Raw genomic sequence first — 65,575 nt, forward strand, 5'->3', positions numbered from 1 at the left:
CCCGGGGACGTGTCCCCGGAGCCCCCTGTGAGCGCAGCGCCCCCGAGTCCTGCTGCGGGGGTTTATCCCGCTTAATTTGATTCGGTTTGGGGGGCCTTTACAGATGACAGAAACTGTAATAGATGCAGAGTAAAAGATGAGGTAGGATTCGAGGAAGTCCAAAAACGTAATTGTGTTTTTCTCCTGAATACAGCTGCCCAGGTGTAGCTACACCCAGTGATGTCTGCAGGGACACCCAGGACAGCTCCGCCCCGCAGCACAGCTCTCGGCACGGACACGCGTCCACATTTCCACCGTGCCAAGCTCTTGGGAAACGTGCTACACGGAATATGCTGCATGTGGATAAAAGAACCCTGAACTGTGGTATCACAGATCTGACATAGCTCTAATGCCTCAACAAACATGTATGGCCAAACCTCACAACACCGTCCTGAGACAATCTCGTCACCGTTGAACAGGGAGGGAGGAGCGAGTTCCACGTGCCTGGACGCTGTGTCAGGGACAGCAGCTCTCACAAACTCACAATGAGACCCTAAAACTGAAGATGGAAAACATGCATTTCATCATTCAGTTCATGCTCTCTTTAGTACAGTCCCTAATTTTTTTGTCTAATACAATTTTGAAATTCTGAAGAATGACCAACTGCATAAGAAATATATACTCCTTTCATGGAATACAAAGAGGAGTGTTTCGTGTTCTGATGGAATATTGACAATGACATTCTGCCATTCATCTAACACTGAAAAAACAGATCAGCAGACTGCTGGAGGGAGGTGATTAATTTTGAGAAAGGCATTAAAAGTGCTAAATGCTGGTACCTTAGTTTCCAGAGAACTAAGGGGGAACTATGCCCCATGCTGTAAACATCTAAGAAGGGGGATAAATTCTTAATGATGATAGAAGGAAGAAATTCTGGAAATAGGGAGGATCCAATTGAATATAGAGAAGCTAAATATAAACACCAGCAAATAACTGTGAGTTACAGCTAACAGTAGGATACCAACCCCGGGATCTGCACCCTTATTTGCTTGCTCTCTCTAAGTGCAAAAGACAATCCTCAAGACACCATATAAAGTTGAAAAGAACAATATGCGCAGGCAGTTCAGGAAGCAACATAAGAGAAAACAACCCACCCACAATGCATGGTTTCCTGTAATATGGATGAAATACGTAGGAGGTATTCTTCCAGCCACTCTAAATGCATCAAATGTTGACAGCTAAGAATTTCTCCTTAGAAGATAATTATTTTCATGATCAGTAAAAGTTCATGGGCATTTTTTAAGTACAGAGATATTACCAGAGAATAGCAGCTGTATTTGGAGCTGGAAAGATTAACCAAGAGCCCAACTTAACTCAAGCAGAATTTATCCCTCTGTGACACCTCTAATGTCAGTGGTGTGAGCCCTGATAAACCCTAATGTGTATTGAAAAAGCACCAGAACTCTTTCACAAACAACAAGCCTGGACTATCTTTCTATGAAATGTGCCTTCTTTTGAACATTGTTCAAGTTTTACAAACTAGGAAACTTGCAGTAATTTTCCAAACATTCCAAGAGACACACATGCAAACATAAGAACAGGAAAAGGATATCACTTCTCTGCCAGAAGCTAATCTAAAGTTTGGAATTCCTGAAAATGTCAGGATGTTACATATCAATATCAATTCCAAACCTTCTGAGAGACACATATGCAAAACAAAAAGGAAAAAGGTATAACCTCTTTCCCAGAAGCTAGTCTACAGTTTGGAATTCCTGAGTCTATTTGCTTCTTGCTTTTGTGCATTTTGGACGTATAATGGGAGTTTTGGACTCAAAAAGGGCCCAGGAAAGCACCTCACAGGAAAAATGCAGCCCCTCCACTTGACTGAGAGCAAAACAGCAACAAGAGTGACTAAACCCCACGAGACTCACAGGAGATGAAAAAGGAACCAGATTTCACAACTTACTGTCCAATACTTAATGAAATACTTGAAGACTGTTGCAGCAATATACAAGCAATACAACAAAGAATAGGCTAAGAACAGTAGAAAGAATTTGTAGTTAGAAAATCCAATGCAGTTATTCACCCTAGAGGACAAAAGCAAAGTTGAAATCAGGATTTGTGCAGCACATGGTTGTCACACAAAGAGCACGACCAGTTTGGGGGCTTATTAAACCTCTGGCTCACACAACAGAATTTGGCAAGAAGCAGCTCCCCTTAGTGGCCAAAATGGAACAGAACTCAAGTCTCTGCTTTTCACTCCAAGGCTTCTGGCTGGGCCAAGGACAAGCACAGCTCATGGTTTGGGGTTGGTCCTGCGGGCAAATGTGCCCCAGAGGCAGCAGCTAATTCCTCCTGGCTGGCTCTTGTCTGCAAAGGCAACGGGCTCTGGGAGTTCTGGGCTCCTTTATCCAAGGGCAAACCTCAGCAGCCACAAACCTCACCAGCTGCTGCTGGTGACATCCAACCCAGCTAAGCCCAAATTTGGTTCTAATTCTCCATGCACAGGACAACTCTACAAAGGAACCAGAGGATGCAGGAAAACATAGTGGGGGTTTGTCTCAGAGCTCAGGTTTGGAAAATCCTCTACAATTTTGATTACCAGGGAGGTTCAGGCGGGGAAATGTTTGTGTTCTTTCTGATTTCTGAAATCTTTAATAAATTGAGTGTCAGCAATTCTCCAAAAGGGTAAAGCTCAATTAATCCATGCAGCTTTCTGCATTGATGGTCTCTGAACAGGCACAAGTAGCAATACCATGTCAAAACCAATCCTCCTGTAAATACTATTACTGAAAGCACCCCCAAGTGCAGCTGAAATGATGATAGACCCCAAAATAAAATTTGTCCCTTTCAAATTAGAGTAAGTCAAAGAGTAAATTAGCAGTTGGGTTTTAAATGATATCAATATCACAGCTTTTTCACGTACAGTTTATGGAACAAGCACGAATAATCTGTCTTTCAAAATATCAAACATTTCAGGCAATCTCAAAGTATAATTATCTTATAAATTTCCCAACATAAAGAGATTAAAGGTCTAAAATGAGAGAGCCATAAAAATGTGGCAGAAATGTATATAAACAACCTTTCTTCTCAGAAAGCTGATTTAAAAAAAAAAAAAGAAATGGAAGGAGAAAAGAAAGATGGGGACTCACCCTCTCACCTCCCCCTTCCTTCCCAGGTCCTGATGTGCAATTCAGAACCAACCCTGTGCTGTGGGCAATAACGCTGAGCCTGCAAAACAGGGAGTCCTTCTGACTGAGGCTGAAGCAATTCCTCAAGAAGAAATAAAGCTGGAACCATGAACTGTCATAGGGTGAATTTCTCCTTTCCTCTCTAGCACACCTGGCAAGGCCTAGAGCTCTGTCAAAAAACCATCCCGACCCCCCCAAAGCAGCTGCTCAGCGTGAACCCCCCTGGCTGCAGACACACTCCCCCAGCACTCCTGGCTGTTTGCAGCCCCTTCTCGGAGCACTGTCCCAGAGGAGCTGCAGGAACAGTGCTGCTGCTTAGTCCACACCTTCTCTTGGCCCTGATGTTCCACACACACTCAGGACAAGCTCAAGGCTGTCGCTGACCTTGCTGGACAAGACAAATTTCCAGCGGGCCTGACAGAGGTCTGGAGGGACAGAAGGTGAGGAAGGTCCCTGAGTAGTCTCCAGGCCTCTCCATTCCTTGACAGGCTCTTGGCCCCACCAAACACCCACAAAACACCCAACCCTGCCTTGCAACTCCTTCACAACGTTGAAAACCCCACTGTTCAAGTCAGACAGTTCCAGCAGGTTCACAGCCCCCGAGGCTCCCCTGGCCCCACACAACATTCAACTGCTGCTGGCGGGCTCTGATCCCCCCACCCTGGTCCCCCCATCTCCCTCCCAACATTTCAACTTCAAATTGCAAATCTCTCTCTACACTGTGCATTTCTCTTACCACATTTCCATGGCCAAACCCCTCACTACTGGTGGCTTCTGAGCAGCAGGAACCAAAGTTAAGAAAAGCTCCCACTTGTGCCTGGGCCAGGGTGAGTGCTCTGCAGACAGAAGGCTCTGTGTGCTCTCACTCCCTTGGCAGGAATAACAACCTCGGCCACTTCAGGGGAGGTGACTGGATTAGCAGGGGAGAAAGGAGAAAAAAAAACAGAAAGGGAAAAAGAAAAGCAACCAGGAACAACCAAAGAGGCTCGAGCGTGGCCTGGTGTATTTGCAGTGAGCCAGAGCACAGGTTAGAACAAAACCTGGAGAAGGTAAAGGGATCAGGACATGACAAATCTAAAGCTGCTGTGGATTCACTGTAGGTTTGATCTACTGTGCTGGTTTAAAAGTTAACCAGCAGGGGGAATGAACCCAACTCAAAGGAGAGATTATAAGTCAGAATAACAATTTATTAAAATAATACAGTAAGTACAATAATACAAACAAACAATTGGTCTCAACCCACAAAAACCCAAATGTGTAACCCAGTACCCTGGGGCCTGAACAAAGTGGTGTTCCTTGGGCCCTGTTTGAGTCCAAAGTAAAGGGAGAGGGGAAGAACCTGCTGGTGGGAGAGCTGCTGCAGTCTGGCCAGAACTGGTGATCGCAGTCCAGTGGTGGTCTGAGTCTGGTTGAGAGCGATGAGATGCAGCCGTCCTCTGGATCCCACGAGTGGGTTGAAAAATGTTCCAAAACTCCAAGATTATATATCCTCCAGTTCAGGCAGAAATGCTTGGTACTCTCCTCAGGGCGGGGAGTTTCACAAAGGGTGTGAGGACAGAAACATCCTCCTATCTCACAGGCCTCTTAACACCTAGTTTATAGCCTGGGGAGTCAGGCTCTATGGGCAGAGGGTGCAAATGGTCTATTGACAGCAATAGTCTAGTTTCTGGGAAATGACATGGAAGGCTATAGAATACAGTTTTGGGTTACACCCACCATGCTCTATGGGCAGAGGGTGCGAATAGTCTATTGACAACAATAGTCTAGTTTCTGGGAAATGACATGGAAGGCTATAGAATACAGTTTTGGGTTACACCCACCATGATGAACTGATCTCAGCTGTCCTAACTAGGACATCTACTCACAGGCAGTACATCCATGGCCCAGGCGAGGCCTCTGCTGTGCAATGGGCTGATGTGCCACATCCAGTTGTTTCTTGAACATCTCCAGGGATGGTGACTCCACCACCTCTCTGAGCAGCCCCTTCGAGTGCCTATAACGTAATCAAACATCTTTAAATACAGCTCATTTATGCTAGTTCTTGATTTGACTATGAAATACAATTCACATTGCACTTCCAGTGTGTGTGTAGATGCTCTGTTCTTAAATGCAAGGTCTGAAGATTAATAGTTCATATATTTCTAGAAATAAGTGTAACAGTCACTATCTCCAGATCAGCACTGTGCCTTTCAGCACATATTCTACTTGCCAAAATTAATTTGTACCTCTAAGCAATGGGTTCTATCCTCCCCCAACATTGTCCTGTTTGCCTATTTTTATTCTCATTGTTTTCTTCTCATTAATTTTCCCTCTTGCTTTGGTAAAGCATTGGCCTTCTTGTGTTCATACCATTCCAATGCCATTGGTCCAGAATTATCATTGAATATTGTCACTTTTCTTTATCCTTTACTCTGACTCCTGAATTCATTTTGATTTCCACAGCTCTGGGATTACTTCTATGAGTAATCTGTATGAAATTGTACTCTGTTTTTTCACAGCTGCAAGAAATAGATACTTGTTGCTATAAGTGAAATTCATTACAATGTTAGAATCATATTAAACACCTTTAATAAGAAAGAACTTAAAGACTTCAATACACTCTAAATAAGGTGTTATTTCACCTCCATGGGATGGGTCTTATACGTCTTTTGCTGAGCCGCTTCTGTAAACTTTTCTAACTGAAAAAATAATGTGCTATCAACCAACTGACCTTGTTCTCAAGCCCTGGTTTGTTGTCTCCACAGCTCCTAGAAAAAGGCCAGATTAAGTATCTTGTAGGATTCTATTCACAAATTTCCACTGTAGTGAGTTATTTCCATTCCCGGAGCTTCTACTTCTTCGACTGAGCTGCTTCTGTCATCTCTCCAGAGTGCCAGCTCTGGACCAGACATTGATTTCTGTCTATCTCCAAGGAGATCCTCTGCTTCCACAGCTAAATCTGCAGAGAAACAGATATTTATTTTGTGGCAAGCTACTTTAAACACTGTAAGTTTATAAAACTCCTCTGCTGGCTTTCCGTGTCTCTATCATGAGCTCTGTTCTCCTGGTTCTGTCACTCTGGGACAGGGGTTGTCATGGTTCTGCCCACAGCAGGGATATGGGCTCTTTTCTGTTCTGTGTCTCTCTCAGGGCTGGTGCAGTGCCTTGTACAACTATCAGTAATCTGGAATCACATAAACTGGAAACAAAAGGAGAAAGAGAAGACAAGAACTGGAGACAAGACTGAAAGGGTAGCAGGAGGAAATAAAATCAGTCGCGTGGGAGAGTTATTAAAGAAGGAAGAGTAGTTAAGACAAAATTTGCAGGGAAAATACTCATATCAAATATATTAAGTACCTTCTATGCTTGAAAGGTGTAGAAAAAATAAAATGGTACATATTAGCACAGAAAATGGAAATGCCAAAGCTGATTTTTTTGCTCAGACCATGATAATGGACTATGAGCATTATTAATTATAACATTTTCCATCCAATGCCACACAGCCATTGGATATTGTCTCTCACTGTTGAATGACAAGGCCATGATGATACAGCTGTCTCAGGAAGGTGTTGGGAAGTTTGACAATATATGTTTGTCAGGAGATTTGCACATCTCTGTTAGAGGCATTGGAGCTCTGTCAGATCCTGCCATACCACAGCTCAGGGTTCTGTTATCCACATGCAGGATACTCCATGTAGCTCGTGTCCAGAGAGCTTCAGATGGTGGGAATAATGCACACATAGCACAGGGCTGAACTGAGAGCCTGTGCTGCAGGTCGGATCGATCCAGAAAGCACTGTATGTGCATACAAACTCTGTGTGCATGAAGGCATAGCAATGCATGTGGAGAAATGGCAGAGACATTTGAAATCTCTCAAGAGATGCTGCCGTGCTGGCCAGGCTGTCTTTTCAGGCTGCCCCAGACAGTGCCACGATTATCCCCCTTTGCCTGGTCAAACTCCCATGTTGAGCAGAGCATGCTGAAGGAAGCAGATGTATGGCAGCCCAGAATTCCTGTTTATCGCTCTGAACGATGCCACAAGGCGGCACTGTTCAGACCCAGCTCTGCCAAATGCAATTAGGATGAAGAATTAGATTAGTGCCAGAGAAATATCGCCTCTGTCGTTTGAAGTGGATCCTGGTCAGAAGCAAAGTTGAGTATCAAAGCACAGGCTAGAGAAATCCTGCCTCATTAAAAATTGACTTTAAGCCAATTGTCCTCTTCCTTTCTGTCTGTCTGTCTGTATATCTTTCTCCCTTGCAAACGAGCTTACAACTCTCCCTCAAGGCAAGAGCATCCGTAGTCAAGCTCTGGTAGCTTTGAAGAAATCTTTATGTGATTAGAAATGCCACACAGAGTTCCAGCCTCCTCCCGGCTCTGCATGCCAGTCGGATGGGAGTATATAGGCCACCGTAAACGTATTCCATGCACAGCTCTATCTCCCTAAATCGGCGTTTAATTAGGAACCATATGCTTGCTGTGTTATTGTGGTTCTTAGCCCGGGGAAGGGTGTGGAATGCAGGATGAGGTCGGTGCAGACGGGATGCAGAGAACTGCCACCCCACGTGCCGTGTCCACCTTCCCCTCCGGCCGGTGCTCCCTCACGGCGCTGCGGGCGGGGCTCGCCTGCGCCCCGGCCCAGGAAACTGCGCGGGGGCCCAAAGTCCGCGGCCAGGGACGTGTGTGCCAGCTGGGCACCTCTCCTGTCTGCAGCCATGCCGGTGTCCAGCCGCGCGGAGGGAAGGAGCACCTGTGTGAAGTACCGGCGGAGCCAAGGACCGACATGAGCGACGCTTGCTTTGGGCTGAAGGCCCCGCGTTTCCGCAGTCCAGTTTCTCAAAGAGGGGGATTTTATTTGCGCAGTCAGAACACAAACCCTCCTGAGGGAGAGATGGCTCGGGAGGGCCTGGCTGTTCCCGGCTCGGCAGGGAGGTGTCTGTGCCCCTCAGGGTGCCATGGCAGGGCTGAGGGCAGCTCACTGCGGGGCACCACGCACGGCTGAGGGCAGCCCCTCTCTGGGCACCATGGTAGGGCTGAGGACCGCTCCCCTCAGGGCGCCGTGGCGGGGGCTCAGGGCAGCCTCAGCGCTCGCGCTCCCTCTCCACCGCTGCCCACGCGGCCAGACCAAGCGGCCCCCCCGCGGGCGGGAGCCAAGAGGCGCTGCCGCAGGACCGCGAGCGGTCCCGGCACTGCCCGGGAAGGAGCGCGATGCCCCACGACACTGCCCAGCCCCACCCGGCCCTGGCGCCCCCGCCCGCGCCTTCCCTCCACGGCGGCCGGGCCCGCCCTTCCCTGCCGCGGGTCCGCCGCCGCCCCACAATGCCCTGCGCCCCGGCCCTCGCAAGATGGCGGGTGCTGGGGGCACCGCGGGGCCTGGTGGCCGCCGCCTCCCGCAAGCGCGGCTGCTGCTCGCCCTGGCCTGCTGCGGCCGCCGCCCGCCGCCGCCGCCGCCTGCGCCGCCGGGGCGATAGCGGGGACCGGGCGGTGGGCCCGCGCCACCCCGGCGGGCGGACAGGTGCGTGGGGGCGCCGGGGAGGGCCGGGCGGGGGTGGTCACTGAAGGAAGGGTGAGGGGCGGTCCCTGAGCGGCGGTCTCTGAGGGGCCGTCACTGAGGGAGGGTCAGAGGTGGTCCTCTGAGGGGCGCGGTCATTGAGGGGAGGGTCAGAAGGTGGTCTCTGAGGGGCCGTCACTGAGGAGGGTCAGAGGTGGTCTCTGAGGGGGGTCATTGAGGGAGGGTCAGAGGTGGTCTCTGAGGGGCGGTCTTGAGGGAGGGTCAGAGGCGGTCTCTGAGGGGCCGTCACTGAGGGAGGGTCAGAGGCGGTCTCTGAGGGGCCGCCGGTCCCCGCGGCGCTGCCCCCGCGCCCTGCGAGCACGGCCCGGTCCGTCCTTGCCTGCCCGGAGCCGGCGCCCCCCGCCCGGGCGGGCCCCGGGAGGCCCTGCGGGGGCTCTTTAAGGACGAGCATTAGAAACCCCAGTGTCTGTGATCAGATGCAGGATATGTGCATAGGGAATACTTGTGCTGGCGGCTGATTTTGCCGCTCTGTAGGGAAAGGGAGTTGGAGTTGGAATGCTCTCTGTCAGCTGGGCGGGCTGTAACATGTCCCAGGGGATGAATTTTTTGTTAGTAGTAAAGAATTGAGCACATATTTCGAGCTGTGTAAGTCAGGCATTTTTCAAAGCAAATGAGGAAGTGTATCCCAAAGGTAGAGGGAATGAACTTATCCCAAAGACTTTCCATAAGATTTCAGATAGCTCTGATTTCTGTCCCATAATAACCTTTTACCTTTTGTATTCCTCACATTATCACTGTTTATGAGTAGCTTTTCTTTGTCACCTTGATTAGTTTTCCCTGACAGGCAGAATTCTGCCAGAGACTACAGTCAACTTCATGTTGTTTGGTAGATGAGATGGGCAGGGCTGAAGTGATAAATTTGAGGGGGGTTTAGTTTTGAGATCGACCAAGACAAGAAGGCGAGAGTTAATGTTGATGCATATCAAATATTTAACCCATGTATTTGCATACATTAAAATATGCCTGAACACTCAGTATTGTCCCTGTTCCTGGAAACCCATTTCAGCTGTGAGTGAACAAATAGCAGCGTTATCATGGTGATGAATAGAAGCATTAATTATATTCCTGGTTTCCTTTTGAATGTTTTTATTTTCATGTTGGGAATGCCAGTCCTTGCTGATCAGTTTTAATTGCCACATGTCACTAAATGTGGATTTGCACTACATTTTCTGATCTAGAAAACCAAGGCTATGTTTGTGGAATATATATATATGCTCATCTCTCTGGCCTTTTAGTTTCTAGGCATTTTTTTGTTAGAAAAAATGGTCAATGAATGCATTTTTTTATGGTCTGGTGATGAATTTTCACTTCTGTATCAAGCTCTATTTGACTGAAAATTACAATTTATTAAGTGCAGGAGCAAGGTCTTATATTTTGTTAAATAAAAATAGCCATGTTATGAGAAATAGGCAACACATTTTATGGAAGTTCAAGAGTATTTGACTCTTACCTAGCAGGAGGCAGAAACCTAAGCGTTCTGGATTTTTGGTTATAATGTCCTTCAAAATTTTGGGACATGATTTTTTAAACATTTAATTAAAATTGCTGTGTTGTCCTGCAATTTCAGTTTCCTCTTCTCATTTTTCAGCTAGTTCAAGAAATACTGTGCCTGCTCAAAGGGAAGTGACTCTGAGAAGTTGGCCAGGCACTTCAGCAGTTGTATTTCAGAGTGATTAGCCGTTGATTTTTATAAATTAGGTAATTCAGCAGTTAAAAAAACCTTCTGGAAGCAAGTATGTGCATCCTGGTTTAGTTTCAGTTGTTTGATTATTTTGCTATGCTCATACACTAATGGGAACTGTCAATATTTTCAATGGACTTGTTCTGAAAGCTTTTCTATATATTAAAAAAATTGAAGAAACACACCTGGGCTTGCATTTAAAGCAACTTAGTCTTGATTACAATGGTCCCAAGCTGTGTGTTTCACAGTCAGTGGGAACGAGGTGATGAAAGCAGTGTGTTAGAGCAGGTGCTGTGGTGAAAGCCTCCAGGCTCCCATGTGGAGACACATCTTAGTGTGTATATTTGAGTGTGGGGGAAAGCTCTTCCCCTCTGTTACCTTCCTGGCTGTGTTGTAGGTGTCAGATACGGGTTAGAGTTTGCACTGGTTCGTCCAGTATTTCCAGGGGCAGTAAATGTGACATAAGTGCTCCTGATCCAGCATTTTAATCTCCCATGGGATGGGACACTGGCAGGGCCCAACCACTTGTGGAATGCAGAGAGTTGGCTCTAATGGCATGTCTTCCCTGAAGTGTTCCTAAATAGGAAGGACCTTCCTGGGAGGGCACCCCTAATGTGACAGGGTTACACCAGTGCTTCTCACTGCTGGGAGTAAAATCAGCTCTGCAACCACAGCCGGGCTTTCATTGGTGTAACTGCACAAATGGCAGAGGTTTGGGACAACAGAACTGTGTCAGGAGCAGTGCATTTTACAGCTCAGACTGGTAAACAGCACAGCCATAGCTGAACTCATGAGGATTAAAGGCAGGAAGAACTCTGGTGAAATAAGACCATAAGAGCAAAGTTGCCAACCATTCTTTTTGACAAAGATAATTTTAAAGACTTGCCTGTGATCCTTTTACTCTGCTTTGCATCCATGTGGTATTTGATCCCCTGTCTCCTTGTAGCGTTTTTTAAGCTTATAATTAATTGTAAGCTTAATTGTATTTTCTATGGCACTTAGTGCCATGAGAGTCAAGTATAGCAGTTGTTTGGGTGCAGTTGCATCACAGATCCACATCTTCCCTCACACTTACGTTTTTCAGTACTTTTGATTGCAGTTTTGTAACTTTTTGTATCCTGAAGAGTAAAACAGCTAAATTTATGGAGGGCAAAGACAGGTGTCATAAATATTGTGGGCCTGTGATCCGACTTCATTTCTTTATGTTGAGATCAGTTTGTATTTCCATAGCCACAGCTCCTTTGGGTCCCCCTCCTGTGGTTGGAGTAGGCAGAGGTTCATCCTGTCAAAACTTGTATGTTGAATTTGGGGTCTGTGCTGAGTAGGGAACTGGCACCTTGGCTTGGTGAAGTATGATAAGTAACCAAACAACTGCTGGAGGTTTTTTTTCCTAGGAAGCTTGTGGGGGTTTTCTTGTTTGTTTTTTTTTTTTTGTAGAACAGTTTGCCTGTATCCAAAATAAAAGCAATGGCAGGTTCTGTTCAGTCTAAATATGGCAATTAAATGAATCTAAAAATTAGTTAAATGAATTTAAATGACCTAAATGGAAAGAAAATAGCATTTGACTGGAAAGGTCCAACACCCTTAAACTAAGGATAATTATTTTGCTAGGAATCTTTATAAGTGAAGAAATACACTGAGGAGTTTCAGGGAGAACTTTGGCACTGATAGAAAGCAGGGCTGTATAAACTATTGTAACGGTTAAAAAAAAAAAATCCTGTGACAAATTAAGTAGAAGAAACTTTTTTTTTTCTTTGCATTATCTTGCCCTTCCAGCTGCCAGTGATAAAAAGTGTGTTCTTCTGCATAACTTAATAATATCCCTTGCTCTGGAAGGGGTTCTAAGAGAAGTTTCAGGTATTTCTGTTAATTTTATTTATATTTTGCCTAGTTTTTTTATTTATTTATTTTTACCCAAAGCCTGGTCTGTTCTGTAAAATTATACTGATGTTTATTGTCCAGAGATTTCATGTGTTGGTATGTGTTGCTAAGTTCTCTTCTCTAGACTTCGAAGGTGCAGTTGAACAGCACAATGCCTGGGAACTATAAATTGTGTCTCTGGTAGTCAGCAGCCTTCACTGACAGATACCTGTATTTGAAACTCCTTGAATTTTAAAATCCCTTTATAGAGGAAGTATTGCTGCTGAGCAGATCAGCAGTCCCATATATCTGCCTGGAAAAATGGACATCTAAAATTGCTCTGAGGGAGGATGGCCCATCCCTGCAAGTGTCCAAGGCCAGGTTGGGGCTTGGAGCAGCCTGGGATAGTGGAAGATGTTCCTGCCCATGGCAGGGGATGGAATGAGATGGGCTTTAAAGGCCCTTCCAGCCACAAGTGTTCTGTGATTCTCTGAACTAGAACAGAGGGAAATACGGATCTCGATCTGGAAGTCATTTGGGGAACACGGGGGCACAGGCTGAGCTGCACTCCCTGCACTGGGGGACTGAGGTGCTCTCTGGGTTTTCTGTTCTGCCCCTGAGAAGTGTTTACCAAATGTGAGGGTATATTAGAAGGTGTTGTGGGGGAAATTCCTTAAGGTATCTTTTTGTTCATCTCCTTGTTTTCCTTTGCTCTGTGCACGTTCATCCCAGCATACAGAGCAATGGCACACTGGCCATTGTTAAATGTAGCTCCAGTTAAGTTTATACTGTTCATATTGGTGACAGTTTAGTCTAGATTTATACCAGAATATTTTCACCTTCTCTCTCATTTTCCTCCATTGTTTCCTACTCACAATTTCTTTTCTTGCCTTGCAAACTCAGCAAAATTAACTGTGGGACTTGAACACTGCACGGGTACTTGGATCCCACCTTCAGTTGTGTTTGATGTTACAGTTAGTTTAAAACAACCAGTCCCCATCAGATGAGTGCAGCATGCCTGGAACAGTACATATCATATTCCAGAGGGAACCTTTTAAGTGTGGATTTGACCTTGTGCAAATGTGTTTTATCCCTGTTGCATGTTTGCATTTGTAGTATTTAAGCTGCTACTCACAGTCATGACATTAGCAACATGACTTTTATGGGCAGTTAGTACTAGACATCTGTTTCATTCTTTAGAGTTTATAGAATCATGTCCAAAAATGCATTAAAAGGGCATAATAGTGGCAGAGTCAGGCATTCAAAAGTTAGGAAATGCCAGGATTCAAGTTTCCCGCATAATTTCAGAAATGCAGAAATAAGCAGGACTCTCTCCTGCTCCTTTAAAGAAATAACCTGCTTCTTTGATCTGTTATGATAAGATTCAAGTATGGCTTTTCTTTGTAGTCTTAAATCTCTTGGGAAAAAAACAGTGAGGAGAGTGGAGTCGTCTTCCTGCAGAATGTGTGGAGAGTGGTAGGGAAAGCTTCAGCCCCACTCCTCTGAGCAGTTTTGCTGTCAATACTCTGATGGGCAGAGGGATTATCAGTGAAGTCAGTTGTTCACCTTGTTTAATTCTTTATTTCTTCACTCAGATTTGATTTTTAGCAGGAGATGGGAGAGAATTGAAACCTCCAGTCTTCCAGGCTCAAGTTTGCAAATAAGAACAAGTTTTCCTGTGTATCTTGTGCAAATCTTTTAATTCTTTTGCTGTATTCATCTCTTAACCCAATGGCAGTTCATAGTTTCAGTCAAGGAATTGGGCTGTTTTTCTAAAGCAGGATTTGAGACCAGATCTGCTGGTGTTTCAGTACAAATTGTTTCTGTGATGTTGTTTGCCTCATACTTCAGTTGGAAGGGAACCTGGAGAACTTTGAGGTCAAAGGATATGAATTATTAGTAAAATGTTTTTATGATATCCTATGAGTAAACTCTAGAAGGACAGTAATTAGCTTCTTTCCAATAACTTTTGGAGCATTATAATTTTTCTATGATATTTTCTGTTTATGGCACTGTCACTGTTCCTGTGGAGGGTGCCTTGGTTTAGATGGAATCCTCTGAGCTGACACAAAGCTGTAAAGTTATGAGTGTATCTACAATGAAGTGCTTTAGAAATGCTGCTCCTTCATTTTACCCAGCTCTTGGGAGCATCAGGACAGTTCACCCAGCCCAGTTAACTCTGCTAAGGGCAAAACATGTAATTGGGATGTTCGCTTTTCCTCTGTATATAATGCCATATAATGGAATTGTTTGGAGCAAGCAGATCACATGTGGTGACTTATGCAGGAATGGTTTTAATTTTCTTTAAAATTGTAACTTAGGATATATGTCTTAAGATAAGAAGAAAGGAATGTTTAAGGCAAGAGATCAAATAGATGCCAGTGCTGCTGTTTGTCAAGGTTAAAAATGCTTTTTTGTGACCAAGTTCTTTTTTTCCCCTTTTTACCCTTGGTGCTTTGCTGTGGGCTCATGAGCACCATGTGTCTGTTTTACTCTGCAGTGGTGATTGTTACATAGTGGATGGTTAATATTGTAACAGAACAGTAAAAGATGTACTATTGAATGTGTCAAAGATGATGTGGCACCATCAGTGCTGACCTGAAGAGAGCTCCCTGTGTCTTGCCACCAGGGAAGCAATGCCAGTTAGTCCATCTGAGGAGAATAAATGGTCCTTTGCAACATGGATTGCTTTGCAAGGTAATGTGTAGAGCATGGCACAGTTGGTGCCAGCAGTCTCTTAAGGTTGGCAGATCTGTGAATAATGGGTATCTTGTGTCCTAATAACCTAAAACTTGGTGCCAACCCTGCTCCAGTTTCTGACAGTCCCAGTGTTTCCCAGCCCAGAGCTGTAGCTTTGATTTGCCTAGTGGAGACAAGCATGGCATGAGCTGAGCTAAGAGGAATTGGGAATGGCAGAACTCTAAGCATAAAAGTAACATTTCATGATGAAAAATGGAAGAAAAGACTGTTTGGAAGAAGTCAGAAGACGACCTGGGGGAAAATGAAAATGAGACGAAAGGGAAAACTTTGGGCTTTCATGGTACAAAAGAAAAAGAGTCTGATGGGAGTGTGGATTCAGGGAAGGGAAAGGCTCATTGTCACTGAGCATTTTAATGGGTGAATGGAGTTTGTTTTACAGATGCTCCCCACTAGTTTGCTTTTTCTGTGGTCAGTTGTTAAAAACCAAAGCCATCTGCCTTCTTTTCATGTTATGCTTGTTTACACGAACCAGATGAATATTCTCTGACTGTGAAATGCATGTTCTGCATGACTCCATTTTCACTTCTTTTTCTCCCTTTTTGTTCTGTAGATTCCACCCATTTGCAGGCAAAGATCGTGGCACGGCCTGGCAGGGGATTACTCAAGGCCATTACTGGAGCCTTCAGAGGTGGGTACAATTGGTTCTTCCTACTTGCAGGTCAGAGGAAACTTAAGCCCTTGGAGCATCTTTCAGTTTAATCTGCTAGTTTTGTGGTTTTTTTTATTAATTTCACTATTTATGGTTCTGAAGTGCAGCAGATTAAATGGCAAGTTATGTTTCTGCCCCTAAAAGTCTTTCTGAATCTTTAGAAACTAATGATATTACAGTAACTTTCAAAGAAGAGTCCCTAAAAATGCAGGTCTTGTGTGTTGATACTTAGATTCATGTTGTCAAGCATGGAAAATACCCAGGTAAGGAATACCCAGGCACAGGAGATTGTGAGTTTTCCTTGAGTGTGTAAGGCCTTATTACTTTAAAATTCTGCTTAGGTTGTAGAATATTCTCATTATTGAATATCAGGCTTTTACTCCTGGGAGGTCTACTTGCCTTAAAACTAGTGTAAACATATGGAAGGTGTAATTTTTCCTGTTCATGGTATAATTATGACACATAATGAAGCTAAGAAATTTATTTATTTTGCTTTTCTTTTTGTTTTTTAATTATAAAATAATGACCATTCACTGGTTATCACAGAACTGACTTAAGCAGCTAAAATCTTTTGAGGATCATTCGGGCTTCAAAGCATAAAATCTACTTAGATTATTTTTTATAATTTTTTTCTTTAAAATGTGAAAAGTGACATTTTGATTTTGATGTGATTGATTTGATTTTGATCAGCCAACATACATCAAAGGGGATTCCCAAGGAGCTTTTGTGTAACTTGAACCTGAAAACTGTGAACATGTAACAAATCTTTTAAACAAAATGCAGATTACTTTTTGAAAAGCTTTAACACATCCATTGTTTGTGGCAGGCACTTGGAAATTGAACTTGGAGAAATGCCTGATCTATGTGTGTGAATAAATTCAGAACTTTTCTCAGAGGAGTCTTGACCATGTGCTGAGAGAAGTGGGCATTTAACAAGCAGGTTCTTTTCCAAACTGCCCCTGTACATAGATTGCAACAGGGGCTCTGGGCTGGGGTAATTTATACCTGACTTATGGCACCAATAGGCCATTCCCATCCTGGTGGGAAAGAGAGTGTAAAGTGGATTTATCTTATTTATTTTGCCCGCAAGTAAAGTTACTCTTATGTACATGGAAAGAGTATTATTGCTGAAATGTGTTCCACTTTACATATTAATGTGCCTCAGCATGGTTATCCCCCAAAACTCCAAGGTTTTTTTCTGTGTTTTTCAGTGTGTTTTCAATTTTTAGGTGTCTTTTTAACTGAACTATTTAAGGATCTGTTCTTACCTCCTGCCTGCTTGGAACGTGCTCTTTGCTGCCAGAGTTATAGTCCCTTTCTTGTTATTGTTTTCTTGAGCAAGGCAGGGTTTTTAGAGAGAGGAAAAATCTTTGACTAAAGCAAGCTGATCCAGGTGGAGGATGGGGGAGGGAAAACAGGTCAGTAGTTGCTCTTTCTGTTGGCTTTTATGTGCCTGTTTCCTGAGGTTCTTGCAAATTGACTCTTCCTTTTCACCCAGATCCTGCCAAGGTGGCAACTGATAGAGAAGAGGATGTGTTGGCATGGCCATGCAGGTGGAGGGCTTCACACAGATCCAAAGGAAGGGGTAAAACATGGCTTCATTACTATTGCTTTTAAAATAAAAAATGTTATCAGCAACAATTTGTGCAAAACTGTTGGTAGATATGTGAGTAGTGTAGTGGAGTAGATACAGTTTAATTGTCGATGTAGACTTGCTAACTCTTAAATCACCAAATGTTTGTAATAACTGTTCAAGGGCTTCATTTGTTTTATTAAAAATACAATTTAATGTTACACACCCCTTTGAGATTGGCCTGTGTTATGTAAAATTCTTTTGATGGAAACTATGTTCCAATAATTTACTGTGGTTTGCTCACCTGGACGTTCTACTATCCTTGACATTCAGGATAGTAGAAATCAGTTTGTGGGTTTAAGTTGATGCACCACTTGGTAAAATCACACTTGCTGTAGGAGGGGAGAGAAGTAATTGAACTGTGTATATTTTTACTTGGATTTAATATTAATGCATCTGTTATATTTTGACTGTATTTCTATTCAGGAAGCACATGTTAAAGTAAGGATGGTGGTATGTAAGGAGAACTCTCTCTTATTAGCCCAAATGATTCCAGTTAGAGGCAGTTTTGGGTTAGAACAACACAGGATCAACTGCATGACTAAAATTGCCAATGCAAAGCTCTTGTGTTTACGTAGCTTTGATCTTCTCATTTCCTGGGCAAACTTATTTCTGGTGCTTTGTGTATTTGCAGAACGATTCTGTGTGACGGGTGTAACTTGTTCAAACTCGGGTGGGATCTTCCTAAAATTAGTGAGGACCACATTGATGACAAACAGTCCTCCCGTGCAGAGTCTTTCAGGGCTACTTTGCTGATGTTTAAGTGCTCTGAGGATGCCTTTCCTACAGCCTCATTTGCAGAGTAACTGAAAAGTTACACCTAAATTTTCCTCTTAAATTTTCATCTGAGAGTTGTCCCTTCATTGAATTCCAACCTGTCTGTGTTACAGGCAGAAGTTAGGAGAGGTGTATGTTTCATAGTAAGAGGGAATTCCATAACCTGAAGTGTAGCCAGCTTGTTTTGGCAAACATCTGTGATCTTTTCTGCATGAGGCACAGGGGGAAATGGAATAATTGGCCATCTCCAGTCAGTGGTACGCTGGCTCTGCATGTAACATTAACTTTAGACTCATTTTGAGACCCTACTTGCAACAGGTATAGGCTCTTTTCAGAGACTTCCTAGGAAAAACAGACTTCAAACCTAGCAGATTATCCTTCTCTCTTTGACATTTAAATTTCAGGGTTTTCTCTGCTCAGAAAGGAAATGGAAAGTTCTCTTCACCAAAACACTAGTAGCCTTAAGGAATGTTGGATGTTCCTTAACTTTAAAACTCACTAGGAATACATTATCCAGAAATTTTGATGCCAGATGATATTTTTTTAGTTTACTAGACAATGTAAATATTCCAGTGGCATTCTCCCTTCACTCATTACTTGCAGCTATTCCTGTGTAAAGCAATTCCCTGAGTTTTTTTATTCCAATAAAGCATGGTTAATACAGGACATTGCCAGTTAAGGCTGCTGTCCGACTAAACAAATATCTGTTAGGATTGTCCAGGAGAAAACAGCAGGAGTTGTAGAAGTTGTAAAATGTGTGAAGAGTGAAAAAAAAAAACAAAGTAACATTGTGTGCAGATGCCAGGAGCTTCTCAGCAAATATGAAAGGAAGGAAATATGATATTCCAAGTGCAGTTCTTATGTTTCATGTATACATGTACTTGTATTCAGTGCATAAAAATACTGACACCCAATTTACCCATTTTCCCCCTAGGATTATGCTTTTAGGAGAACTGCAGGTGATACACATGCCAGCTGTATTACAGCTTTCTCTATTCCAAACTTTTTTTGACAAACCAGCAGCCTGTTCATTTGGAATCTGACTTTGGGAGTGATATTTTTAAATTGCCCCTTTTATAGCAGCTTCAGGGGTACAGAACTGAATACTGAGGATAGACACAGAGTGAAGGGCACATTTCCTTTATCTCACGTGTAACTAGGAGAGAAGTTTACACATCTCTCTGTTTTTGCAAAACAACTTTGACTGCAGCAGTGGCTGATGTGCTGAGTACTGAAACTGAAACCAGTACTGTTCTTTACCAGCTTTGGGGTTTTTTTGTGTGTTAGTCTTTTGTACACAGAATGGAGAGGAATGAAAACTGTGCTGCTTGGCATGATGCCAAGCAGACATACATTCCTTTCTTATGGAAAGACTGGTAATGAGGATGGAGCCCTGATAACTTACCTTCCCCTACCACCATTTCACTCCCTGCTCTTTAATTTTTAGTTATCACTTGCTTTCTGTGGAGGGGAGGGATAGCACAAAGACAGAAGACTAAGTGCCTTTTCACCCAAAGTTTGGAAGAAAACTCAGGCCCTGGTTTGACATTTATTTAAGCTGATAAAGCAAGTGAAATAAGAATCCTCCCTCCCCTCGATGTGGTGCTCCGTAGGTCACGGTGTGGTCAGACAGTGACCAGCGTGAAGTGATGGAGCTGAACAATAACTGCCCAAATGCTGGGAACCAGACAACTAGTGCTGCTTCTCTCCCAGCAAGCTGCAGGCCCTGGACTGAAGCAATGCTAGTGCCTCCTGCTATAACAAAATTCTGCTCTTGGCTTGTTTTTCCTCATGGTGCTGAATTTGAAGGTTTATCTGAATCTTTACTGGGACAAAACCATGCAACAAGCACCCAAAGAGTTTTCTGCCAGGTTCATGCACTGAGTCAGTTCCTCGAGGTGTTTCATGGCTCCAGAGGTGGTGAGAAGTGGGCTGGGATGGTCCAGTGGAATGCTGGAAAGAGAGGAGAAAGCAGGGCAGGAGACATCTGTTAGTGCTTGAGAGAATAACGGGTGCAGCTCGTGCTGGGAAATACAGAGTGAGCACATGGGAGCCACAACTGGGGCTGTCCTTCATCAGCAGTGAAGCTTAAATGCAAGTCAAACTGCCATTTCCTTCCACCACACCTCTGGCACAGGCTTTATCCACACAGTGATGGGACCAGCCCAGGGAATGCTTTGCAATGCTCAGTAACCTTGGAGACTGGGAAGAGGAATTATGACCTTCTTTTTTCCCCCCCTCTTTAGGTGTTTCAAAAGGTCCAGAAACTGCATGGGATGGGTAGAGGGGACAGCAAGGTGTTCAGTGCTCTTTCTTTTGCAAATAGTTTTCAATATTTGGTAACGTTTTGAAAACATGCTGCATTCAAAGAGAGGAAAAGACTTTTCTTCTTTGCTCCCTGCTGTATTAGATTTATAATACCTTTTCTTCCACTCCTTCCATTTCTGTAGAAATAGACCTTGAAAGGAAATGTAAAACATTACTACCATTTAAAAGGAGGTAAAATAAATGCATCTCTTAACCTTCTTATATACCTCAGAGAATCAAAAAAGGGCCTGAGTCCATTGAACAGATTGCTCATTTTAATTCTTAATGTTGCCACTTGCATATTTAAACAATTTTTAACTCATGTTTCTGTACAACAGTAACATTTATTTCATGGTAAACTTTGATGTAATATGTGTGCATTTTGCATCCTTTGATATTTCTTCTTGTTCCTTTGCAAGGCCTTTGGCAAATGACTGGCTGCCTTCTGACTTTTTTCTGAACAGTTTTACTTCTGTCACCGTTTAGAGCCATGAAAAAAGAAATAGAGTCCTTGTTTGCAGCCAGTGTATTTTGTTCCTTTTAATAGCTTTTCTGTGCAAAGTCTGCCTAGCCAATAGCAACATATAATTAGAACTGCTCTGATTGCAGCAGTATCTTTTGTGTTAATGTAATATCAATTTTTTTTAACTTCCTTTTAACCTGTAAGTGGTGATGAAAGGTATTTTCCAAATGTTTGAACTGCTTTTTATGCATATCCTTGGCTCACATGGAAAGATTCGTGTGTATGCTGCAGCAGATACCTCCATCTCCTGAGTGGGTAGGACACCACAGAAACACTTTCACATCCTCTCTCCACTTGCAAATCCTCCATATATCAATTCTCTAACAGTCGTTTGCAATGTGCTTATCCTGTGGAATCCTCCAGTACATTTGCAGTTGTTGACAAAATGCCACTTTTGGTCTTTGAAGCTGTGACTAGAAACATTGAGATGAATTTCCTGGTGCTTTTTAAAAGCTTGTATTTATAGGATTGGCTTCCCTGGTTGCCTCATCAGTTTTGCCTTTTAACAGACCTCTCCTTTCTTGCTTATTCACACCTTAACAGAGTATTTCTATTCTAGTTCAGTTTATCCTCAAGAATTAAGATACATTCTAAGAGTCCCGCTTTGTAGTGACTTCCATCATGAAGAGTCATTTTTAAAAGGAGTGCACTAACTTTTTGTTTCCCATCTCTCCCCTCAACTATAAAGTATTGCCTGAAATGGAGAGATTAGCTAGCAGCCCTTGCTGCCCTCCCTTCAGTTTTAGATAACCCTTATTTCTTTTCAAGTTAACTCCAGTGCAGCCAACCCAGAAAAGCAAGTTGCTGATACTTGTGCTTTGTTGCTTCATGTTCTCTTATTCTTGATTAGGAAACGTGGTTTAGGCTTCAGAGAATTTAGCTCATGAGTTTAGTGGAATATATCTTAAGTGTCAGTGATACCGAATCCATCTGGAAAATAGCCTTTACATTTCTGTAAAAAAATACAACAACCAAACACAACAACAGCAAAAAAAAATACAACAACCAAAGCACAACTTCAACCCAAACCAAAAAAGTAATATTTTTCCAGATGACTTGTTAACTGGATTGTCATCTTTAGAGCAAAGTTTGAGGTTTGGAGGAGAACTGAAGAATTCAGTTAAAATGGATGTAATCAGTGAAGCCAACATATGGCCATGTCCATCACCTGCCTCCAGAAGGCTGATTACCCAACATCAGGGAATGTTCTCCATACTACTTAGGTTTCTTGTAGACCTTTCACACTTCCTTCTTGCCTTAGGTTTTTCTGTTGCTTCATTAATTTTTTTTCTTTTTTGCATTTCCCTCATGTTGTTTCTAAGCTATTTTAAAACATCTTTCAAAAAGAAGTACCAACAAGCCCTTGCATTTCATACAGAAATCTTGAGAAGATAAAGAAGGTGGGTTTATTTGCTCTGTGAAGTATTTCAGTGTGGTGAATTGTGGCTCTCTCTGTATTCCAGTTCCAGAACACGTGAATTAGGAACAACTCATGAGCTTTAGCAGCGTGTCATGGATATAAACATACAAACAGCTTGAACTTTTAATGGGCAGTCCTGCTCTCAAACACTGTGAAGTGTCTGTTGCCTATCAAATAAAATACAGAAGTGATCTAAATGTATAAAATTCATTCTCATTTCTGCTGCTGCTTTGCTTGCTGAGGAGTGTCTCTAATGCAGTGCCTTTGCTCTTGCCCACAGCTGAGGGAGATCGATGCCAAGAAGATCATCAGGGCGATGCTGTCGTACGTGTGGCCCCGGGACCGGCCGGACCTGCGCGCCAGGGTCGCGCTGTCGCTGGGCTTCCTGGCCAGCGCCAAGGTAGGGACACACCCGTCACTGCCAGGGTACTGCTCGGGTAGGGACACCCCTTCACTGCCAGGGTACTGCTCAGGTAAAGACACACCCCTTCACTGCCAGGGGTACTGCTCAGGTAGGGACACACCCCTTCACTGCCAGGGTACTGCTCCAAGGTAGGGACACACCCCTTCACTGCCAGGGTACTGCTCAGGTAGGGACACACCCGTCACTGCCAGGGTACTGCTTAGGCAGGGACACACCCCTTCACTGCCAGGGTACTGCTCAGGTGGGGACACACCCCGTCACTGCCAGGGTACTGCTCGGGTAGGGACACACCCCTTCACTGCCAGGGTACTGCTCGGGTAGGGACACCCCTTCACTGCCAGGGGTACTGCTCAGGTAGGGACACACCCCTTCACTGCCAGGGGTACTGCTCAGGTGGGGACACACCCCTTCACTGCCAGGGTACTGCTCAGGTGGGGACACACCCCTTCACTGCCAGGGTACTGCTCAGGTAGGGACACACCCCTTCACTGCCAGGGGTACTGCTCAGGTGGGGACACACCCCTTCACTGCCAGGGTACTGCTCAGGTAAAGACACACCCCTTCACTGCCAGGGGTACTGCTCAGGTAAAGACACACCCCTTCACTGCCAGGGTACTGCTCAGGTGGGGACACACCCCTTCACTGCCAGGGTACTGCTCAGGTGGGGACACACCCCTTCACTGCCAGGGTACTGCTCAGGTAGGGACACACCCCTTCACTGCCAGGGGTACTGCTCAGGTGGGGACACACCCCTTCACTGCCAGGGTACTGCTCAGGTGGGGACACACCCCTTCACTGCCAGGGTACTGCTCAGGTGGGGACACACCCCTTCACTGCCAGGGTACTGCTCAGGTAAAGACACACCCCTTCACTGCCAGGGGTACTGCTCAGGTAAAGACACACCCCTTCACTGCCAGGGTACTGCTCAGGTAAAGACACACCCCTTCACTGCCAGGGTACTGCTCAGGTAAAGACACACCCCTTCACTGCCAGGGGTACTGCTCAGGTGGGGACACACCCCTTCACTGCCAGGGTACTGCTCAGGTAGGGACACACCCCTTCACTGCCAGGGGTACTGCTCAGCTGGGGACACACCCCTTCACTGCCAGGGTACTGCTCAGGTGGGGACACACCCCTTCACTGCCAGGGTACTGCTCAGGCAGGGACACACCCCTTCACTGCCAGGGTACTGCTCAGGTGGGGACACACCCCTTCACTGCCAGGGTACTGCTCAGGCAGGGACACACACCTTCACTGCCAGGGGTACTTCTCAGCTGCACAAGGGATAATTGGCTTTTTTATTGTGTAAGGGATTTACACTCTTAAGATGTCCCTTTCCCGCGCAGGGTGCGTATAGTAATAAAAATAATAGCTTGGATTTTTGGACAGGGTGTGTCTGCAGGTGATGTGTGTTTAGGGAGATGATGATGATGACAGCCAGAATTTTTATTTCCATTGGTTTATTTCTGTTCCATTAGGTTAGCCCAGGGTTTTCCATTGCTGATTAAGTTAGATCTCAGGAAAAGGTTCTTCCCCCAGAGGCTGATTGGGCACTGACCAGGATCCCCAGGGCAGTGGGCACAGCCCCAAGGCTCCAGGAGGGTTTGGATGATCCTCTGAGGCACTCTTGGGGATGGGCCTGTGCAGGACCAGGAGTTGGACTGGATGATCCTTGTGGGTCCCTTCCAGCTGAGCACATTCTGTGATTCTGTGAATCATTTACCTCAGAGATTATGGGAAATTGAGTTAAAGGTTGCCTACAGACCTTCTTGTGTGATGCTGGATGTGTCAAACAGGATTTCTTCAAGGCTCTGCATCCATTCTCAACCCTGAACTTGAAAAATGTGGTGGTACCTACTCACAGCTCTTGCTTTTCCTATGGAAAGGAGATTTGAGCTCCAGTCCTTTGATATTTCTCTATGAGATGACAGTGCAATTTTATTGTTTTTAATAAGAAAGAAACTGTGTAACTAATTTTGTGTATTTAAGAACCATGCTTTCATTCAAGTGATTTTTCATGTAGCCTTGATTACGAAATGGAGGGTTGCTCTTACCTGTACTTCATTGTGTGAAAGGATCTCCTATACTCTTGCCTGCAACAAAATTAGTGTTCATTTGTTCTTATAAAGAATTTGGCATGTAAAAGCTTTCTGCACATTAATGGAGGATATATTTCAAGTTTTGTGCAAACCCTTTAAAATAGTTCAGAAGTGCAGATGTTAACTTCGTGCAAAAAAAAATTCTTGCGGTAAAAAAAAAAAATAAATATTTGATTGTAAAATACTGGGAGAAAATTGTGTGAATTCCATTGAGACATACAGGCTCAAATGGTTGCTTCTAAGTATGGCAGTTTTTACTAAACATAGAGCTAATGGTAGTGGCTTGCTGAGCCAAAGTAAGTCAGCTTGGCAAGGAGGTGTAGCACTTAGCTCGTGGCACTGGCAACTTCTGAGCACTCAGCACCATTGCCATGTTATGAAAAGAGAGAAGAAACAAATTTCAGCTATTGTGAGTGTTAAAAGAGGAGTGCTTGGGAGAGAAATGTGCTCCTTTTTTTGAGCTGGAGAGGAAGGTCCAGTCTTGTGGTCTGCAGCTCTTTCTCAAGAGCTGTTTATCTCTCAGGTACTCGTGGGTACTGTCCACAGGAGATATTTTGGGTTGTGCTGCTGTTCAGGACGTTGCTGATACTGCAGGTGATGACATGCAGAATATGGCAGGTCTGTGCAAGTAAACTTCCCCCCTTTTTGTGTCCTGTGCAAAATACACAGCAGTGCTTTTCCTTAAAGAGTTAAAAACTCTTGGGGAAACTGCTCAAAATGCAGATGCCTTGAGGTTTTGTAATGTAGATTTACCAGGTGGATATGAAAATTCTTCTAGCTCCTTTTAAAGCCTCTTATTAGTAATGTTAATAATAATAAACTGAAGGCAATTTCTAAACGTTTGAAGTACTTTTTTCTTCTTCCCCCTTCCCTAATTTATAGTGTTATATGAATATGATGGAGACCATGAATCCAGCATCTAATCCTGCATGTGGCAGCAGTGTACCTTGCCTTTAAGAAGTCTATTAATGTTTCAAGAAGCTTTCTGGGGTGTTATGAAAACAAAATCGATGACCAGAATGCCTGTAAAGAACTCTGTATTTGGTGTAAAACAGAGTTATTGTATTTCTACTGGGAGATAGAGGTGTTTCCCCCACCAAAAAATCAGGCACTTAATTACCCTTTGGGGAAGTAACTGAATGTTTGGATCTCTTAAGTATTCTCTTAAGTTTCCCACTTCAGGTTTGTACAAGGCAGCCTGGAAGCTCTGATGTCCAGAGCAGATTCCCAGAAGCCAAGCAGAAAACCTGTTGAGCTTTGCCCAGGTTTTAGGAGATGCTTGTTAAAGCCAAAGTGTTTTCTGAGAATGTTTGTTTTGGCAAACAAGGATCTCATTGGGAAAACATATAGCAAGCTCTCTGTGGAAAATACAGATTATAACTGGCTGGAGTAAAAAATTTCATGGATGTCTTCCATCTGCCCTTTGCTCCTGATCTTTGTTTTGTTCTGTCATTGCAAAGCTGTGGTTGAATATCTGCAATTTGAGAAGTTACCCTTCATCTCCTGAGCTGTACTCTTACTTTGTGGAAAGAACTTCTCTTAAATTGCTTCAGACTTTACATGTGCTAAGTGTGCGTGTAGTTATTGTGACATAACTAATGTGCAGTAGTTTGTTACAGAGCTGAGGTAAGTCTGGCATGTCTTTGAGCCCTGAACATCTGCTGCTCTTCCAGAGCAAACAAAAGGTCACTTTGTCCTAGGGAAAACGAAGTACAAAGTAGTTTACCTGTCGCTTTCCTGGCCCGTGTGTAATTCTGTGAAGTTTACTCCTTGTGCCGTTTGGGAGCCCTTTGTTCTGGCTGCTTGTGAGGTTAATTACGATGTACTGCATAGACCACACAAGCAGTTTGTTAAAGTTTCTCTGCAATTTAATTGTGTCAACACAAGAACACCAGCATGTTTTTCTCCTCACTGCGTTTCTTTGTTCACTGTGGAACAAAGTGAATCCTTTATCTGAAGAATTTGTTCTAAAGGCTGGTGCTCCTGAGGGGGCATCATAGCGAACTGGGTGATCATGATGGCTCTACCAGTCACCTCCCCGAGGAAGAAATGCTTCTGTAAGCCTTTTAGTTTGGCAGAAGACTTTGGTGAGGGTTTACACCTCTGTATTGATAAAGTTAGGTTTCCAGTTAAAAGACAGAAGCTGTAGGGTGGCCTCAATTTTATTCTAAGAAAACTCCAGAGGAATAAAAGAGGACAGGTAGGTTATAAAATTCTCAGCCACAGGAAAAATACTGGGAGTTCACACCCAGTTTGATTTGGTTACTTACCCACAAAACAGCTGGAGATCATTCCTCCTTTTCCTGCTGCTGGAGAAATAATTTGTCTCTTTAAATCTTCCAGTTCAGTAAAATTCACTTTCCAAACAAAAGCTAGTTTGTGTGCAGGTACTACTGCAGAGCCTGCAGTTACAATCTGTCTTGACTCCCTTTGTGTGGCCCAGTTGCCTGTCATTGAGCAAATGCTTGTGATTTTTGGTTCCTTTTTGTCTCCACGTAACCGCTGGTGGGATTGTGAGCCTTCAAAGCCAGCTGTTAGTCTGGCTTTTTATGACAGGATGGAGTCTGCTCTGGGGCTAGTGAGGTCTTTTTTTCCTTGGAAGATTTGTTGTATTATTATGACACGCTTTAAATTTTTACCTTAAATATTTATGGCCTCTGTAGACGTGTGTGTGATCTGAAAGATGCCGGAGGAAGGCAGGTGAGATGAGTACACAAGGCAGTGTCTGTGTTGTCAGACACCAGAATTAGCCTGCTCACGTTCAGTAGATCTCATTTGTCTTTTTCCACCTTCTCTCTCCCATGTTTTGTCTTCTCTACTGAGGTATGCATAGCAAATGCTTCCTTACTTTTCTGTTTCATCCCTTATTCTTCTGTGCCACAAGGAGAAGTGGCACAAGCTGTGGCTGCTGAGGAGCTGGATTAAACACATGAGTATGACAAAATCACTTGTCACCCCTGTCAGCCTGGAGTGGTTTTTGGCCTCGTGGTCACAGACCAGGCTTGTGTTATTCATGAGCCAGAGAAGTCTTTCAGACTATCTGCATTTCTCCTGACTGCTAATTCAGGAGCAGGAATGGCTTGGCTGAGGAGGCAGGACACAAGGGTTGAATTGCAAATTTAGACTGTGTGCGAAGATAACAAAATCTGTCTGATCAGTGAAGCTTGTACTGGGATCTGGGTGTTTGAGCCCTTTCTGGGAACTCAGGTGGAGTTAGATAATTGAAATTAACCTTTAGCTTTTCGAGATGTTTCAGGTGACAAGTATTTAAAATTGGAGGTTTTTCTTACTGGAAAAAATATAGTTCAGGTCATTTAAATTTGAAGAAGCCCTGAAGCCAGGTGCTTCTTCCCTCATCTGGACCACATTTTGCAGCTGCTTTAGCAGCCTCTGCTCCACAAGGAGTGGGGAGGTTTCTGTTTGTACTTTCCCAAATGGAGTAGCTGGATGTGTACCTTTATATTGGTCCAGAGATAAATTCAGTCATCTTCATGTCAACGTTTCTCATTGAATTATTGGCAGAAGAAGAGTTCACTGTGTACCAGTTTTATCTTGTTGGGGCTCAGCCTGTCACTAATTCATCATCTTTATTAAACAAGAAACACTGGGAAGAGCAAAATGAAAGATAAGGCTGTTTGCCTTAAAAGTAGTGTAGTCCCATGGGGGAGTAGAGATGATATTGCATTGTCAACTTAAAACAGTGCAGTCATTAAGGAAAATGTTTGAACTCATTTAAGCATGATTCATTACAGTGCAACGTGCTGTTAAATGTGGGCAGTTGAGTTGGGATGACTTCATGGGTGCTGTATTTGCTTTCCAATAAATTCAGGCAAGGATTAGCTATTAATTCAAACCCAGGAATAGAAAATGTACAAATTCATATTAAAAGAGTCTCTTTAATGGGAATTGTTATCAAGCTTTCAGGCATTAGGCAGAGGAGGGATGCCTGTATAGATACATTGTGTAAGACAATTGTTTTTCATGGTAGATTTTCATAGTCTACCAAGGTGTGCTTAAAGCTTTTTGTTCTGTGCCAGCAAATCTAAAGAGAGAAATGTGAATTTATGCAGAAGGATGAAATTTTGTTTCCATTACTGTGAACGTGATTTCATTGACTTAACAAATTGAGTAGGAAAGGCCTGTTTCTAATAATGGCCTCTCATCTCTTGCTATAAACTTTGTAAGATTAACTTTTTTCTTTTTTAAATTACTGGAAAGCAGACTGTCTTGATTGCTAATGAAATGCAATACCATGCTGCCTTGTTCTTATTCAAGCTTTACCCTCCAGGAGTCAGAACAACTATAACCTGAGACCAGGCTTTAAATTTCATTTAAAACTCTACTGGGAAGAATTATATTCATGTAAAAGAAGACGTTTCTGCAAAATTGTAGGCTGTTACTGGTTAAATTAATTGTGAGTGGAGAACAGCAGTTTAAAGAGTACATCTCTTCTCTTTAAATGGACTTTAAAATATATCTGTAGTTCTATTTCAAAACTACCTGTAGTGTAGTCTAGTGAAGAATAAAATCCCTGCAGAGAGATTTGTGAGAATCAGCAGCAAATCAAGACAGTCTGCATTACAATATTCTTATTTTCTCCTGAGAAGTCTCTCCCAGGAAAACCTGTACTTTGTCATGTTGGTTGTCACTGAAACACACATGGTAGTAGATTCATCTTTATTAAGAACAAAATGCCACCCCAAAATGGAGTTCTGTAACTCTGAAGTGGGGTTTTTGTTTATACTGGGGAAGGGAGGGGGCATTTGAGACTTCCACAATTCCAGTCTATTAAAAGTGGAGCTGTTCTGAAGGACTCTCAGGCTGCCCTGGGTACATTTCAGAAGGATGTGTTTGAGGTGGGACCTGATCTTTCAGCTGTTTCTCTTTTCAGTCACAAACTATCCAGCAATAACCTCACCTACATGCCCTCAGATCTCATCTGTCTCCTCTCAGGAGTAGTCTAGATTATGCTGTATTGAGAATTTGGAGGTGGTTTTTTTACTGTATTTCATAGGAGAGCCACAAGGGAAAAGGAGAAAATGGATTCCTTTCTCATTTGCATTTAAATCTTTTGCCTGAAACACTGTCTAAAAAAAATTAACAGTACAGATTCCAAAAATTAACTTTTTTTTTCTTTCATCCTATAGTTTATAAAAATATTGTCAAAACTCCAGTTACTCCCCATGGTGAAGTTCTGTCTTCTACTATTTGCCATAATTTGTAATACTGGGAATATTGGATACTGGATACTAGCACTCTTGTCTCTCAAAACCTAGTTTTATCGAGGTAATGTGCAGGTTTTTTCCTGGGCTTTCAGCTCTGACAGATGTCCCTAAATACAGTTGAGATCTAAGTGGATATCCAAAACATTTGGTGGAGAGAGCAGAAATATCTGTCTCAATCTGCTTTGTGTTTTTGTTTCTTCTCATGTAAAACAATTTATCATCTACCCAGAATTTTTTCCAAATACTGAAAAAAATCCCCCAGCTTTAAAAATGTTAACTTACTGTAAAGTGTTTAAACATCTGACATGATGGTAAAATTGTAGGTCATAACAGACTTGTTCAACTGCTAAAAAACTTGTGTCCATATTTTCAAATCTTGACAGTTAGAAGCAGTTGGAATTAAGGAATTCTAATTAATTCTATGAAGTTTGTCAGCAAATTATCTTATTGGTATGAATTAGTGATGTAACAATGGAACATATACAAGACTTGAGAATTTTGTTTTCTATAAGGTTTTCAATATCTTCTTGTGCTACATCATGCAAATAAAAAAATCCTAAAGTTGGCATGTTCACATATCCAGCTGTTTGGGGTTTTACAAGCAGGGGGGACCCTTGTTAGAGGAGATGTATTTGGGGTTTGCTGCTCCTCCAGAGATGTGCAGTGACAAGCTGTGGATGTGACTTTGGGATTTTGTTTGAAAGCTCCTATTTTTAAAGCAATTTGGGGTTTCTTGTAGACTGTACAGAAAGTCTTTTGTGCTGCTGTGCCAAACCCCAGGCTTGATGCAGATAATGTTTATAGTGATGTTGCAAATGGAAAGCATTATTTAATTCTAAGGTGGTATTAACAGTCAGGGAAACAAAGGATGGCTCAGCTTATTTTCTTTGACTTCACTGGAGCTCTGGTTTAACACACCTTGATGACCCCGTGGTAGCAATGTGTGGGTGAGTGGTTTTCTTTGTAACAGGAGTTGTTCATACTGAATATTGTCAGCACCACAAAGAGCAAACAGCCTTTAATGACGACATAATTTAGTAGCACTGTGAGTGTGTGTCATGCAGTGTCTGCTGCTTGATTCATCTCCTGGGCCTGCCCTGCTGTCCTGAGAGCTCAGCCCCAGTTCAGGGCCTTTGCAGTGTACAGTTTGTTTAGGGTAGAAATCGATACTTAAAAGGAGACAGTGAGAGACACAAACTAACCCTGCAGTCCCAGCAGTAAAGGTTTAACAGTGTGGAGAATACTGTGCTTGAAGTAAAGAGCCATTTACCTGCGGTAAGTGTTTAAGGACTGAATATAACAATATAGCAATTTCACAAACAATGGTCATGGACATAGAGGTGTTTTAATGCATATGGACTAATTGGTGTTCTCATGCTTTCAGGCCATGAATATATTGGTTCCCTTCATGTTTAAATATGCAGTGGACAACCTGAACCAGGTATCTGGGGACGTGCTGAACCTCGGCGATGCACCGAGCACTGTGGCAACCCTGGCAACTGCTGTTCTCGTGGGCTGTGAGTGGCATTCCCAAAGCTGGGAATGTGTTAATATCCTTCAGGAAGGGAGGGAACAGCAGAGCTTCTGCCCCTTGCACTGCTGAGCACAGTGGGTGGTTATTTCATGGCATCACAGAACAGTTTGGTTGGAAGGGACCTTAAAACTCATCTCGTTCCACCCCCTGCCATGGGCAGGGACACCTCCCACTAGCCCAGGTTGCTCCAAGCCCCTCCACCCTGACTTTGAACACTCCCAAGGATAGGGCAGTCACAGCTTCTCTGGGCAACCTGTGCCAGGGCCTCCCCACCCTCACAGCCAAGAATTCCTTCCCAATATCCCATCTATCCCTGCCCTCTGGCAGTGGAAACCCATTGCCCCTTGTCCTGTCCCTCCATCCCTTGTCCCAGATGCCTCTCCAGCTCTCCTGGAACCCCTTTAGGCCCTGGAAGGGGCTCTCAGGTCTCCCTGGAGCCTTCTCTTCTCCAGGTGACCCCCCCAGCTCTCCCAGCCTGGCTCCAGAGCAGAGGGGCTCCAGCCCTCACAGCATCATAACTATTTCATAGTTACTTTCTTGATGTCTCTTCCCAATATTCTCTGACCTTGCTTCTGGTATTCCAATTAAAAAATGAAATAATGCTTACAGAAATTATTCTTGATTAAAAATCCTACCCTTTCTCATAACCAGCTGCAAAAGAAACTGATTTAAATGTGCACACAATGGTTTGTAAATGAAAAATTGCATAAAGCTTGGACCAATTAAGTATAAATTACCTTTGAACTAGGAATGTTGAAAATATATAAAGAATGAGTCTAGTGTAATTTCATGCATGAAGGGAAGTTGAAAATATAATTATTTTCATTTTGTAAAGTTTTTCATCCTTTTTTAGATGGTATCTCAAGAGCGGGGGCAGCATTGTTTAATGAAGCAAGAAATGCAGTATTTGGGAAAGTAGCTCAAAATTCCATCCGGAGGATCGCCAAGAATGTTTTCCTGCACCTTCACAACCTGGACTTGGCCTTCCATCTGAGCAGGCAAACAGGAGCTCTGTCAAAAACCATCGACAGAGGCACGAGGGGCATCAGTTTTGTCCTCAGTGCTTTAGTGTTTAATCTGGGACCTACAATGTTTGAAGTGGCTCTGGTCAGTGGAATTCTGGTGAGTGTTGCCTGTTCACTGCTGGAATTGTCTCATTTAAGATTAATACATTGATTTGCTCTTACCAAAGTCTACTGAGTATTTATAATAATAGAATTTCAAAGGTGGTTGTGAAAGCAACTCCTGTAAAGGAGAGCAATCCATAATTTGCAAATATTAGTTACTTTGAATCAACTTATTTGAAATTATTTTCATGTCTTCAGCCAGTGGTATTTATGTGGATAGTTTTCCATGTTTTTCTTCAGAATTCAAGGGTTGGACTTGACAATCTCAGAGGTCTTTTCCAACTCGATTGATTCTATGATTCTATGAATTGTTGGAAAAATGAAATCAGAAAAGTAAACTATGCACACAAGTGTCAAATATATCCAGGTAAATGGGGAAGAAGCAGAATATAAATGTCCAGGAATGTTGTGGGTTAGTGTGTTGATGACAGAGGAGGGAGTGATTGTTGGTTCTTTTTTTTTATCCAGAACTTCAAAGTGAAAATTAGCTTTTGGAAAATTGGCTTCTCCTTCTTGCTTAATAAGCTCAATTTTAATCTTTTCTTTTATAAATCACATTTCCTGTGTTTGAAATCAGGATCTTTGGGTGTTTCTGTGCTAAAATCTAAATCTTGCTTACATAACTTACATTAAATTAAGACCAAGAATCTTGTTTTGTTTATCTCCCTTTTTAGAAGGACTTACTCAAGTTTGAATGTAACAACATCAGTTAAAATGCCTGTTGATGCTGGGTTACATTTTATAACCCCTGGAAGTTGCAGCTCCAGCTGGTTCTCAGCCAACTACCACCATGCTTTAATTTCTCAGGGCTTTTCTCTCCTGATGTGCTCTGAAGCAGAGAAGGCACTTCATAAGTTGTCTTACAAGGCCACTTATTTTTTTCTTCCACAGTCTTCAGCTTTCTTTCAAAATCCACCCAAAAAGCATAGAAGGAAATACTTAATTGTGATAACAGCACAAACATCAGCAGCATTTATGTTTTATAATGACAGAAATAACTTTGCAGTATTATTTACACCAGGTCCCATCTTTTTATCTAAATCCTTCTTGCTGCTTTCCTTTTGAGTTTATGCCTTTGTTTAGCCTCAAGCTGTTCAGAGCAGGGACTGTGTTGGGAGGGACCATCAGAGCCCTTGTCTCAAAATTAGAATGGCTTAGCTGGAGACAACAGTGAAGTTTTGAAAATGATTACGACTTTTTCCTTTTTATTTTGTTTGGAATATTCCAGTATTACAAATGCGGCGCCGAGTTTGCTTTAGTCACCCTGGGGACTCTGGGAGCCTACGCAGCATTCACCATCGGGATCACCCAGTGGAGGTAAGGCAGGCCCTGCCCTCCCCCCAGGGCACTGAGGCTGAGCTCCCTGAGCTCCTGGCCGTGCCCACCTGACCGTGCCCCCCTGACCGTGCCCCCCCTGACCGTGCCCCACCTGACCGTGCCCCCCCTGAACCTTGCCCCCTGACCGTGCCCCCCTGACCGTGCCCCCCTGACCGTGCCCCCTGACCGGTTGCCACCTACCGTCGCCCCCCTGACCGTGCCCACCTGACCGTGCCCCCCTGACCGTGCCCACCTGCCTGTGCAGGACCAAGTTCCGCATCGAGATGAACAAGGCCGACAACGACGCTGGCAACGCTGCCATCGACTCGCTGCTCAACTATGAGACTGTGAAGGTAAGGCCAGGCTTGACTGTCAGGCTCTTTGTCTTACTTGTGTCAGTGAGTCATAAGATTCATCTTTTACAGGGCTACAACTTTATAGCAGTAGCCTGGTTTTAAACATGATTCATTTGCAGAGCACTGCATGGCATGGACAGAGGAGCACGGAGGTTTTAGTGGGGCTTGAAAGAATCTATTTGCTAATAGAGAGTGAGAAGTTTCCTTCATGACTAAATTACCTTCGCCATCAGTTTCTGCAAAATGTAAACTTAGTCTTGAAGGCGAAGTTTAGGTTGGATCTGAGGGAAAGGTTCTTCCCCCAGAGGGTGGTTGGGCACTGACCAGGCTCCCCAGGGCAGTGGGCACAGCCCCAAGGCTGCCAGAGCTCCAGGAGTGTATGGACAATGCTCTCAGGGACAGGGTGGGATTGATGGGATGTCCTGGGCAGGGTCAGGGGTTGAACTGGATTGAAGTTGATCCTTCCAACTCAGCCTATTCTCTGATTCTTTTCTCTCTAGTTGCTAGATCTTTTGGAGAGCAGCTGTGTGTGTATCTGTGCACGTAGCATGTTAATACTCTATATTGTAACAACTTAAACAGTCTGATGATATTTGAGGCTGCCACATTTACCATTTTTGTGTATATTGTAGTATTTCAATAATGAAAAGTACGAAGCCCAACGGTATGATGAGTTCCTGAAGATCTATGAAAATGCCTCTCTGAAGACTACCTCTACTTTAGCTCTCCTCAACTTTGGACAGAGCGCTATATTTAGTGTGGGCTTGACGGCCATCATGGTGCTTGCCAGCCAGGGCATTGTTGCAGGTAACTTATCTGTCTATAAGCTAAAGATGACTCTCCTTTACCATGATTCATCCATAAGAGAGGAGTTAATTTTAACTAACCTGTAGTTGATGTGATAGTTTATTTTGAGTGGTTTTGCTTGAGAGCTTTTACTTTAAGAGTTTTGCCTGTTTCTGCTTCTTGTAGTATTATTAATTCCATGATATATATGTATATATATAGCAATAACTAGTATGATTTCATCAAAAACATTTTAAAAGTTAAGCAGTTAGAGAAAGATCCCAAGAAAATGTCACTTCAGGAAGTTTCTGTTGAAGGCTTGTGAAAGACACTTTTAAACATACAAATACTTCTGTGGGCCTTCTGCCAAGACCCTCTGTTTTTCCCCTTCTTCCTTTCCATGTTGGCAAGACTCAGGACTTTTCCCCAAAGTGTATATACTCATGTGCTTTGTCTCTAGTAGTTTTATTACCAGTGTCCTTCACTTTCCTTAGATTAATAAGGCACATTATTCAAACAATTGTTTCCATAAGTTAGGGTTTTTAATCTGTGTTTGTCTAATTTACTACAAAAGTCTACTTGTTTAGGAAGACAAAGTACGATTCAATCACAGTATTGAGGTGAGGTTCAGCTAAAACAAGGTGGTTTTAGAGTAAAAATAATGATGTTTTAGACACTGTTAATGTTCAGAGGAGTTCAAAGGGCAGACATTTATACCATATGGTCTTTTTTGCATCTGCTTTTCCCTTTTTAAGAGATGCCAGGGCAGAGAAGGGTTACCCTGTGAACAGATCAGTCAGGAGGTGCAGTTCATGACTCTTCTTAGGAAAATTTAGAATAGCTTTAAGCAGGATGGTGGAAATATGGTTTTAAATCATCTTTCTGGGCCTGTTTCAGCTGAACTGACTCGGCACTTACCTTTAACTGTGTGTCATCCTGAGTTTTCCCTTCATCAGCCTGTTTATACTAAGCTGCCCAGAGGTTCTCACTGTGGGTTTTAGCAGCTCTGTGGTCTGTAGTATGATCATGACAAATTCTATCAGTCGCATTTGTCTGTAATTGTACTTAAGATTGTCTTTCCTGATTTGTGCTCTCATATATTACCTGCTCCCCTTCTAACTTATTAGGCCCCTTTATGTTTCTCTCTGTGGAATTTACAACTGCACAATCTGATGTTTTATATGCTGCTTGCCTTATTTTCCAGTGCTGTTTTATCTTTTTTATAGTGAAATCCACACAGACATTGCCATTCATGTCAAGCACCTTCCTGTATAAAATCTGATCTTCTGGGAATGGGTTTTGTTTGCTATTTAAACATTTAGGTTTAGAAATGGGGTAAAAGAAACTAGAATTGATTGACTTCATTATTTTTTTGAATCTTTTGGTACTTCCTGACAAGACAACCCTTCAAGTCTCCTTATTCTCTCACATCCATTTTGTCTTAAGGCAGCCTTTCTGTTGGAGATCTAGTAATGGTGAATGGATTGCTGTTCCAGCTTTCTCTTCCCCTAAACTTCCTGGGAACAGTATACAGAGAGACAAGACAAGCACTTATAGATATGAATACCTTGTTTACACTTCTCAGTGTAGATACCAAAATTAAAGTAAGTAGTAGCTTATTTTCCTAAAATATCTGGGTATTTAATAGGGCTGTTTGTGGCAATGCCATCATTTCATCCCATTTTCTTACCTTCCAGGTTTAATTTCTATTCATGAATGAGTAGTTTTGTGTAAGGATGCTGTTCTGCTTCCTCTTTAGGTGCAGTTACTGCAATAGCAGTTGAGTATTTTTCCTGCAGAGAAGCAAAAGTTGTTTCATGGAAGCTGTGTTTGTATTGAGATTTTTTTTTTTATTTAAGTATTCATGCCTCGTGCTTGAATTTTTATTGGTAATTAATGATGCAGAATTTATTATTGCAAAAGAAGTTGTGAGGCAGAGTGTTCACAGCAGAAATTTTTGCCTCCTTTGGGGGAAAGGGTGAGCGAACCAATGTCACTTGTGCAGCAAATGATAATTATTTTCCACATATCCAAGCTGGAGTGGCTGTTTGCCTTTTTCTGAGCTGGGAATGGACTGTTGAACCACTGGAGATAGTTTCTGGGCAGCAGATAAGGTGGAACTCTTCTTTTAACAGGACAAAGAGCTGGCTCCCTCCCTGCAGATCACCCCCCAGACTGCTGCCATCGCCTTTGATAATGTGCATTTCGAGTACCTTGAGGGGCAGAAAGTCCTTTCTGGAGTGTCCTTTGAAGTCCCTGCAGGAAAGAAAGTGGCCATTGTAGGAGGTAGTGGGTCAGGGTGGGTAAATGGACTAAATATGCCAATCAATGCAGAATTTAGTTTCTTAAACACAGTGCTTCTTGTGTTTGCTTTTTATAATTTTTGTTTGTGACATCAATTCCAATTGGAGATTGTAAATGGCAAACCAGAATGTAACATTAACTTCAATTCTTTTCAATTCCAGGAAAAGCACAATTGTGAGATTATTATTTCGTTTCTATGAACCTCAGAAAGGAGATATTTATGTTGCTGGACAGAACATCCAAGATGTCAGTTTGGAAAGTCTGAGAAAGGCAATAGGAGTTGTACCTCAGGTATTACATGTTTCCTTCTCCCCAGCAGTCCGTTGCAATAGTAATTCTCAGTGTTCTGGTGCTGTGGTTCATTGGAGGTCAATCCTAATGCAGTGGTGTTGTCTTAATTCCTTTGAAAGTCACCATGCCTGTTTGGTTTTCTTTTCCCCAGGAAATATTATATTTTTATGTGCATCATCATATAGATCCAATTTCTGAAATGTGTTTAAGCCTCCCCATGAGAAACTGCTTCCAGCTTTAAGTGATTTAGCTTTATAGTTGATTACCACCCATAATGAGTTAGCAAAGTGGCGAAACTATGCATGACATACATATTTAGGACACAAAATGTATTAATCCCATTTTTGGGGAAAGAAATTTCCCCAAACCCTTTAACATTCAGGCTTTGTAGAAAAATATAAGCTGTTCTGTATTGATTTCTTTCATAGTTCGGGGACAGTTTTGTCATGGTTTCTTATTTGAAATGTTCTTTCCACCCCTGCAGGATGCTGTTCTCTTCCATAACACCATCTACTACAACCTGCTCTACGGCAACACCGGGGCCAGCCCCGAGGAGGTGTACGCGGTGGCCAGGCTGGCAGGGATCCACGATGCCATCCTGAGGATGCCCAATGGATACAACACCCAGGTCGGGGAGCGAGGCCTCAAACTCTCAGGTAGGATCTCAAACACACAAGTTCTTTATATCCCTTTTGCTGCCCCAAAGTTTGATGCAGAGTTTATTCCTCAGTCAGACTTGCTTTTAGCTTATTTACCTTATGATACAGAATCATTAGTGTTGGAAAAGACCTCCAAGATCATCAAGTCCACCCTTTGATTAAATCCCACCATGCCCACTGAACCATAGTGCCAAGTGCCACGTCCACTCGCTTTTTGAATGCTTCCGGGGGTGGTGACTCCACTGTTGCCCTGGGCAGCCTGTGCCAATGTTTAACCACTCTTTCAGTGAAGAAGGTTTTCCTGATATCCAACCTGAACCTCCCCTGGTGCAACTTGAGCCCGTTCCCTCTCCTCCTGTCCCTTGTTCCCTAGGAGCAGAGCCCAGCCCCCTCCCACGGCTCCCCCTCCTGTCAGGGAGTTGCAGAGCCAGAAGGTCCCCCCTGAGCCTCCTTTTCTCCAGGCTGAGCCCCCCCAGCTCCCTCAGCTGCTCCAGCCCCTTTTTCAGCTCTGTTCCCTTCTCTGGACGTGCTCCAGCCCCTCAATGTCCTCATAGTGAGGGGCCCAAAAAACATAACTATAAAGGCTAAATAGTAATACGAAGATCCACAATGTAAGGCAGCTGGAGTTTGCAAGCTATTTAAAGGAGTGTATTTTCAGGGGATATTGTTGTGTGAGATGATATGTAAGCATGGATATGCATCTATGTAAAAATGCTCTTTCTCATAATCTGGCTAGTGGCATAAAAGGGGGAACTTTCTGTGTGTGTGCTTTGAGCCCTGTTCATGCTGAAGGGCAGGAGCAGAGGGTGCAGGGGGTGCAGCAGAAGTCCTGCCTGGTGCAGGGACAGCTCTGTGTGGTGTTTCTTACTCTGCAGCTGTTGCAATCAGGAGTCCTGGTCTCTTTGTAACAGCAGATCAGAGTTCAGAGTTACAGCCTGTCCCCAGAACAGTGTGCATGGCAGCTGAAGGGGAATACAGGGAAGGGGACAGGGGAAATAAGAGATGTGAAGCACAAATCTGGGTGAGGGAAGAGAAAGATACAAAATAGGTACTGGCAGAACTGGAGAGAATGTGATGCCTGTCTTCCCACACTAGTAATTTCTAGAAAGAGGATTTGACTAACAATAGATTTGAAATGTCTTGGTGTTTGTAAAAGCATAGAATGGTTTGTGTTGAAGGGGACCTTCTAAAAATCATCTAGACCAACCCCCCTGCTTTGAGCAGGGACTAGATCAGGTTGCTCAAAGCCTTAACCTTGTGTTGAGGTTTAGATTAGATTTTAGGGAAAATTTCTTCACCCAAAGGGTTGTCCAAGCCTGGCACAGCTGCCCAGGGCAGTGGCAGAGTCCCCATCCCTGAGGGGATTTCAAAGTTGTGTGGATGTGGCACTGGGGACGTGGCCTTCCAGTGCTGGGGGAATGGTTGGACTCAGTGGGCTCAGAGGGCTTTTCCAACCTGGACAGTTCCATGATTCAATGTCCCATTCTAAATCTGGAGCACTGTGTGTGGGTATGTCAGAGCTCCCTTCTGACCTCGAGACTCCTGTAACGGAGCCTGTCTGAAAATGGGTTCTGCCTTTACTCCATCCTTCATTTTGTGCTGCCACTGTGATGGTCATAAACACCCATCTGCCAGTGCTTCAACAAAAGTGTGTTTAGAAAGTGAAAGGAATTGTGGAAATGTGTTCTTTTCCTGCTTTATTTGTATTTAAGGAAAATAAGAGTATGTAAAATACTTAGGAGAAAGACAATGGAATTCCTTGGGGACAGAAAAAGAGCTTAGAGTGAGTATCTGCCACTGAAATAGCAGCTTCACTTTCTTATTTTCAGCAGTTAGATGAGCATTGGCAAATAACAGTAGTAACCAAGCTTCAGGAATGTGTACAGTCAGGCTGCAGGAGTCCTGGGCTAGTGCTCTCAGGAGGGGTTAAGTTGTTCTGAGAATTGGAGATACCAAATGAAAATCTTTGAGGTCCTTCAGTAGCTCTGTAATAATATGGCATCTGTTACTTGGAATCTCTAGTTTTCTGAATAGTAGAATGGCTCCCTAAATTCCTATAAAAGTTTAATTTCTATTCCTATAAAGGATTAATTTCTGCATCTGGTTTGTTGTTCTTGGGGGGTTTTTAAGTTGGTTGAGGCTTCGTATACTTCTGGTGTAAGGAAAGCACAAAGTCCTGATTTATGTCTTGTTTTTAAATAGTATTTTGTGGCAGAAATAGTGGGGGTGAAAGACCTGTGAATTGAAGGGTCCTCTTTGAAATCCAGGTGTTTTATGTGCATGATGGACAACCAAGGTTTTAGTTGCATTTAGTGCAGTTCCTAGTGGTCTCAGTGATTGATTCATTGACAGTACAGAGTGAAAACCAAATTGTTTGGGCTTTTCCAAGTAGAATCCATATCAGTGTTTTCTGATAGATTTGTGATAGACAGAGCCAAACCCCTGCCTCCATGAATGGAACTGTTAATGTGCTGCTGTCCTGAGTGTGAATGGGGAAGAGCATGAAATAAGGATGTGCTACAAAATGAAAGGGTTTTTGTTGTTGCAGTATGTCTTTCAAACATGGATATTGTCAAGCTGTGAGTTCTGAACATGCTGTAAAGGAGAGGGAGGAAGAGCACATTAAAATAGACTGAGTAAATTGTACAGTTCTAATTGCTCTGAGTTCTGCCAAAGACAGTCTAAAATGTGAACTGCAGCATTTCCATCAGCCTTTTAAATGGTTTATGAAAGCATGTTCTCTCCTGATAGGAATGGAACATTAACAAGGATATAATGGTATTAAATGGAATGTTTTGAAGTCTTGAGTAAAACAAAGGAGGACAAGTGCACAAATGTGACGTGTATGTATCGCATACCAAATGTTTAGCAGATTTTAAGTTCTCAAATGCACCTGTTTTCCTGTCTGTAAAAGTTGCCCCGAGTTATTCTTGAGTAGATGTTGGCTGTAAGAATTTTGAAGGAAGGGAAACTAGTCTGAAACTGGGTTACACCAGAAACCAACAGGCTGTAGAGTGCAGACTGAAGGTGGTTTCCAGTACCACACTAACTGTGTTCTTGAATGACATTTACCATCGTGGAGTGCAAAGTTAGATAAATATCAAGGAGAGACCTGAAAGACACAATGTGTGAGCAAGATGCATGAAATGCAGTGCAGCAGCATGGACAGAGCACTGGTGGTCTGGGAGAGAAAACAGGGTTTGTGTGTGCAGAGTTACCGGATGGGGCAGAGCTCAGGCCAGGGAAAAGGGCTCATGCTCCAGGTGTACAGAGTGACCAGCTGTCCAGCACTGGTACTGACCTAGGCCAGGCTCCTGCCTTAGAGCAGATACAAAGTAGTTCTCTGTCCTTTTCCAGAAGGATAAACAATCTTGAATCACCAGGGAGCAGGAACTTGTGTGGTATCTTATGTAACATGTCAGGCCTTTGTCAGCAGTAACCATGATGTTTATTAAAAAAAAGAAAAAACCCAAGAACCAACCCTCAAAAGTCACATCTGCTGTTGAATTTACACCGTCACAATTCTAACTTTTTTTTTTCTTTTTTCCCCCTCTTCCCCCTCATTCAGGTGGAGAAAAACAAAGAGTTGCAATTGCTAGAGCAATGTTAAAGGACCCACATATTTTTCTCTATGATGAAGCCACATCATCTTTAGATTCAATTACAGAAGAGGTAAATTGGGATAAAAAATTCTAAAATTTAAGTGGTGCAATGGTTTCTGATTCCAATACTTTTTCCCTGTTCTTTTCCTCTCAGAAAGAATTCTGTTCTTTTCGCCAAATTGTTGTCAAGTGTTTTCTCAGTAGTATTAAGAGATCCATTGTCCTAAAGACCAGAGCAGAGATGCTTAGTGTGTCTACTGGAGACACAGTGAGGGGTATCAACTGTCTCTGGGATATTTTCTTGTACACTCTGGAGGTCCCCTTCACCTTTACACATTCATCCCTTGAAACTGGTGCAAATACCTCAGGTGGTCTTAAAGTGTGAAGCTTTCCAATCCACTTGAAAAGGTGTTTAGATGGCATCTAGCTTCCTTTAAAAATGTCTTATAAATAATTGTGACATAATGCAGGACAGAAAACCTCTTGTTTGTTGTGCAGCATCTTTCTGAGATGCAGATCAGATAGGTGTGACCTGCAGTGCTGGTGTTCATTTCCCAGGAAGGGCTGTGACATGGATGTTGTGACACTGTGACAGGAACTGCATCAAGGCTTCATAACAACATCTTAGTTTAAGCACAAAACCCTCAGCCCCAGCAGTAATTTCCTGAACTAATGTCATCAAGGACTAGAGCTAAGATGTGGCTGTGTTCACTTATGCAGATTATTGAGCGAATTTATTGACCTGTACTCACTACATTACTTTCATTTTCCAGATACAAAGAAATCAGAGTATGAACTGTATATCCATATAGCACAGCACTGAAATGTAGCACAGCTCCCTTGTGGACCAGCAATGTCCATAACACAGTTCTGCAGAACAGCACGTGGACTCTTTCTCTTGTTTTCCTCTATCTATTGCAAGAGTCGTAAGCAAAGCTGAAAATTTCACAGCAGAAATGCACTTGAAAGGCAGCAAATGCAAGTGAGCCCTTTCCACAAGACTGTGCCTGGAAATAGAAATGTTTTCTGACAAAAAAGAAAGTTTTCAGGGAACTGAAGAGGACACTTCACTGACGATAGTGAGGGCACAAATTCCCAGTCAGTGCTCCTTGCAGAGGAATGTGGTTTGGGAAGATAGCAGAGTGCTCACTGCATAGATAGATGATTCCCAGGATTACTTTAACTTTATATTCCACCTTGGCATGACATTGAGGGGGATTTTTTCCTTTAACTTTCATTGGAAAGTATTATGATGATGATGATGATGAGTTATTTTCAGATGCTTTTACTGCTGTTTGTGGCTTGTGTACCATACTCCATGAGAAGGTTTTCCTGAAATCTAGTGATCTGTCTCTTCCTTTGTCCCTGGGGATGATAGCTGTGTTTTTCTGTGAGGCTTTGTCAGAACCACAGATATTTCATGCTTGGGACTCTTCTGTTTCTTTGGTAGATGCTTGTGGCTGTTTGTTATTATGAAGCTGTAGCAATACCAGAAGTGTTTCTCAAAACTTATTTACAGTAATTTGCATATTTCCAGCAGCATTTTATTTCTCCTCATGCCACCCAGGAGTGTGTAAGAGTTTGTCTGTGTTCCAATCTTGCAGAACATTCTCAAGGCCATGAGGGCCATGGTGAAGCACCGCACGTCGATTTTCATTGCTCACAGGCTGTCCACGGTGGTGGATGCAGACGAGATCATCGTGCTGGATCAGGTGAGGGATCCCCTGGGCTGTGGGCTTCCACAGCCAGGCAGTGTTTGCTTTAGGAACTCTCTGTGTCCAGTTTGAATTATCACACTCCCACTGAGGTGCTGAAAGCTCTTTCTTTGGAAGTGAGCCATGTTGGAAAGTTCTAGCTCAGGCTTGGCTTTTTATACGCTTCTCTTCACAAACTTGCACGTGTGACTCTCTCATACGTTGTTATTTTTTGTGGCTCACTGTTGCGTGGTTTTGATCTAATTTATTACATGCTTCTGTCAGATGAATTTACTAAAGTGTTCCCCCAATTTATGCTTCACTCTCGTCGCTCAGTGAGCGTCTATTTTTCACATACATCCATTTTTTTATTTCAATGGAAAGAGACAGGACAGCATGTTCTGTTTCCATGCAGATAGAACGACTGCAGGATTGTTCAACCTAATTATGTTATAAATCTGAGCACCATTCTCTGTTGTACCTGTAGAAAAATGTGATTATTCCCTTTCTCTTCTAAGAAAAAAACCAATAAATTTCAACATTTAATTTGCTAATACCACTATTGAGCTGTTACCTCATGCTCAGTGTGTCCAAAGTCCATTTTCTTCTCTATTACCTATACCTGGCAAGAGATTTAAAATAAACAAATGTCCTTATGATAACTTCATAATTACTCTTTTAACTGATAATGCTGAAAGTACAATGCTCTAATCTGCTGATAATAGATGTTAAATTTATCTTTGCATTCATTTTTATCAGTTGCTATTTATATGCTTGTGATCATAGGTGTATTTAGTGACTTAAAATACACATCTAAAAGCAAATAAATTATTCCTACAGTACATTCAGTGGTTTCATGGGGAATTAGAACAAACTCTTATGAAATGGTGACATTCATGACTATTTTTGCTACACAAATCTCAGCTTTATATGAATCTCAGAATGAAGTAGTGGAATAAATTACTTGCAGTGCTCCATGGAGTTTTTATTCAGTTTTGATCTGCTTTGTTTTTTCAGCTTTTGCTGAAAATCCTTTCCTAAGGTGTATCCCTTATCCAACTGCGTGTTAAAACATCTTGCAAGTGTTTTTAATGTGTCACAAGGCGATCTGCAGCTTTTTGTTTTCGACGCAAGTTTTCACAGCTTACTAAGAGTGTGTTTTGTGTTAGAGTGTAACTGTTAAATTAAAAATGAAAGCACAGCCTCGAACTGTAAAAGAGCCGGGGTGCTGCCTTTCCTGAGGGATACTGGTGGGACTGGGGTGGGGCAGGCAGTGCCCCACGGCTCCCGCGGCCGCGCCTCCTGCCAGCCCTGCGGCACTGACCTGGGGCAGCCACAGAAAGAGGCTCTGGAGCAGGGAGGAGACAGGATGGTCGGCACTGGTTTTGCTTAGCCATGGCAATCACGGAATCACAACTCCAGCACCTTTGCTGAGGTAAAACCAGAATCATTCCTGAGTGAGTAAACAACATAGTAATGATGCAGATCTAAACACTGTGGGGCTGAACAGAGAAGGTGCATTTTTGATGACTGGTCAAGAGTTATTGAAAAAAGCACCATAATTCAAAAGCCTGGTCTCTACTACAATGAGCTCCACATTAACCCCTTGAAGGTTTTAAGTAAATTCTGCAGTTCTGTTCATCACATTTTTTGTTCAGATTCCACCGGCATAACTACTAATGGAAGTGCCAAGACCCACATTTTTTCCCAACATATCCATCAGCAGCTGTCACAAGGAGGTAGATTTAATTGTAGATCAGAATTTAGAATAACATCAAATCCACATAGTTGTCTGTATAATTCTGTCCTTTACCAGAAGAAAGAGTAGCTAGAGAACAAATACATTAGTTTAATTTGAAGTCAGTGAATGTGTCTCTCAAAGTGAAAAGATCAGTCTGGTTTTTTTGAAGAGTGGTAGTGTTTCTCTGTCTGTAAGGTTGGAGTTCCCTTGAGTTCTCCTCTCCAGCTCTTCCTTCCCATTTCCACAGCAATAGTCAATAAATCATCTTTCCCTTGAGAACAGCCCAGATGAACTGACCTGCTGAGGCCATTGTCGTGGCCATTGTCCCATTGCAGGGGCACAGGAGCACCCATAAAAGCACGGTTTGCACTAATTGTTTCCAGGATTTGATTTTAAATGTGCTTCGCTTGTCTAGTACAAATCCCTCTCTCTTTGCTCTTTTTTTTAGCCTCTTCCCGTGTGTTTGTTACTGAGCAAAGACAAATAGGTGTTTGTTTTGGTACATCCGTGTGGCTTTTGCACCTTGCTCCTCATATAGAGGTCCCGTTTACTTTAGGTAGCTCTTCTATTTTAGATAGTAAAAGTTTCCATGCTGGTGGGCTTTAAATTTTGCCCAGATGGACAAGAGGTACGTAGATTCCCATTTCTTTAAGTCTGGGAAGAGCACAGCTCCATGTTTTCAGTGTGATATGCTATTGAGTGAACTGTGCATTCGGTCTTGCCGTGATGTCCCAAGCTCCTTGTCATTAAAACTGCTCTAATCTATACTGTGCAATTGTGGTCCATGTGTTGGCGTGTTCCTAAAGATCTGGTAATGTGGATTCCTGACCTGCTCCTTGTTTTGCAGGGTAAGGTGGCGGAACGTGGCACACACGCAGAGCTCCTCGCGAGTCCCGGCAACCTCTACTCTGAAATGTGGCACACACAGAGCAGCAAAGTGCTCCACAGTCACAGCAATCCCAGCTGGGAGGAGAGGAACAACCGGGCATCCAAAGAGGAGGAGAGGAAGAAGCTAGAAGAAGAAATTATGAATAGCGTGAAAGGCTGTGGGAACTGTTCATGCTGAGAACGACCCTGGGTCAGTCTTGTATAGCAGGTTAAAAATGCACAAGAATACAGTGAAATGCAGCTCTTGTTTTTAAGTCAGCATTCAAAAACTTCTGGGGTTTGCAGTTTTTGGGTTTTACAGTTTCACAGAGGGACATAAATTCAACCAAAGGAGTTCTATTTTTGCATCTTTAGAAATCTGTAATATTCAGTGGCATTTGCAAGAGCTGGGCTTTTCAAAAACTTTAAACTTCCCAACTAAGAGTGTAATTTATGGCAATTTTTAGGTATTGGTAAATTCTCCTGGTAGTCGCTTGATGTGGATTATTAAATTGTAAACAGATTTGTCCTTGATTTACATTATTTGTCATCATTAATGGTTGATAAATATGTCATGTTTTAATTGTAATTGGGCTAATTTGAACTCATTTGCTAGTGAGGAAGATGCCATTTAAATTCTTCAGTGGTGGTCTGGTTTAAAATGTTCTTCCTCGTAAAGGATAAGAAAAGCCTCAACAAAACATTAGAGGCTTCTAGTAGCAATCTAAATATTGGAATTATCCATCTCACCCTTCAGAAGCACCTTTTGTACGACACTATCAGGAAATGAATTGGTATCATTCTAAAGGAAAACTAATAGTATTTTTAAGTGAAAAATGAAAAAATCTGAGTTTAGGATTCTGTATCCTCAGCATCTGCTGTAGTAGTTGAGGCAGAAGGCAGTTGCTCTTTCTAATTCAGTCACGGTCTTAGGGAGCAATTAAGATTCAATAAAGACTTCCATAAATTTCTATTATCTCATTAATGTATGAGAAAATGACCTGGATAATGCTGAAAGCATTGCTATAATAATCTCCTCATTTCAACAGCCCAAACTTCTCCAGTGGCAGGAAACCTCAGTGTCTGGGATCTGCAGGACACTGTGGGTGTATTGGGTTTGGGGGGGGGCTGCAGTGGGGGCTTCTGTGAGAAGGTGCCAGAAGCTTCCCCTGTGTCTGGCAGAGCCAATCCCAGACGGCTCCATGATGGACCCACTGCTGGCCAAGGCTGAGCTCACCAGCAATGGGATAACACACTGCTGGGATAATGTATTTGGGAAGGGAGGGAAAAGCTTGTAAGTGTAAGAGCAACTGCAGCTGGAGAGAAGAGTGGGAATAGGTGAGAGCAACAGCCCTGCAGACACCCGGCTCAGGGAGGAAGGAGGGGAGGATGAGCTCCAGGCAGTGGAGCAGAGATGCACCTGCAGCCCATGGAGGACCCCACACTGGAGCAGGAGGATTTGCCCAGAGGAGGCTGGGACCTCTTTGGGAGCCCATGCTGGAGCAGGGCCTAGGCAGCCATGTAATCCTATGGAGCAGCCTGTGCCTGAAGGACTGACCCCGTGGCAAGCAGACACGTGGGAAGGACACACTGGAGCAGGGGAGGAGAGTGAGGAGGAAGGAGCAGCAGAGCCAACGTGATGAACTGACCACAGCCTCCATTCCCTGTCCCCTGCACCACCTGCAAGGAGATGGAGAATGTGGGAGTGAAGTTGAGCCCAGGAAGAAGGGAGGGGTGGGAGGACGGTGTTTTAAAATTTGGTTTCTTTTTCTCATTACCCAACTCAGACTTCTAATTGGCAGTAAATTCAGTGAGTTTCCCTGAGTTGAGTGTTTTGCCCATGACAGTAATTGCTGGGTGATCTCTCCCTGTCCTTAACTCAGGAGCCTTTCCGTATGTTCCCTCTCCCTGCCCAGCTGAGGAGGGCAGGGATGGAGTGGGTTTGGTGGGCACTCAGTGTGCAGCCAGGGCCAGCCCACCACGACAGCACTCTATTTTTAGGCCATGTCTCTTCAGGGAAATTCACCATCTCTATTTAGCACAAGCTATTCTGGTGTAATTCTTCATGTTGAATTCAAGAATTAAAATCTTTCTCTTGGATGTTGAAAAATAACTGTTATTTCTGGGGAATTACACCAGTATAATTACACTGATGTAATTACGTTTGTAAATCAGATGCAAGGTTTCTCAGTGTGGGCACTAGGGAAGGGCTGAATTTGGTGCTTCTGGAAATTTAATTGCAAATAGCATTTATTTTTTTGTGTTATACCCTCCCCTGCAACTAAATATAGGAACAGTAACTTAAAAGGAGCGAAACCTTTGCTAGTTATTAATTTTCTCTCTTTTAAAATGATGGGTGAAAAAACCCAACCGGGCATCAGTCTGCAGTTAAAAATGATTTTAAAAGTGTACTTTAATTTTCAACCTTGGAGTGCAGAAGCAAAGTGAAGTCCTGTTAATTTAGTGGCAGTGCAGAATTCCAGCTTACAGCCTTCCCTTTATTTTCCCTAATGGTCTCCTGGTTTAGCTGACAGCAGTGAGGGGACTGTAAAGGTGAAATTATGTTCCAGCTGCCAGAAACAGCAAAAGTTTATTGAAACTACCCTGCAAGAACTCATTTTTGGAATTAACTAATCTGTCTGCTGTTCATGCAGCAGGGAACAGGCAAAGGTTGTAAATAGGAATATTTCAATCCTAAGATCTTTTTCTTCTGGCACAAGGACTAAAAATGTCTCTGGTCTGAGAGATGCAGGGAAAGGTTTTTTCCTCAGTGAACAGTTTTCCCTATTGCAGGGCCTGGACATCCCAGCAGGTCCCTCCAGAACACTCAGGATCGGGAATCGTCTGTGAGATGTTTGAATGCAAAGTTTGATTGTGTTTGTGAGGGGCCGATTTCAGATGAAACCTGATGGATTTTATCACTGGGAATGGGCTTTGCAAGGACTCAGAGTCTTGGGCAGTACAGATGTGGAATGAGGACTGTTTTCAGTTGGTAAGTGCCAGGAATGCTCAGTATTTGTCTAAATCTGTACGGGTTTGATGGAGCTCCGAGGCCATTACCTGTCTCTGCCACCTTTCCAATGCCAGTGGATGTGCTGCAGCTCTGTCCAGCTTTAAGCAAATGGAATGACAGGAGGGAACTCTGAACAAAGGCATTTCCTAAAGCAAGAGGCTGCTCATCCGGTAGAACGTGTTTCTTAAAGAACTGCAGTGAGTTTCTGCAGATGACTGAAAACTTCCCGTGTTGTGGAGTTGCTGGATGAGCATTCCTGGCTTGATGGTGGCTGTATTGGAGTGAATTGCTGTGGAGAAGCAGAAACAACACTTGGTGAGTCTCCTGTCTGCTACAAAGTCAAATGTCTGCTTTCTTTTTTTTTTAAATTTTATTTTGATTTTGAATTTTTATTCCTGCACTATGACTCCAAAGTGCCACCATTGAAGCAGATGTTTGAAACGCTGAATGGGAGAGCCATGGCTTTGGAGAAACTCACTGTGGCACACTGACCCTTGGGACAGTCTACGTGGCATCTCTTGGAAAAGCCTTACAGAGAAAACAGATTGATTTTGGAGCTCTCTCCCAGCGTCTCTGGCTCTTGGTAATTCTGCTCCACTGTAAACTGGGACATCATTTTCTAAACAGCAGCTTTTCATATTCTGGACTTGTAGTTGGTTGTTTTTCAAAATTCAAGTAATCTACTCCCATTATAAAATCTTTATCTGCAGTTTTAGTGTGGAAAAGCCATATAATTTTTTTTCCTTCATTTTCTGTTTTTAAAGGAAATGTGTTTATGGAAAATGGACATTAAAAAGGGGCTGCTTCTTGCAGTGTGTAGTGATCTGTTAACTGTGAGCTTAGAGAATTCAATTCTAATTTCCACGTAAGAACTTACTAGACACTGAAGGGATATGAAATCACAACAAACAACATTTTGGCTATTTTAACCTCCAAGTTAGAAAACTTAATGAGTGATTTGTGGGCAGGTTGTTGTGCTTTTTCCAAATGGATGTTCACAATTTGCTCCTTGCAGGTGATCCCTCAGGTTATCTCAGCTGTTCTGTTCCATGGAATATTAGTTACCTACATCTCAACACTGAGATTTTAAATGGTGTTCAAGTTTCTTTTCAGAATGGAAGTGTATAATTTACATTGTACAGGAAGATGACAGAACAACACAGAAAGCTCAGTTGAGATCAGACTCTGTAACCCTTCTGCTGGAACACTCCTTACTCTGACTCCTGTCCTTCATCTGTGTATAGCTAATTCTTAGTAAATAAAGGATTTATCTTTGTGAATAGAAATGGGTGTCCTGTCACAATGGCTCTGTGGTTTTGCTGCAATTCCCAGAGAAAACAGTTACTCACTGCTGTGGAATGTGGGTCTTAGTACCAGCAGCTGTTTGTGGTGCCTGGTGGTGCTGCTGGGGCTGGTAACCACTCACAGGGGTGTGGGGTGGCACAAGGTGACTGAATTCCAGGTGATCCATCAGAAAGGGAAGTTCACAGAGTGCACCTGAGTTCTGCTCCCACTCAGCTTTTCCGTCCCCTGCACTGTGTGTGTGGCACTTGTAAGAACAGGAGAAGGGCTCGTGTTTCTGCATCACTCTGATGGGAATGAACATACTTGAGAGAAGCTTGACTGTTTCTTACTGTAAATACTATTTTTATAAATGTAAACTCTCAACTTGTGATCAGTAGAAATAAAGCAGTTCTCAGAATCTACCTGAGCCCTTGACATGACATTGTCTGTAATCACTGCCTGGGTTTCTGCTTTAAGCAGCTCAAACTCAAAGCAGAAAGCAAGAAATGCTGCTATTATTATTAACTATCTACATGTAATGTTGATCATTCTTCGAGTGCACTGTACTGTATTTGATTTGAGCTACAACAGCCACAGGTCCTGCTGTCATCATGTACAGGGGATGGTATGTCTGGGATAGATGGCTGGCTGGATGGATGGCTGGATGGATGTAAGGTCCTTGAGCAGCCTGGGGTTTTTCAAGTCTGACTGGATGAACTCCCAGCTGTTGTCTCTAAGAGTTCATTTGCTCTGTCTTTAACTCTTGAAGTGATACTGCAGGAATGCTCCATAAATGTTACTGACAAAACAAGTAATTGATTTTTAAGGGGAAAGAGCTGTAATAGGAATATATTTGGGGCTTTTTCTTCATGTATACCTGTAACTTCTGTTAGTGCTAATTTGAGTTGCATGTCTGCATCAAGGAAAACAGTAATTGCAAATCCAGCTTTTGGTAATCTTCACGTAAGTTAGGAATAACCCTGAGGTTACTATGCTCATTGAACATCCCATTGGTGCTCAAACAATGGGTGCAGAAATGACAATTCACTATTCTGTGGATTATGTGCTGCTTCCCAGTCAAAACTTGCTAGTTATGTTTATTTTGGTGCATTGAGCATCTGAACTGTCTTCCCAACCTTTAGTCCTGGGATCTGCTGGGGCTCATCATTTCAGCTTGGCACAGGACGGGAGGGTTGGTGGCACTGCAGGAGGGTTGGTGGCACTGGATGCTTTCTTACAGCACACTGAGGAGTTTGTTGTGATTCTGGGAAGGAGCCAGGGCATTCTTTTAAAACAATAACTGCCTGGTTTTTGAAGTGTTGTGATGTGGCAGTGCTGCAGTGTATAGGTGTTTTATTAGTGGAATGGCCATGTCATCAATGGAATGGTGGAGGTGGTAAATTGTAAATAATATATTAATGTCTAGAACAGATATTGAAAAATTCAGCTACTGTATAAATTCGATGTCTTTATAAGAAAACCCTTAAATGGTTAGTCCTCAAAAAATATCTTTTTAAATTCCTGCTGTGTGACTTTTGATCTGTTTCTGCAGATGTTGGGGCTAAACTCGGGGAAAAGCCATGAACTTTATCCATCCTGGAAAACCAGCAGAAAGCCTGAGAGAGGACTTCTGCGGAGGCAGGTCTGCAGGCTGGGGTGTGGGATCTCCCTCAGATGAGAAGTGTCAGTTGTACTAAGTTGCACAGTGCATTAATGAAAAGGAGAAGAGCAAAAATGCTTTACTGGTATATTCAGGCCAAACTGAAAACAGGATCCCCAAAGCTGGGGGAATCCTGAAACATTCCTGCTCCCCCACATTCATTTCCAGTTTTTAATGCTTTGTAGCCCTTTACAAAATTGCCAAGTAAAGCATTTAAGTCACACCAATGTAAACTTGTAAATGTCCCAGTCTTGTGTTGGAGAGGGAAAAGGAGAGAAGTTTTTCGCCTCCATTATGGAGAGGAAGAAGGAGCTTGAGCTGGATGCATCAGGTGCTCTGGTGTCCTTTTGAGTGTGTTGTCGGTGCTCTGCAAGTGTCAGCTGAAGATTTGAGTGCCTTGTGCACACACCAACAAATATTTAGAAAAGTAGAAGTTGAAAAGATGAAAAGTTTCCATTTTACACTCGTCAGAGAAAATGGAACGTGAAGGTCGGTCTGTAGGTCAGTCTGTAATTGGGAGGGGATGTTTCCAGCCTATGCAGTAATTATGGAATGGGCTGTGAATTTAAAGCATGGAAATACATGTTCATGTGCTTTCACACAGGGGTGTAAAAATCTTTATTTCTCCAGCGATTTGAAAAACTCCCTGGCTTTTGAAAAACACAGATAAAAGATTCAGCTTATTTACAATTTAAACCAGGGAATGTTTCCTGGGGAAAATAATGTTTGCAGAATCTGCAAAAGGTGATGAGTGACATCGCATGTCGATGCTGTTACTTGAGATTGGATTACAGGATATTTGGCAGGATCCAATGGAGGAGGAAGAGCACAAGGCACAAGTATTTTAGGCTGGAGTTGTTACTTCTGCTTTGTGCAAATTGGTTCATTTCAAAGCCCACACAAGGTCTGTGCTGGTAACACACACACACAGTGTTTGCTACATTTCCAGGCTAAAAAATTAATGACCTGAAGTTGTACAATGCAGTGACTTTTTGTTTTAACAATATTTTACAGTATTTAAATGTCAGAGGAAGAGAAATTCAGAGCATTGAGCTTGGGTTAGTGGAGAAGGAAGATTTCTACATTCAGTCCCCTCACTGCAGACTGAATACTGATCTGGGCCTCGCGTAACGGCGGCTGCTGCAGGGGTGTTCCTGGAGCTGGGCATAATCACTTCTCCTCAGATGTGACCTTACTTTGCTCTCTGCCTCTTCTTCCTCCCTCTTCCTATATCTGGCCTGTAATTCTCCCTAAAACATTTTCTGTCTATAAACTGGAGGAAACATGAGCCGCTTCTATCCTAGGGCTGTTTTTTCCCCCTCATGTTCTGTGGAGGGGTGCTACCTCCAGAGGCTCTTCAGGTGACCTTGGTGGGACATGGTGAAAGTCCTTGCACTGACTTTGGACCTCTGTAGCCACTGTCTTGCAGGGAGAGGTTTGCTTTGGGAAATGCTGCTTCGGGGGCTCTGCCACGGCACCTGCACATTCCAGTTTGGCTTCAGATCACCTGAAACACAGAATCCCAGAATATGCTGGGCTGGAAGGGACCCTCAAGGATCATGGAGTCCAACCCTCAGCCCTGCACAGGCCCAGCCCCAAGAGTCCCCCCCTGTGCCCCAGAGGATCATCCAAACCCTCCTGGAGCTCTGGCAGCCTTGGGGCTGTGCCCACTGCCCTGGGGAGCCTGGGCAGTGCCCAACCAGCCTCTGGGGGAAGAACCTTTCCCTGAGATCCAACCTGAGCCTGCCCTGACACAGCTCCAGCCATTCCCTGGCTGCTGTCCCTGCTCCCCCCAGAGCAGAGCTCAGTCCCTGCCCCTCCTCTGCCCCTGCCCAGGCAGTTGGAACTGCACTGAGCTCTCCCCTCAGTCTCTTCTTCTCCAGCTGAACACACCAAGTGCCCTCAGTGTCCTCACACGGCTTTGAATCAAGGCCCTTCCCCATCCTCGTTGCCTCCTTTGGACACTCTCTGATGGCTCATTCCCTTCCCTACATTGTATCCCCCCAGACTGCCCCAATGTTGAGTTGAGGCCACCCCAGGGCAGAGCAGAGCAGGACAATCCCCTCCCTGATGCCCCCAGGACAGATGTCCCTCCTGGCTGCCAGGGCACTGCTGACTCATGGCCAATTGGCACCCACCAGGACCCCCAGGGCCCTTTCCTGGCACTGCTTTCCAGCCTCTCATTCCCAGTCTGTCTGTCCATCCGGGGTTGCCCCATCCCAGGGGCAGAATCCAGCCCTTCCCCCTGTTGAATTTCCTATGGTTGGTGATTCCCAGCCCTCGGATCTGTCCAAGTTTCCCTGCAGGACCTCCCTGCCTTCCAGGGACTCGTCAGCTCCTCCCAGATTTGTATCATCTGCAAACTTGCTCAGTGTCCCTTCCAGTGCAACCCCATCATTTATGAAGCTGTTGAAGAGCACTGGCTGCTGAGGACACCCTGCTCCGGGCAGTCCCTGCCCGCGGTGGCTCCAGTGTTATTGAGTTCCACAGGTTTCATTTCCAGCGACCCCTCTCCATGTGATGGGTTGTGTAGCTGCACTTCCAAAATGGCCAGGGAGCTTTGCAGACAGCAGTACATGTACTGATTCCCACAGTGTGCAAAGATCAATTTGAATGTCCTGTCCACCAAAAATCAGTGTTTACCAGAACTCTGTGCTGCTGCAAAGAGCAAACCTGTCTGTTGAAGATGTGTTTCACTGTTGTACTGCTCCAGTATGTGCTGTGATTGAATTTAGTCTCCATCACTTCTTATCAAGTCCCTGGAATTTTTGATGTTAGAAATCTTCAGCTGACCACAGAAACCTTCTGTCAGCAAATGTAGAACTCTGTGGCTAAAATGTGACCTCTTGAATCTCAGCATGGGATCATACCCCTCATCATACCCCATTTTTTTAAAAGCAATTGCTCTGAGCTATGCTCCTGGCAAAACTGATGGTTGACGTTTCCATCAGGTATTGGATTCTCAAGTCACAAAATCTGTTGTACCAAAAAATGGCTGAAAGTTGCTTAAACATTTCAAGGTTTGTGTCCTAGGTTTGTGCACAAACCCTAATTCTGCTAAATTTAGCTGGATACTTCCATGGTGCAATGGCCTCACGCTGGGAAGCATTGATTGGCACAAGAGCCATGTGTCCAGAATGTGCTGGTGTGGGGTGTTTACAGCACTTTGTGTCCTCTCACAGGAGATGTGTATGGAATTCACAGGTGAGTAATGCTCTCAACTCCTAATTCATACAGGTAAAGCCACCAAGCCCTGGTATGTATATATGTACTAAGTATGTCCAGTTAAAAGGAGAAACAGGGAATGATGGAAACTGTGCTGCAGCACTGAAAGGATTTCCCAATGGAAATGGCACAGGAATCGTTGACAGCAAGTCAAATGCAAATAACACTTGTGAAAACAAAAGGGAAATGCAGAAAACTACTTTTTAGTGGATGATCAGGTCCTGAAGCTGACAAGAAGTGGGTTTTGTTGATTATTTTGTGGGCTTTGTTTTATTTTAATTTAAGGCTCCAAACTTTAGAGTGTTATTTAGTCTACTGGGAAGCAGTCAAGCTCCAGCAAATAAATGTCCATGTGATTCAAATAGGTGTCTAGAAAAGCAAATCCTCCAAATGGCTGTTTTCAGACTTGATATCAGAGTCTCTGTGGAATTTCCTTCAGTGGAACATAAGCTCATGTCTAATGGCAGCCTCTGATTTAGGCCAAAGCTGCTTTACTGACACTGGAGCCATCCTATGGAGATCCTGCTCTAACTAAAAACCACACAGACTTTCACAGCCCATAAATCCCATGGAATACATCTCTTAAGTACTTTACTCAAAGGAATGTTAAGCTCTTTTACTAAATCTGCAAATTATAGCTATTTGACAACTCTGAGTTTACAGTCTGACAGCTCACGTCATCAGTCGGGATGGGATGAGCGGAGTCAGAGGCGGCACCGCTCGCTGCTGATTTACAGGGATCTGGTAATAACAATCCACTGGAAAATGTTGGAAAGCTGTGACAGCCTGGGAACAGTTTGTGACATCTGTTAAACACACTTGTTTTTATTCCTACTGACTGCAGCGAGATGTGAGCAGTATTTCATGGGAAGGGAGCGGCTGTGTTCCAGAGCGGGAGCCAACAGTGTCCCTCGAGGACCTGTGCCATCCTTCAGGTGAATTTCTATTTATAAATGACCAGAACACATTTGAATACTTGAGCCAGATTAAAAAGAAGTTTCTCAACAGATTATTTCTCCCTGACTGCAGGAGGTAATGAAGTGAAAACAGTTGGCCTGTGAACTCTGCAGGAGCAGGAGAGGAGGCAGCAGTGGAGCCCTCGGTGCCGAGTGCTTGCGGTGCCCACCGGCTGTGTGGGGAGTGAACACTGGCTAATGGCTTCGTGGGTCAGAGCAACTCAGCCATGATTTAAAACAAAATGGGCAGTGTCAGGAGAGCTGTAAACTCCAGGTGCACCAATGTCATCAAAGTGCAGGCAGCCTTGAACGTGCAAGATACATAAGTGTGACCAGTGCAGTAGAAGAGCTGTGTCTTTCTACAAGAAGGTTCCCTGCTGGATGGTATGTTTTGCCCTGGGATTGAAGTCTATGGTTCCTCACAGTGGAGCAAAGTTTGTTACATGTTTTGTAGGCAACATCTACTTGCTTTAAGACACACTCAGTCTAAAGTTCTTGCTGAACCTGCTGTAAGACCAGGTGGAGCGGCGGCACAGAAACGGAAGGAAACATTGGATTACCAGGTAGTGGCAGCACAGACAACTCACATCAGCCAGTGCTGCTCTTTAAAATGGGTGCAAAAAAGAACATGGCTCGACAAAAAACTGTACTTGCTGAATCACCATGTGTTGCCAACACAGGTTTTGCATCACAGACCCAGTTTTTGAATCACAGACCATACAACAGAGGTGGGCGGGGGCTGTGAGTGTGGAAACAAGTATGAAGGGAAACCCTTTGCACTGTGTTGAGCTGCCTCTTGCTGTTCAGCCAGAGATTTATCTGGAACTGAAGACAAGCTGGGATAAGCCTGTCTGAGACTGATTAAGGTGTTGAGTTATTCACTGACCCATAAAGAGAGGAAATTAATAATTATTATTTAAAAAACCCAAACCCACCTAAAGGATAAAATTTAACTTTTCCATTCTTTCCAAAGGCTTCTCCAGAAGTCTGTGGTTCTTTTCAAGGATTCCATACCTTCCCACCAGCCTCAGGACAGAGCATCTCTGGTCCCACTGATGAGTCACCTTGAAGCTGCTCCACGATGCAGCCTGGGAAGGGATCATTGTGGGTCAGTCTGTGGCACATCAAACCACAGGGATCATTGTGGATCAGTCTGTGGCACATCAAACCACAGGGATCATTGTGGATCAGTCTGTGGCACATCAAACCACAGGGATCATTGTGGATCAGTCTGTGGCACATCAAACCACAGGGATCATTGTGGATCAGTCTGTGGCACATCAAACCACAGGGATCATTGTGGATCAGTCTGTGGCACATCAAACCACGGGGATCATTGTGGATCAGTTGTGGATCAGTCTGTGGCACATCAAACCACAGAGATTGTTGTGGATCAGTCTGTGGCACATCAAACCACGGGGATCATTGTGGATCAGTCACATGATGGGCTGATCTGTTTCTGAAATGGTCAGAAATACGACGCTTTGTAAAGATTACCCGAAACATCTTGGAATGGTTCTAAAGTGGAGCCCTATGTGCTGCCAAGGTACAAGAACAATATAATCTACAAATCCTCTATCTTGGAGGTCTTTTGCAATCTAAATGATTCTATGATTTCACGATTCTATAATCTACAAACTAGCTAGGACTAGTTAGGGACAAGTTTGATGTGAGCAGGGTGTGGTTACCTAAACCCTGGTTTTCACATCCACTGAAAACTGAGTGTTTTATGCCTGAGAAGTGCACAAGTGAATCTTTAATGTCTGATGTTTTCTGTGAGTTGCCTCCTGTCCAACATCCAGCTTGACCTGCAGCGAAGTTCATTGGTCACACACACCTTGACACTGTCTTGTTAGAGAGAAGCAGGAACAAGGTAAGGAAATGATCACACGACTGAGATATATGTTAGCCCTGTAAGGAAGATCTCTGAAACCTTCCAAATGTCCAGGCTTCAGCCTAGATGAATGCCTGTGGATCTCAAAATCACGGGACTGTCATCACAAAGGGCTCTATAAAAAGGTTGGAAATGGAGAGGTTGCTGTGAGTCCTGTGGATAATTGCCTGGCTCCCGAATGCCGTGTGCGGGAAGGTCACTTCACACAGGCACAGCAATTACCTCCTGTACAAATGGAAAATGAAATTGCAACTTTGTGTGTGACTGTCAAGAAGACAACCCAAACTACAGGCTCTGAGCAGAACCGCTGCCCTCTGCTGTGGCAGGAAAGCTGGCACTGCTCTCTCTGGAAACAAGAGATTTGAAGATGTTCATCTTTTAAAATGTGGCCTTTCAAGGTGTCCTGTGAAAGGTGTTTACACTGGTTTCTGCAGCTCTCAGTCTAACAGAGGGAGAAATCTCATCACCTGAGACCTCCCAGGGTGTTAGTGGGAAGCTAAAATTCAGAGGGAGCTTAAGCAGAGCCCAAGTTGACAGCAGGTACAGGGCTTAACTCCAGGGATGTGATGCATTGGAGGTGAATTGAATGGTCCTATGCTGTTAGGATGGATTAATCACTGAATAAGTCCGTTTTTTTCCTTTTTACTATTCTTATTCAAATTAGGGGCAAGAAGGGAAAAAAGCCAGCATACCAGCACTATATTGGCTAGTGTGTGGGTTACAGAGGAGGCAGAGGTGGAAGTCCTTTCCTGTTGCAGTGGGAAGCAGATGAACAGTGTGTCTGTCCATATGTCTTCTGGAAAGTAAGGAAAAAAAAATCCACGGAGAAATTATGAATTACAAATTATAAAAAACCCTTGGTTGTAATCACTCATCATAAAAAAAATTCCTTTAATTTTAACTTTACTCTTAATTTTGAGGAAGGTGATGAGGGATGAGTACCTTCAATTTGTACTTACTCTTGTGTTTCTTTGTGTTGCTGAAAGTAAATATTTGGCTTAAGGAAGAAGCTAAAGTGGTTTGCACAGGTATAAAGCTTTCCTTGTATGAATATTTAAATAAATGGGGGTCTGTCACTGAACTGCAATTTAGGAATTTTTTAATTAGGCTTTGTTGGATTGGAAAGCGTTTATTCTGTTAGGCTATAACATAAAAAGATTTATCCTTAAAATAAATTAATAAAAATCTCTTGGGAAAATGCTGAAACTAAGTGGAACATTTCCAGAAAAATCAGGCATTATTATGATTTTTAAAAGTGTGTGTAAAATAATCCAGTCTTCTAAAGAGATGCTTGAAGTTGTTTGGATAGAGTTGGCATCTGCCAGAGTCGAGTCACACGTAAGATAACATGATTGACCATTTTTGGCATGGGATGGGCTAAATTGGCTCATCTGTTGGCTGTCAGTCTCTTCTGAATTAGATCCAACGCTTTGTAGGCACGTTTCCATCTGGTTAAGTTTAGGACTCAAGCTGTTTATATATTAAAAAGAAGTATTTTGTACCAATAACAATTTCTGGGAAAAGGTTTTTGCTTGTGTTCCATTTCGAAACTATTTGGTTTTCTTTACTGGTTAAAATAACCTTGTGAAGAGTGAAAGAAGATGTGCCCATATTATGTTAAGACCCTTGAAACATGCAAATAAAATGGAAAGAAATTAAAAATTTTATGTGTGCATATTTAAATATATGAATATATGCATGCATATAATTCTGTAATATGTGAGTCCTCTAAATTGGAAAACCAGATTTTAAGTCTGCTAATATTTTAACTATGTGCATTAAGAGAGGAGGATGAATGTGTGCTGTTACCCTCCCATCGAGTCTTTCTAAGATTGGCCTTGCAATATTTTTATTCTGAATATTCGCCATCTGGCACTGGGAGCTGCAGTATTTAGTGCCACAAATAATAATGAAAAATATGGTAATAGCTCGTGATACTTTAACGTAAAAATATAAGACGGAGGGCACGGGCGTATGATCTTACAGCTGCCAAAGCATGTTGTTCCCTCTGCCCTTGTTTTCCATAAATGAGCCTTTGATTGGAGACAGCAGCGGTAATGGGAAAGTCATTGGTTAATGCACATTAATGAAACTGCGTTACTGGAGTTAATGAACTACAGTCCGGAAGAAAAATGGGCAGGAAAAATGCCAAGGTTTGTTCCTTTCTGTTCAGGTAGGTGTGGATGCATCCAAGACACGCCAGGAAAAGGTCTGTGACTTCAGACACAGGAGACAGGGCTCTGTCTTCTCCACATCAGACAAGTCCTGTAGAAATGCTTGAACTTTAAACAAAACAGCCTTTTCCTTCTCTCTCCCCACATCAAAATACAATCAGGAGACTGTTGCATATTCAGCAAAACTGTTGTTCTTGCTGCAGTTAAATTGCATAATTAGATGGGGCTTAAAGAGAGCTGAACCTCCGTGTTGTGCAGGCTGAGGCAGAGGGGAATTGCAAACCAGCTCGTGGAACTCACCGAGGTGTCAGTGCCTCAGGAAGTAGTTTCAGGATGTCCCTGAACATCCACTTTTGCTGGCCAGAGGGATTCAACTTTACACATTTGTCTAAGGCTGGGTTTATTTTCAAAGGCTGGCCAAGCAGCACTGGGGATGGCAGGAGCTCCGCGGCCACGGTACGTGGTTGCCCCATCAGGGTTCAAAACAACCCTTTTCATCATCTCTGCTCTCTGGGACCTCTGCTCACCACTGAAGCATCCTCTGCACTTGAAGCAAGAGCATAAAGCACAAGGTGTCTCCAGGCACAAAGAGCCATGTTTCCTAAAGAAAGGACATAATTTATAGAACACTCCAAGTAACAGCTCCATCAGCAAAGAGCACTTGGCTTTCTGCTAGTCTGTGCAGCTGCCCCCGACAGACCCACAGCACAACAGGAAGGATGGAAATGTCAAACAGAATTTGAGTTTCCACTGTTACCAAAGAGTGCTGGCCGGCCTTTGGGCCCTGCCAACTTCACTCAGGAGTTCCAGGTGCCAGCCACCTCGGCCAAAGCAGCAACTGGGTTTGGACTCTGGGATACCGAGAAACTCTCCTGCCCCTCTGCAGTTCCTCAGCCCATTGCACAGCAGAGGCCTCGCCTGGGCCATGGATGTACTGCCTGTGAGTAGATCAAACCTACAGTGAATCCACAGCAGCTTTAGATTTGTCATGTCCTGATCCCTTTGCCTTCTCCAGGTTTTGTTCTAACCTGTGCTCTGGCTCACTGCAAATACACCAGGCCACGCTCGAGCCTCTTTGGTTGTTCCTGGTTGCTTTTCTTTTTCCCTTTCTGTTTTTTTTTCTCCTTTCTCCCCTGCTAATCCAGTCACCTCCCCTGAAGTGGCCGAGGTTGTTATTCCTGCCAAGGGAGTGAGAGCACACAGAGCCTTCTGTCTGCAGAGCACTCACCCTGGCCCAGGCACAAGTGGGAGCTTTTCTTAACTTTGGTTCCTGCTGCTCAGAAGCCACCAGTAGTGAGGGGTTTGGCCATGGAAATGTGGTAAGAGAAATGCACAGTGTGGAGAGAGATTTGCAATTTGAAGTTGAAATGTTGGGAGGGAGATGGGGGGACCAGGGTGGGGGGATCAGAGCCCGCCAGCAGCAGTTGAATGTTGTGTGGGGCCAGGGGAGCCTCGGGGGCTGTGAACCTGCTGGAACTGTCTGACTTGAACAGTGGGGTTTTCAACGTTGTGAAGGAGTTGCAAGGCAGGGTTGGGTGTTTTGTGGGTGTTTGATGGGGCCAAGAGCCTGTCAAGGAATGGAGAGGCCTGGAGACTACTCAGGGACCTTCCTCACCTTCTGTCCCTCCAGAGCTCTGTCAGGCCCGCTGGAAATTTGTCTTGTCCAGCAAGGTCAGCGACAGCCTTGAGCTTGTCCTGAGTGTGTGTGGAACATCAGGGCCAGGAGAAGGTGTGGACTAAGCAGCAGCACTGTTCCTGCAGCTCCTCTGGGACAGTGCTCCGAGAAGGGGCTGCAAACAGCCAGGAGTGCTGGGGGAGTGTGTCTGCAGCCAGGGGGGTTCACGCTGAGCAGCTGCTTTGGGGGGGTCGGGATGGTTTTTTGACAGAGCTCTAGGCCTTGCCAGGTGTGCCAGAGAGGAAAGGAGAAATTCAGCCTGTGACAGTTCATGGTTCCAGCTTTGTTTCTTCTTGAGGAATTGCTTCAGCCTCAGTCAGAAGGACTCCCTGTTTTGCAGGCTCAGCGTTATTGCCCACAGCACAGGGTTGGTTCTGAATTGCACATCAGGACCTGGGAAGGAAGGGGGAGGTGAGAGGGTGAGTCCTTCACTCACCTGAATCAAAACCCCATCCTGCCTCCCAGAGTGCTTCCCTTTACTGCCAGCGGTCTATGTTACACTGTTCTTGTTCAGAAGTTGGTTCTGGAATGCTGACAAAGGGAAGAAATCCTCTCCAGCCCTCTGCAGTAGGATGGGATAGGAGGGTAATGCCTCCCGTTGTCCTGCTGCATTTTCTGGTGTGTTTTTAAGGCTCACATCACCTGGGCAGCCTTCTGCTTGAACCATGTTTTTCCAGGCTCACCTGAGAGGGTAGGATTTGAGGTCTTTGAAAGTCACATTTGTATCGTACTTGTGCCACAGGCAAAACAGAACCCTGTGGTGAACCTCTGGTTTAGCGGCGGGACCGTGTATGGCAGAAATTATTTGGGTGATGCCAAATGAAGGATTTAATGCTTATTGGGTGTGCTGCAGTGAAGGTCCCGTGCTCCAAAGAAAGAATGACGATGGAAAGAAGGAATGATCAGGAAATGGGCACTTGGAGAACTGGAAACAACCACAGCACTGGCCTTTTGCCATCACCCACATTCTTCTACTTTAGACCCAACTCCTGCTTCCTAGAGAGACCAGCAAGCAGAGGCTCCCATGTCTGGGTACATGGATTTTGCGTGAAGACAGCTGGAAGGATGTGCCAGATGTAAATGTCTGCTCTGCTCCGTGGCACAGGCTGTGGTGAGTGGTTGTGATGCCCTTGCAGCGGGGCGGTACCGGAGAGGGTGGGAGGGCAGCGAGGAGGAGCAGCAGGGCAGAGCCAGGCGGGGCTGGCACCGCAATCACTCCTCGCTCGGGGGCTGCTCATCTCCTCCTGCCAAAAGGAGCTTTCTTAGCACCTTGTTCTCACACCTGTGAGTCTCTATTTGACAGCCTGGAAAATTAATAGCCAGCCAAGGTATGTAGCTGTGCTTCCATCATGTCAGTGCACCCTCCACATCTGTTTGTGGCAGTTCATGAAGAGATCCCAGTGCACAGACTGTTAATTGTTCAGATCGGCCGGGATGCTGAGCAGAATGTTGTGCTGCCAATTGATCAGTATTGTGGTGGTTTTGTAACTGAAAGACCTTAAATGAGGGGTGTGGACAACTGAAACTAAAGGCATTATGTTGTATCACAGCTCCAAGGATAATCTTTGAGCCTTAAAATGTTTGTGTTCCCTCTAAAATACAGCACTTAAATAAATACTTGGGTTGTCGTCTTCTAAACTGGATCCAGGTGCAACACTCATTTAATTGAATGTGTCTTTTCATCTCCACGAGGCTCTCCCCACGCTCAGGTCTAATCTCACCTTGGTGATTACACTCAGCTGATTGCCGTCACCTCCAGCCCCGGGCACAGCTGCCGGCTCCTCTCCAAAGGCACAGGGAGCTGGGGCGGGTCTGACCAGGTGTTGGTATCCCAGTGCTTCTGGCCATGTAATTCCTGCCCCGTGAGGTGCCTCAGCAGAGGAGCTGCCAGATTTACTTGTGTGCCTTTGGTGGCACTTTGGAAGGTACCAGCCCGTACATGAGTGTGCCAGGGGCAGAGACTGAGGGCAAAACCGCCCTGAGTTCCTGACATTTGGAAAGCAGTTCATGACCACCACCTGTGTGTTTATTTTAGTGAGCACTGCCAGGTGTGCTGTCTCACCTGACCCTGATTTATATTAATTGAATCTTTCTATCAAGAAAAGGAGGGGGGGTAGTGAAATAAAATGCAGCATTACAAGTATGTAAAGGTACAGGGACTGAAGTGTGCAATTCCCACAGGAATGTGGTGAGGCTGGAGAGGAAAACCTTAACTCAGGATAGGACTGGGAAGTGCTCCCACTATGACACTGCCTCACTCTGTGGCCTTGGTCAAATCACTTACTGCTGGTCTTTATTTCTCCAACAAAGTATAACTCTTCAATTTTGAGTTCTAACACAGTGGAAATCAATAATTTATTCACATGTGCTGTATGGCATGTCCTGGGTACCACTCTTAATGAAGGACAAATGAGATTAGTTGCTTATTTTACAGGTTGATGTGTAAGGTGTTCTGAATTCAGAGAGCATTCCATGTACTGTTCCTGTTTCATTACTGCATGTATGGGGGTCTCCACTGCTGTGGGAAAAAGGACTAAAGTGCTTGATACTTTAATATTTTAGTCACAGTATTACCTAATCAATATTGTAGACTGTACCTGTTGTTTAAGATGCAAAGGCAGCAAAATTTCATGTGAACTCAAGTGGTAACTTAAAACTAGGAACCCCTCTTAAATATCAAAGTGAAATTAAATAAAAGGCTAATACTCAACTTGCATTTTTTTCCATTGCAGTCAAAATAGGTGTGTCTGGTTTGCCTTCTATTTGTTAAACCATATTGTTGATTCAGAAATGGAATAACAAAAGTTTCCTCCAGCCCCCAGTGCAGTAACTTGGCCCGTGGTGCACGTGTGAGGATGTCACAGAGAAACAGGGCTGCAGGACTCCGAGCTGCCCTGGGGGTCCTGCGAAAAGGGCTGTATATTGTAAGCTCCCCCACTGGGTAGGTGTAGGCTCCTGCCTTGCCTGTTCCTGTCGCCCTCCCGCTCTGCAAAAGGCTGTGTCTGGTGCGTCCCTGCCTTCCCTTGCGTGCCCGGCATCTCGGCAAGTCCGGAGCCCTCCTGAGATGAGGCAGCCTCCTCCTCTTAATGGGCATCTGAAGGTAAAGCATACTTTTAGACGCTGTTATTAATAATCTGATAATGAAAACAAATCAGACGGGCTGTTGCAAGCCCTAAGGTGATTTCCATATCCACTGTAGAGAATTAAACCGAATGGACTGCGCTGGGAGCGAGTTTCACTCCCGGGCTCCGGCTGAGCCCCCGGGGCCGTCCCCATTGTCCCTTCCCCACCGGCCCGGCCCGGCCCGGCCCGTCCTCCCTTCCCTCTCTCCCTCCCC

The 65,575-nt window shown here is 43.8% G+C and overlaps 1 protein-coding gene across 1 annotated transcript; it reads left to right on the forward strand.

Annotated features, from left to right (window-relative positions):
* The first annotated feature begins 8,357 nt into the window (after positions 1-8,357).
* ABCB7 (ATP binding cassette subfamily B member 7) lies at positions 8,358-50,656 on the forward strand. Its single transcript, XM_018083233.3, is given in 17 exon segments — positions 8,358-8,548; positions 8,550-8,664; positions 15,573-15,650; positions 17,170-17,256; positions 22,612-22,731; positions 31,464-31,596; positions 32,467-32,735; positions 33,969-34,057; positions 34,323-34,410; positions 35,046-35,220; positions 36,646-36,803; positions 37,335-37,498; positions 37,665-37,794; positions 38,279-38,450; positions 42,022-42,125; positions 43,660-43,767; positions 46,338-50,656. Coding segments are annotated over 17 exon segments (2,400 nt in total). The 3' UTR covers positions 46,557-50,656.
* The last annotated feature ends 14,919 nt before the right edge of the window (positions 50,657-65,575 follow it).

Source organism: Manacus vitellinus, unplaced genomic scaffold (assembly GCF_001715985.3).
Source record: "Manacus vitellinus isolate BGI_N305 unplaced genomic scaffold, ASM171598v3 scaffold_62_pilon, whole genome shotgun sequence".
Lineage (NCBI taxonomy): Eukaryota > Metazoa > Chordata > Aves > Passeriformes > Pipridae > Manacus > Manacus vitellinus.